General features: G+C 43.5%; 2 protein-coding genes across 2 annotated transcripts; one reads left to right on the top strand and one right to left on the bottom strand.

The window, feature by feature from the left end:
- The first annotated feature begins 30,573 nt into the window (after positions 1-30,573).
- On the top strand, positions 30,574-41,431 carry LOC148205285 (uncharacterized). Its single transcript, XM_088104218.1, has 3 exons — positions 30,574-31,346; positions 32,364-33,410; positions 40,982-41,431. The coding sequence occupies exons 2-3, from the start codon at positions 32,460-32,462 to the stop codon at positions 41,429-41,431; spliced, it is 1,401 nt and encodes a 466-aa protein (XP_087960344.1). The 5' UTR covers positions 30,574-31,346; positions 32,364-32,459.
- Positions 41,432-43,894: 2,463 nt separating this feature from the next.
- On the bottom strand, positions 43,895-44,891 carry LOC148205284 (uncharacterized). The gene is made up of 2 exons (XM_088104212.1): positions 43,990-44,891; positions 43,895-43,904 (listed from the first exon to the last, which is right to left on the bottom strand). Exons 1-2 carry the CDS (start codon positions 44,691-44,693, stop codon positions 43,895-43,897), a joined length of 714 nt encoding a protein of 237 aa, XP_087960338.1. The 5' UTR covers positions 44,694-44,891.
- Positions 44,892-72,089: the final 27,198 nt, after the last annotated feature.

Genomic DNA, 72,089 nt, shown 5'->3' with positions numbered 1-72,089 from the left:
CCTCCACTTCCTCCACTTCGTCAACTTCGTTCACTTAGTCCACTTCCTCCAGTTCCTCCATTTTGTGCACTTCGTCAACTTCGTCCTCTTCGTCCACTTCGTCCACTTTCTCGACTTCGTCCACTTCCTCCACTTCCTCCACTTCCTCCACTTCCTCCACTTTCTCAACTTCGTCCACTTCCTCCACTTCGTCCACTTCCTCCACTTCGTCAAATTCGTCCTCTTCGTTAACTTTGTCCTCTTCGTCCACTTCGTAACCTTCGTCAACTTAGTCAACCTCAACCATTTCGTCCACTTCCTCCACTTCACCACTTAGTCCACTAACTTCACTTCGTTCACTTCCTCCACTTCCTCCAATTTGGCAACATCTTCAACTTCATCATCTTCCTCCACTTCGTCCATTTCCCCCACTTCCTCCAGTTTTTCCACTTGCTCAACTTCGTCCACTTAGTCCACTTCCTCCACTTCCTTCACTTCATCCACTTCGTCAACTTTGTCAACTTCATCAACTTCGTCCTCTTCGTCAACTTCATCATTTTCGTCCAGTTCGTTCGTACACTTCGTTCGTCAACTTCCTCTACTTCGTCCACTTCCTCCACTTCCTCCAATTCGTGCACTTAGTCCACTTCCTCCGCTTCCTCCACTTCCTCCACTTTGTCCACTTCGTCAACTTCCTCTGCTTCCTCCACTTCTTCCACTTCGTCCAATCCCTCCACTTCCTCCCCTTCCTCCACTTCATCCACTTCGACCAATTCCTCCACTTTTTCCACTTCGTCAACTTCTTCAACTTCGTCAACTTCTTCAACTTCGTCAACTTCGTCCACTTCAGCCACTTCCTCCACTTCCTCCACTTCCTCAACTTCCTCCTCTTCATCCACTTCATCCTCTTCGTAAATTTCCTCCACTTTGTCCACGTCATCAACTTCGTCAACTTCCTCCACTTCGTCCACTTCGTCAACTTCTTCCACTTCGTCCACTTCGTCAACTTCGTCCACTTCGTCAACTTCGTCAACTTCATCCACTTCGTTTAGTTCGTCCACTTCCTGCACTTCCTCCACTTCCTCCACATCCTCCACTTCGTCATCTTCGTCCACTTCGCCAACTTCGTCCACTTAGTGCACTTCCTCCACTTCGTCAACTTCGTCCACTTTGTCAACTTCGTCAACTTCATCCACTTCGTCTACTTCGTCCTCTTCGTCCACTTCGTCCACTTCGTCCACTTCGTCATCTTCGTCCACTTTCTCCACTTCCTCCCCTTCCTCCGCTTCCTCCACTTCATCCACTTCCTCCACTTCCTCCACTTCCTCCACTTCCTCCATTTCCTCCATTTCCTCCACTTCCTCCACTACCTCCACTTCCTCCACTTCCTCCATTTCCTCCACTTCCTCCACTTCCTCCACTTCCACCACTTCCTAAACTTTGTGATATGATCATAAATGGGTCAAGTAGTGAAGAGTTTCAAAGTGACAAAAACACAAAAAGAGTAGAATAGGTTTCCTTTGGGCGTGTATTTGCCTTTTGATTTCTTTCTCTTAGTTCTTGTGAATAATTGCTTATAAACTCTTCTTTCTCTTTAAGAGTAAGCAATGTGGGACTTTCCATAGCTTGGTCTTAAAAAGAATAGAAGAGAAAGTGAGCATTTTTAGGCGTGTAGGAGTTAGGAAGCATAACTAGTGTTAGTTTTTGAACTCTAGGAGAGCTAGGAAGCTTATAAACCCTTTTGGAATGAGAGAATTAAGCAATGTGGGGCTCCCATGCACCTAGGGACGTTGCAGCTGCTGCTGGACAGAACTTGGAGCCTTCCAAGTCCCACATCTCTTAAAACTCATCACCAAAGTCATTCCAAAAGCTATATAAGCAACCTAGGGGTTCTTCTTTGTAGACACCTTACCTTGATTCAATGAATTTGAGTTGATTTGCACTTTTGCAATCTTCTTGGAGATAGAATTCTGTCTCTAAAGTCCCAAATTTGGGCAGACCTTATCTTGTTCAAGCAAGTGGCGGTCCTCCTCTTGATGCTTATCTTGGAAGCTTGTTCAAGTGGCGCATCTTCAATTCCTAAGTTTCCTTTTCTTTAATCTCTTCCATTTTTAATTTCTTTCCCATTCTCTTAAATGTCATTTAGTATATTCTCTCTAGGTATGCACTTCCCCATCATGTGGTATCATGAGCCTTAGGTTTTTTATCTCTTAGGAATTGCATGCTAGAGTAGAATAGCTTAGATATGTTCATTTTCGCTGAGCCATTTTCTGTCTCGCCCAGCCTCTGCGTGAAAATACAGTGAACTTGTATGATTTAGTTTAGCTTCATTTCTTGTCCGTTTTCCATGAAATTTTTTTTCCTAGTTTCGTCTGGATGTCTAGTTTCATGAACATATTTTACTTTTCTCAAATTCGTTCTGTACTGTTCCCAGTAAATTTTTTTCTCCACTGTGTTCATCCAGTTTTCTGCTGTTGAATTAATACTCCACTGTTTTGCTTTGTTGTTGGCTGTTTGGACATTTTGGTGGCTGGAATTGCTCCCTGGACGTTGCTACACCCTCTCAGTACTCTTAAGCAAGGAATCAACACTTCAAATCAATGCTTTGAGGGACTAAACCGTGGCTGTCCAGAGCCTTGTGCAAGTAGACTTTTCATCAAACAGCAACAATGCTATTGGAGGTCTTCAACAAGTAGGTGTCCTATTTCCTTTTGTTTGTTTGTTCCAGCTGTAATTTCTTGTCTTGGCTGGATTGTATGTGTCTTTTCTTGCTTATTAGCTTTGAATTGAGTCATATGTTTGTTCCTCTTTAGGAGTTTTCTAGAGTAATTTTCTGAAATTGCATAGCTAAGAACACCCACGCATGGCTTTGAAGAACAAGAAGTAGTCTTAACTTTCCTTGGAGGGCTTGGTTCACAAACCAAGATGATGCTTGATGCCTCAGCAGGAGGCAATATTAAATGGAAAACTCCAGAGGAAGCTATAGAAATCATTGACAACATGGCTACTAGTGATAATGAGCTCAACAGTGAAAGAGGAGCTCCTATGCAACAAAAAGGGGTTCTCCAATTACAGACCCATGATGCCTTGCTATCTCAAAATAAAATTCTAACTCAACAGCTGGAGACTCTGACTAAAACTCTTAAACAATTACCTAAAGAGTTGAAAACTGCTGCACAGGTACAAACCCAGTTGTGCGAATTATGTGGAGGTGATCATATCAATGGTCAATGTGCTTTTCCAGTGGAAGCCTTGGAGGATGTTAATTTCATGGCTAATCAATTTCCATACCGTCAAGGGAATTACAATCAAGGGTGGAAACCACATCCAAGCATTGGTCAAGGACAAACTGGGCAAGCAAATCAATATAATAAGCAGCAGCAGCAACCAACCTTTTGGCAACAGTTATCTATGCTTAATGAAAAATCAACAAGGTTGGAAGAAACTCTTCAGCAATTCATACAGAAAACCGAATCTTCTCAAAAGAGCACTGAAGCTGCTATAAAGAATTTGGAGATTCAAATGGGTCAGATTACCAAGCAATTGGAAGAAAGGCCAAATAGAAATTTTGGGGCTAATACTGAGGTTAACCCGAGAGAAGAGTGCAAAGTGGTAAAGAGTGTGAATGAAGAGATAATTGAGTTAGAAGAAGGAGAAACAGAAGAAAGAAGAGAAATAGAGAGCAAAAACAATTTTCCTTTTCCCATAAATCAAGAGAAACAAATGGATTTCACAAAATTATTCAGAATGGTGGATAATAAAGCACCTTGGGAACAGATTTTACAGAAAATTGCAGTTTACACAAAATCTGATGAAGAAATTTCTACAAAGAAGAGACGTAGAGATGATGAGGCAAAAGAGTGTATAACTGTTAAGAAAGAGTCATTCCCTCCTAAAGCGTCAGATCCAGGCAGTTTTTCTATCCCTTGTACTATAGGGAAGAAAAAGGTAAAGAAAGCTCTCCTTGATTTAGGTTCAAGTGTTAACTTGATACCTTATTCTTTACTGGAGCAAATCGGCAATGTTAAAATGAAACATGCAAAGATTAAAATAGTAATGGCCGATGGATCTTCAAAGGAGCCATGTGGGATCGTAGAGGACATTATAGTTTGTGTTGGCAAACTTCAGTTCTTGGCAGACTTTGTGGTGATGAAGATGGAGACTGAGAAGATACCTATCATACTTGGAAGACCGTTTATGAAAACGGCCAGGGCTATCATAGATGTAAATGAAGGTATAGTGGTGCTCCAGGATAGAGAGGAGAGAGTGGTGGTAGATGTTTTCAAAGATGAGATGCAAGCAAAGGAGGAAGAAGCTAGTTATAAAGCTGCATTTCGAGATGCACCTATGACTAGCCGTAAAGAAAAAAATCTTGAGGTTTCAGGTAACCATTGTTTGTTGTTTCAGGTACCCCAGGAAGAAGAGATTGGAAGAGGAGAAGAAATTCCTAGAGACTGGAAGAAAAGAAGACTCCAACTTGGCACACCTGTTAGAATCAAGAACAAGTTGTGGGTTGTGAAGGGCTTTAAAGAGAAGGAGATGATAGAGATAGAGTCTCCATATTCTAGAAGAACCAAAACAGTTCAAAGGAAACAGCTGAGGAGTTGGTGGAATGACAACATCAACTACAAAGAAGATGGAACTTGAACTTTATTGGGTCAAGCTAATGACATTAAAAGAGCGCTTGCTGGGAGGCAACCCAGTTGATTTAAAAACTTTTGATTTGGTTTTGTAATTTGTAATTTGTGAACATTGTTTTTGTATTTATTTTGTTGGATATAGCATCTACTGAAGGATGCTAGGTGGTTAAGTATCTACTGAAGGATACAATGGCTGTAACACCTACTGATGGGTATTGGTAAGAAAATTTTGCACCTACTGAAGGGTGTTGGTGGATTTTGGGTCAGGCTCGTGACGTTAAACAAGCGCTACCTGGGAGGCAACCCAGTTGATTGAATATTTCTGTTTGTTTGTTTTAGTTAGGGTTTGCATAAGCATTTTGAACATTGAATTGCAGGGAGCCAGTGAGGGGCATGTTTAGGAGGCACGTAGGTTAAGAAAAGAAGGAGAAGAGCACTTCACGAAAGTGCCGCTGAGCGGTACTTTACCGCTGAGCGGTACTCTCGCAGAATAGGGTTTTAGTTCCCCTTAGCGGGACCCGAGCCCATTAGGGTATTTTTAAACCCTAAGCTGCGCATTCTTTCACACTTTCAGACTTTTCTTTGCACAAACACTCCCACATACCTTCTCCAAGGTTTTCCACATCTTTTCACTCTTCCCTCTTAAGAAAATTTCTCTTCCACTCACTTTTTCACTAGTGTGCCATCAAAGTTTGGGGTTGGAAGATAGCATTCTAGCTTGGAAGCATTCTCATTGCATCTAGTATCTCCACCCAAGTAAGTAAAATGCATTTTGTTCATTCTAGGGTTTTGATTTTGAATATGATTGTCAAAGCATTAAGATTTAGGGGTTTTGATTTCTTGGCATGATTTGATGATATATTGGATGTTTGAACCGATTAAATTGCATGATTATGAACTGGAAAACTGAAAATTGCATTTGGGTGGAGTTAGGAAAACTTTAAAACAGGTTTTTCAAAAATCTGCAGAGTTACCGCTGAGGGGTAAACTGCCGCTGAGCGGCACTCTGCCAGATTTGATTTTTCTGGTTTTGTGTGATCTGGAATGTGGTACTGGTGGCGCTGAGGGGAAATTCTGGCCCTCAGCGGTGGTTTAGCTTCGAAAGGAGTTGTGTTCTGTGTTGTACTAATGATTAACATCATGTTCTGTGGTTTTGTTTGTGTTCTAAATATAGGAATGGCATCCTCATCAGGAAAAAGATTGAAAACCATGGCAACCAAGAGAAAGGAAAAGGAACCAGAGCAACCCCACTCTAGCAGGTTCCTCTCTAGGAAACATGAGAAGCACTTTAAAGTGGTTCAGGACAGGAGACTTCTGATGGAGAGAAAGGTTGGAATGATACCTAACCTTGCTCCTCAATTTGGAGAGAAAGTTTTAGGGAATGACTGGGGAAAGCTAGCCACTTATCCTGCACCTGCCAACATAGCTGTGGTTAAGGAATTTTACACCAATGCAAAGAAGATTGGTGATTATCCAGCTGAGAATTATTTGGGCTATGTCAGAGGCCATGCTATCAGGTATGATCCTGATTCAATTAATAACTTTCTAGACACTGTATGGGCTGGTGAGCAGTGCCAGTTTGCTCTTTGCATGGAGGAAGGTGCTGATTATGAGGATGTGGAGAGAGTACTGTGTATACCTGGAGGACACTTCCAAAGGAATCGATCTGGCTCAGTGGTTAACATTAGGAGGACGGATTTGACTCCTCTTGCAAAGTATTGGATGGCGTTTTCTCATGCCAACATTCAGCCATGTTCACATGTGTCAGATATTACTCTCAGCAGGGCATTCTTCATCTACTGTGCTATCAGAAACTTGAATGTTAATATTGGGCAGGTGATAGCTGATGAGATTAGTGTGTGCGCCAATACTTCAAACAACAAAGCACCACTAGGACATCCTTCTTTGATCACGCACCTTTGCAAGATAGCTGGGGTGGACACTTCTGCTCCACCTTTTGAGAGGCCAAGAAAAGCTATTGATGAGGCCTACTATAGACAGTACTGTGGAGGTGATGATGCAGCTCAGCCAGTTCCACCACGCCGTGCTCGTAGAGAGAGAGGGCCAGCACAGAGCCAGACATCTGCTGAGACACATGAAGCAGAGCCATTCCAGATGAGGGACATGTATATGTCTCTTATAGGGGCTCAGTTGCAGTCCATTCACAGAGGGCAGGTGGCTACTGCTGAGATGATTGTGGGGATGTATGATACACCTCCAGCCCACAGGTGGACTATGGATGAATTCCATAATGTGGTAGCGTGGCCAGAGGAACCAGTGCATGGAGGAGGAGCTGAAGCAGCTGAAGCTTCAGCTAGAGATATGGAAGAAGATGAAGCTGATGAGGATGATGCATTTGAAGATGATGAAGATGAGGAGGAAGAGAAAGATACAGAGGACAGCTCAGATTGATGAGGAGCTGAGATAGCATTTACTGATGAATGCTATCATGTGCTTATGCTTTGTGGTTTAAGTTTTCTGAACTTATTTGTTTTTGTTTTTTGATTAGGGTTTGATGTACTCTATTTGAAACCTGGTTTCTTGTGATGGTTTGCTATTAACTGTGATTGTGTGATAAGTAATACTGAATGATGCTTATGATTAACTGATGTTGAGATGATGTGCACTTTGTCCACTTTGTCCACTTCGTCCACTTCGTCAACTTCGTCAACTTTGTTCACTTTCTCAACTTCGTCCACTTCCTCCACTTCCTCTACTTCGTCCACTTCCTCCACTTTGTCCACTTAGTCCCCTTCCTCAACTTCGTCGACTTCCTCCATTTCGTCCACTTCGTCAACTTCGTCAACATCTTCCACTTCGTTAACTTCGTCCACTTCCTCCACTTCCTCAAGTTTGTCCACTTCGTTAACGTCGTCCACTTCCTCCAATTCCTCCACTTCCTCCACTTCTTCAATTTCGTCAACTTCCTCCACTTCCTCCACTTCGTCAACTTCGTCCACTTCCTCCCCTTCGTCCACTTCTTCCACTTCGTCAACTTCGTCAACTTCGTCAAACTTTGTCCACTTCGTAAACCTCGTAAACTTCGTCAACTTCGTCCACTTCGTCAACTTTGTACACTTCGTCCTCTTCGTCCACTTCTTCCCACTTCGTCCACTACGTCTGCTTCGTCTACTTCCTCCACTTCCTCCACCTCACCCACTTCGTCCACTTCGTCCACTTCGCCCACTTCGTCCACTTCCTACACTTCGTCATCTTTGGCCACTTCGTCCACTTCGTACACTTCCTCGACTTCCTCCATTTCCTCCAGTTCCTCCACTTCCTCCACTTCGTCCACGTCGTCCACTTCGTCCACTTCGTCCACTTCGTCAACTTCGTTAACTTTGTCCTCTTTGTCCTCTTCGTCCACTTCGTCCACTTCGTCAACTTCGTCCACTTCGTCCACTTCCTCCACTTCGTTCACTTCGTCCACTTCTTCAACTTCATCCATTTCGTCCACTTCGTCAACTTTATCCACTTCCTCCACTTCGTCCACTTCCTCCACTTCCTCCACTTCCTCAACTTCGTTGACTTCCTCCACTTCGTCCACTTCGTCCACTTCGTCAACTTCGTCCACTTCGTCAACTTCTGCCACTTCGTCCACTTCGTCAACTTCGTCAATTTCGTCAACTTCGTCCACTTCCTCCACTTCCTTTACTTCCTCCACTTCCTCCACTTCCTCCACTTTGTCCAGTAAGTTAACTTCGCCAACTTTGTTAAATTCCTCCACTTAGTTCACTTTCTCCACTTCCTCCACTTCCTCCACTTCCTCCATTTCCTCCACTTCCTCCACTTAGTCCACTTCGTCAACTTCGTCCACTTCCTCCACTTAGTCCACTTAGTCAACTTCTCCAACTTTGTTAAATTCGTCCACTTCGTCCACTTCGTCCACTTCCTCCTCTCCGTGAACTTCGTCCATTTCGGGCACTTCGTCCTGCTGGTTAACTTCCTCCATTTCGTCAACTTTGTTAACTTTGTCAACTTCGTCCACCTCATCAACTTCGTCGACTTAGCCAACTTCCTCCACTTCCTCCACTTTGTCAACTTCGTCAACTTCGTCAACTTTGTCCACTTCGTCCCCTTCGTCCACTTCGTCCCCTTCGTCCATTTCGTTCACTTCGTCCACTTCGTCAATTTCCTCCACTTTGTCAACTTCGTTAACTTCGTCCAATTCGTGAACTTCGTCAGCTTCGTCCACTTCGTCCACTTAGTCCAATTCCCCCACTTCCTCCACTTCCTCCACTTCGTCCACTTCGGCCTCTTCGTCAACTTCGTCAACTTCGTCCACTTCGTTCTCTTCGTCCTCCTCGTCCACTTCGACCACTTCGTCCACTTTGCCAACTTCGTCCACTTTCTCCACTTCGTCCACTTGCTCCACTTCCTCCACTTCTTCAACTTCATCCATTTCGTCCACTTCGTCAACTTCATCCACTTCCTCAACTTCGTGGACTTCCTCAATTTCGTCCACTTCATCAACTTTGTCCACTTCGTCTACTACGTCCACTTCATCAACTTCGTCCACTTCGTCTACTTCTTCCACTTCGTCCACTTCGTGAACTTCGTCCACTTCCTCCACTTCCTCCACTTCCCCACTTCCTCCACTTCCTCCACTTTCTCCACTCCGTCAACTTTGTCCACTTCGTCCATTTCGTGCACTTCGTCCACTTGGTTAACTTCCTCCACTTCGTTAACTTTGTCAACTTCGTCCATTTCATCCACTTCGTCAACTTCGTAGACTTCTTCAACTTCCTCCACTTCCTCCACTTCCTCCACTTCGTTAACTTCGTCAACTTCGTCCACTTCGTCCCCTTCGTCCATTTCGTGAACTTCGTCCACTTCGTCAATTTCCTCCACTTCGTCAACTTCGTCCACTCCGTCCAATTCGTCAACTTCGCCAACTTCGTCCACTTTGTCCACGTAGTCCACTTCCCCCACTTCCTCCACTTCCTTCACTTCCTCCACTTCGTCCTCTTCGACAACTTTGTCAACTTCGTCCACTTCGTCGTCTTCGTCGTCTTCGTCCACTTCGTCAACTTCGTCCACTTTCTCCACTTCCTCCACTTCCTCCACTTCCTCCACGTCGTCCACGTCGTCCACTTTGACCACTTCGTCCACTTCGTCAACTTCGTCAACTTCGTCCACTTCGTCCACTTCGTCAACTTCATCCACTTTGTCCACTTCGTCCACTTCGTCCACTTCGGCCACTTCGTCCACTTCGTCCACTTCGTCAACTTCGTCCTATTAGTCCACTTCGTCCACGTCGTCCACTTCGTCCACTTTGTCCACTTCGTCCACTTCGTCAACTTTTTCCACTTCGTCAACTTCGTCGACTTCGTCAACTTCGTCCACTTCGTACACTTCTTCAACTTCGTCCACTTCGTCCACTTCCTCCACTTCCTCCACTTCCTCTACTTCCTCCACTTCGTCAACTTCGTCCACTTCGTCCACTTCCTCCACTTCCTCCACTTCCTCAACTTCCTCCACTTCCTCCACTTCCTCCACGTCGTCCACGTCGTCCACTTCCTCCACTTCCTCCACTTCCTCCACTTCGTCCATTTCGTCCCCTTCGTCCGCTTCGTCCGCTTCGTCCACGTCGTCCACTTCGTCCACTTAGTCCACTTCGTCCACTTCGTCAACTTTGTCAACTTCGTCCACTTCGGCCACTTCGTCCACTTCGTTCACTTAGTCAACTTCGTCCACTTCGTCCACCTGCACTTGCTCCAGGTCGTCCACTTCGTCCTCTTCCTCCACTTCGTCCACTTCGTCCACTTCCTCCACTTCATCAACTTCGTCAACATCGTCAACTTCGTCCACTTCCTCTACTTCGTCCACTTCCTAAACTTCCTCCACTTAGTCCCCTTCCTAAACTTCGTCGACTTCCTCCATTTTGTCCATTCCTCCACTACGTCAACTTCGTCCACTTCGTCCACTTTGTCCACTTCGTCAACTTCGTCAACTTCGTCCACTTCCTCCACTTCCTCCACTTCCTCCACTTCCTCCACTTCCTCCACTTCTTCAATTTCGTCAACTTCCTGCACTTCCTCCACTTCCTCCACTTCCTCCCCTTCGTCCGTTTCGTCCACTTCGTCAACTTTGTCCACTTCGTAAACTTCGTCATTTCATCAACTTCGTCCATTCGTCAACTTTGTCCAGTTCGTCCTCTTCGTCCACTTCTTCCCACTTCATCCACTACGTCTGCTTCGTCCACTTCCTCCACTTCCTCCACCCCATCCACTTCGTCCACTTCGTCCACCTCCTGCACTTCGTCCACTTCGTCCACTTCGTCGACTTCGGCCACGTCGTCCACTTTGTACACTTCCTCCACTTCCTCCACTTCCTCGTCTTCGTGCACTTCGTCCACTTCGTTCGTCCACTTCATCAACTTCGTCAACACTGTCAACTTCGTCCACTTCGTTCTCTTCGTCCACTTCGTCCACTTCGTCAACTTCGTCATATTCGTCCACTTCCTCCACTTAGTCCCCTTCCTCAACTTCGTCGACTTCCTTCATTTCGTCCATTCGTCCACTTTTTCAACTTCGTCCACTTCGTCAATTTCGTCAACTTCCTCCACTTCGTCAAGTTCCTCAAGTTCGTGAAGTTCGTCCACTTCGTCCACTTTGTTCGTCCTCTTCGTCAATCTCGTCCTCTTCGTCCACTTCCTCCACTTCGTTCACTTCGTCCACTTTGTCAACTTCGTCCACTTCGTCAACTTCATCAGCTTCCTCCACTTCGTTAACTTCGTCAAGTTCGTCCACTTCGTCAACTTCCTCCACTTCGTCAACTTTGTCCACTACCTCCACTTCCTCCACTTCCTCCACTTCGTACACTTCCTCCACTTCGTCAACTTCTTCAACTTCATCCATTTCGTCCACTTCGACAACTTCGTCAACTTTGTCAACTTTGTCCACTTCCTCCACTTCCTCTACTTCGTCCACTTCCTCCACATCGTCCACTTAGTCCCCTTCCTCAACTTCGTCGACTTCCTCCATTTCGTCCACTTCGTCAACTTCGTCAACATCTTCCACTTCGTCAACTTCGTCCACTTCCTCCACTTCCCCAAGTTCGTCCACTTCGTTAACGTCGTCCACTTCCTCCAATTCCTCCACTTCCTCTACTTCTTCAATTTCGTCAACTTCCTCCACTTCCTCCACTTCGTCCACTTCCTCCACTTCGTCCACTTCCTCCACTTCCTCCACTTCCTCCCTTTCGTCCACTTCGTCCACTTCGTCAACTTCGTCAACTTTGTCCACTTCGTAAACCTCGTCAACTTCGTCCACTTCGTCAACTTTGTCCACTTCGTCCGCTTCTGATGGAATCGTACTTGACGTAGTCCTCCTTTTGTATTTTTACCTTTTATAGTTTAGCTCTTAAGGAGCATGGGTTACTATAAATACCCAGCTCCTCTATTGTATTGTTACTTTTGAGATTAATGAGAATTAAATTTTCTGAAATCAGAAATAATTATCTCTTGAAAGTCAGGCTAGAGAGTCCAAAGACTCACTCTAGCCACCTTCCAAGCACACTCTTTCCCTTCCATATTCCATTCCATCGTGCTTCTCTCTCATTTCTCTCTCATCACACATCATCACCGTTACTTCAATCCGCTCGTCAGCGCTCTCCATTCAGTCCCGCGTCAGCTCCCTCATATTCCTCTCGCGAATCAGAAACGAAATTTCATTTCGCATTTCACTCTCGCACATTCCTTGCACATCACAGAGCATCTCACTCTCTCTCGAGAGCTCTCTTCGTCATAAGCCATTGCTTCCATCACGGTAATCTTCTTTTTCCTCACAGATCCATCTTCTTCCACCAATTCTTTTGATTTCCACCGATTAAAACCTTGTTTCACCTTCGATCCAGACTTTCCACCGATTGTTGTCCCTTTTCTACCGTTTAATCCACTTTCCTCTGAGTAATCTAGCTTTCCTACCGTTTAATCTTGAGTTTGAACCGATTCATCGGTTCATTTTGAGCTTTCCCCCTTTTCTAGGGTTTCCTTCGTGTCTCTAGGGTTATCTCCCGATTAAACCTTAGATCTTAGGGTTTACTTGAGTCTGTTCTTAGTTTAGTAGGTTTCCTTTGAGTAAGCTCTGAATCTAGAGCTTCGTGTACTTTCCGCTGCGTTCATCTCTGGAGGAAGCTTCGAAGGAGTCCGCGTCGCGTCGTCGGCCTCTCATCGGGCGTTCGTCCATCAAGTGGTATTCAGAGCAAGGTCGAACACGCTTCGAAGGTAAGTATCTCGGTTTGTCTCTGTTTCGAGTTGTCTTCTGTTCTTGCGTTGTTTCGCGTCTCTATGCATTCATCTTATTTTGTCTCGGTTTGATTCTGTTCTTTGCATTTTGTTTCGATTCGGTCTTGTCTGATTCATATTTTTGTTCATTTTGATTATGATTCGCGTTTCTGTTTTATGTCCTCCTCTGTTCGTTTTTTCTCGTTGGGATTCTTTGTGTTTTGTTTCGTTCAATTTCAGAGTTGTTCATCATTTTCCTTCATTATCATGAGTGTTATGACTTGTTCTGAGCCTTGAGTCAGTGTTTTGATCATTTTAATTCGGTGCAAGTATTTGTTTGAGTCTTTTATTTTCTGAATCTTATTCTGTCATGTTCTAGTCTTGTGGTTTGTTTTAATTGTCAATTAAATCTGAGTTTAACTGTGATTCAATTGAGTTTTTTTGCTTTGAGTAAGATCTGTCCATCATCATAAGCAGTGACATTCAATTGAATGAGCTTGATGACAGACTTCAACAGCAGTTTTAATGTCATTTCATTTCTCTGAAGCTGTCTTGAGTTTTTGATGTTGTCCATTACATGTAATTGTATTGCACTTTTGAAATTCTGTGAGCTGAAAGTTGAATCTGCTTGTGGATAGCAAATGCACACCAATTAAGCTATGAAATGTTGCATTGAGCTTGGGTGCAAGATGCTTACAGCAGCATCAGTCTCTCTTTTGGCCAGCCACACCGAACTGGTTTTTCTTTGAAGTCTGTTTTAATGTTCTTGACTGTGTCTATTCAGCTTAGTATTAGTTCATTGCTAATCTTCTAGTTTCATCAAATTCTAGAGTCATATTAATTGTTGCTTTCAGTCATTGTAATTCTGAATACATAAGAGTTGGTGGTATACTTGAGCTATTCTAAAGCACAATTTGTTGTTTAAAAGTGAAATTCCAGTTTCTGTGATAGCTGCTGTTTTTGTGTGCCCTATTCTGGTATAAACCAATTTTATTTGACATATTCAAGGTGTTATAAGGGTCAGATTTGAGTAATTGTAGCTAGAACGAATTTCCCATTTTCAAAACCACCATGTTGTGTTTGTTTTGAGCAAAGTTGAATCAGTATAACTGAAATTTGTATCTGTTTGAGTTTTATACATCGTATTGAACTGTGACAAGAGCTTAAGGTCTGTGAATTTGTTTAAAAAAAAAAACAGGTTGTGAAAAGTGTAATTTACAAGTAAAAGGCAATTTGACCTGTGCAGTTCAATATAGAGGTTCCAAAATCAGAAGTGAAGAATGTTGCAATTTGAGCTGATTTAATTAAGAACTTTCTTCCAACAGTTTAGAATGTCAATACTGGAATAGTGATTTTATATTCTGATTCAACTTGCTTGGTTTTTTTTATTGTGTTTTTAATCTTTTCTAGAGCTATTGTTAGGTTCAGTTTGAGTGATCACTTTGATCAAAAGTTTTGTTTCTTGCTTGTCATTGTTGAATGTCTTGGTTTTGTCTTTCACGTGTGAACTCTGATCTGCTGTTCTTAATTTGAATTTTAATTGCTTTATTCATCTGATCTAGAGTTGTCTTAAGCAATAGATCTGTTGTGTTGTCAGTTTCATTATCTGGTGCTTACATTCTTGGTGGTTGTCTTGTATTGTCCATTACTCTGTTTAGCCTAGCCTTTTTCTGAAATGAGAAGTTTTTTACACTTTGGTTTCTGGAATTTGAAAGAAGGTTTGTGTGCTTGGTAGCATCTTAGGTGGTGGTGGTCTAAAAGACTCTCAAGTCTTGAACTGCCAAGGGAGAATCTCCCTTCCAAACCTTTTCATTTATGTGCTTTAAATTTTTAAAGAGAAACCTCAGTGCTGTGAGCTTAGTAAGGCTAATTTAGCCTAAATTCCTTGGCATTTGCAAGAGAGTTCAGTTTCATTTAACTATTTGTTGATTGTGTTCATTGTGCAGGAAAAGAAATTGGAGTAATTAGATTGGAGCAACTGTGATTTGTTGCAACTGCAACTGCAATCACTATTGTTTTAATTGATTATTGATTTCCTGGAACTGTTATTTGTGCTTGTGAATCTTTAAACTGTCATTGCATTCATTTTAGTTAAAACATTGCTTGCTGAATTCATGATGTATTCACTGTTTTGAAAATGAATTGTGATTTCATGGTTTAATTGGGTATGTTGAATGTTGATTCTGATTTGATAAGACCTATGGGAACTTGGTAGATGCATAGGATTTTCAAATAATGTGCTGATTGTTTTATGAGTATTTCTGGAAGTGCAACAACACTGTTTTAAAACTGCCAATTTCTGATTTGCCTCACATTACTCTTTGTCTATTTATTTGATTTGCCAATGCATCCTTCAGTTTTAAGAAGTGATTAAAGCACCTATAAATTCCAGTTCTGACTTGGCGTTTGAATTAATTAGGTGGTTAGTTTCTGCATTGAATTACATCCAATCTGAATTTAATTCACTGTCCATTTGCACTTGCTGGATTCTGTTGCTGGATTTTGTTGAGATTTATGTGTGCAGAGCTGATGTGAATGAATCATTAGTTGAGCAGAATATTACTGAAGAAACAGTAGCAGGAACACCTCAGTGTGGAGCTTGAAACAGGCTAGAAACAACCATTCAAATAGGGAAGTTGTCTAACTTACCCTTTGTTGTGAATTGCTATTCTGTTTTAGCTTGTAAGTGATGTAAATGATAATATTGAATGAATATCCTGTTGATTTTGGTTGAAAATTAACTGTGCAGAATACTTGGAACAGTTTGAGAGCAAATAGGAATTATTCAATGTCTCAGTTGCACCAGACCGAGTGAAAGGGAAGAGTAGACAAAAGCTAGGAGATCCAAGGCTGGTTAACAACAACAAGAGTGTATTCGTTGAGCAACCAGTAGCAGCCATCTGAATTGAAGGGAGTTTCTTTCACCTTAACTTGCTTTTGTTTTGGTTGAACTCTTCTTGTTATAGCTTGTCTTTGATTAGCATAATTTCAAGTGTTGAATCTGGTATGACAGTTTTTTTTGTACACTAGGATTAGCCAATCTGAATTCTAAATTGGAATTGTTCTGCATTGTATTGGATTAATCTGATTTTGATTAGACTGGGGTGGTTGTTAATCAGTTCAGTTTCAGCTTAGATTTTACATTTCTTTGAATCTGGTATAATGACCATTTGCATGTGTCTAATAGAATCTGGTTTGATTTTGGTGTGTGCAAAGCTGATATTTGAGAGTTTAGTTTGAGCAGAAACTTACTGAGAAAACAGCAACCTAAGCACTTCATGTGGAAGCTTTGAACTAAAGGGAGTTATCTAGTTTAATTGTTTCTGACTGTTTAAACTGTTTTGGATTTAAATTGTTCATTGTTGAATTACTTGATCTGCTGAATTGGTATGAATTATCTGTGCAGAGTTGCTTTCATTGGAATTCAAATTGTCCAAGAGTTTAATTGAGCAGTTGCAGAATCTTACTAGAAAGTTTGTGCAGCCAAGAGAAAGGGAAGTTCTTACTGCCCTATATTTTTGTGCAAACTAGTTTTACTAAGGGTGTAAGTGACAGCAGCCTTGATTCATTTGTGTTGCAGGATTGGACAAGTTAATTTCTTGATTAAGCTGAGAGAGGTAGTTGAAGGCCATATTTTGATCAAGTGAAGCCCTGCAGCAGTGAACCGTACCCAGGACGTTCAAGAACAAGACTAGTAGCATAGCTTGTTTTCTTTGTAATTGTTTTCTTCAATTTGTTTGTAATAGGCTTGTATTAGCCTACTGTTAGCCTTAGCTTTTGTTTTGTAAAAGGGCCTTTTATAAAGTCCAAGTTCTTTGGAAGAGTCCTTGGTGCTCTTTCAAACTCTTGGCAACTTTTCTTGATTGCTTTGATGTTTTTTTTAGCATAGCTAGACAGGTGAATGTGTCTTGTTAGCCAAAGCTACAAGCTTCACCTAGGAGTAGACTTTACTATTGACTTCATTTGTGTATCTCGTAGGGGTCATTAGAGTCCGCTGGTTTCTGAAGTGTTTTGTTTGTTTAATTGTGTTCACGTTTAGGGGTGATTTAGGCTAAAAGGGATTAAACTCTAAGCCTTATCACACTATAGTCCGAGAGTTTAGTCTTTTAATTGTTTGTGATTGTTTGAGTTGTGTACTTTGTTTCTAAAGGTGATTTTAGTTTAAGGGGTAATTAGTTAGTAGCCTAAGACATTTCTAGCAAGGCAAGACTTGGTACTTAAGCAGCTCTTTAGCTCACCTCTCTTACCTGGGACTTGTCTAAGTGAAAGTTTTGAACCCTTTAAATTAAGAAAACTTTTAAAAACAAAGATGTCTTCTTATGGTTCATATAGGTCTTCTAGGTTAGATAAAGTTGATGAAATGTTTAAACAAGCTAGGAATCTTCCATCCTTTGGTAAAGACATAGGTGCATTAACATACCTAGCTTGGGAAAAAGAAATTGATAAAATAAATCCTTGGTTCTGTGAAGAGAGTGAATATTATGTTCTTAGTATATATCTCTCTAAGTTAGAAGTGCATGCAAGAGAGTGGTGGAATGAAAGACAATATCATGTTAGGAAAGGTAGAAAGTCCTCCATACGTGATTGGCGTGATTTAAAAGCTTGCATGAGAAGAAAGTTTGTGCCTTCAAGCATTAAAAGAAACCTAGAACTAATTAGGGATTGCATTGAAGATGGAAAATCATTTCTTGAGAGTTTAAATGATCATGGGTTTCTTCGTAGAGAATTAGAATTTAGGGCAAGACTTAAGGAGATCAAGGATAAGAAAAGAGAAAGAGAGATTGAGAGAAAAGAAAAGGAAGAAAGGAAAGAAGAAGAGAAGAGAGAGAGAGAAGAAATAGAGAAAAGAGAAGAGAGAAGAAGAGAGGAATTAAGAAGAGAAGAAGAGAGAAGAAGAGAAGAAAAGGAAGAAAGAGAAGAAGATAAAAGAATAGAAGAAGAGAGAAAAGAAGAAGGAAAGAAAGAAAGGCAAGAAAGAAAGAAGAAAGAAAAGGAGAAATTGTTCCAGATGGCAAATCCTATTCTTTCAAAAACCATGGAACCTAAAAGGGAAGGTTTCCAAATCTTTACTTCTTTTCCAATAATTGATTATTTTTTAAATTTTAACTTCTCTTTCAAACAAATTGTCATCTCATATTCCATGCAAACCTTTTCAAAATATGACAATTCATATCTTGAGTTATTCTTATTTTTAAGGAAAGAAATAACTCAAGACAAAAGTGAATTTGGACTTCTAAAATTTACAAAGACTACTAAACAAAATATTAGAAGTTCTTATTTCCTTGTTTTTATAGAAAAATTCTTTCTTGGATTGGTATTAATTGAAAATATATTTGATGTTTATTGCAGATTTGTGTTTGATCCAGGAGGAAGAAAAAGTTAATATGAAAGAATAAGGCCACTCCAAGATGGCCATGCTCCCAAAGATTGTGTGGAGCTTCTTCATAAGGCGATTGCCAGATTTGAGGACAAATCTTTTTTTTAAGAGGGAGGGTATGATGGAATCGTACTTGACGTAGTCCTCCTTTTGTATTTTTACCTTTTATAGTTTAGCTCTTAAGGAGCATGGGTTACTATAAATACCCAGCTCCTCTATTGTATTGTTACTTTTGAGATTAATGAGAATTAAATTTTCTAAAATCAGAAATAATTCTCTCTTGAAAGTCAGGCTAGAGAGTCCAAAGACTCCCTCTAGCCACCTTCCAAGCACACTCTTTCCCTTCCATATTCCATTCCACCGTGCTTCTCTCTCATTTCTCTCTCATCACACATCATCACCGTTACTTCAATCCGCTCGTCAGCGCTCTCCATTCAGTCCCGCGTCAGCTTCCTCATATTCCTCTCGCGAATCAGAAACGAAATTTCATTTCGCATTTCACTCTCGCACATTCCTTGCACATCACAGAGCATCTCACTCTCTCTCGAGAGCTCTCTTCGTCATAAGCCATTGCTTCCATCACGGTAATCTTCTTTTTCCTCACAGATCCATCTTCGTCCACCAATTCTTTTGATTTCCACCGATTAAAACCTTGTTTCACCTTCGATCCAGACTTTCCACCGATTGTTGTCCCTTTTCTACCGTTTAATCCACTTTCCTCTGAGTAATCTAGCTTTCCTACCGTTTAATCTTGAGTTTGAACCGATTCATCGGTTCATTTTGAGCTTTCCCCCTTTTCTAGGGTTTCCTTCGTGTCTCTAGGGTTATCTCCCGATTAAACCTTAGATCTTAGGGTTTTCTTGAGTCTGTTCTTAGTTTAGTAGGTTTCCTTTGAGTAAGCTCTTAATCTAGAGTTTCGTGTACTTTCCGCTGCGTTCATCTCTGGAGGAAGCTTCAAAGGAGTCCGCGTCGCGTCGTCGGACTCTCCTCGGGCGTTCGTCCATCAACTTCGTCCACTTCTTCCCACTTCGTCCACTACGTCTGCTTCGTCCACTTCCTCCACTTCCTCCACCTCATCCCCTTCGTCCACTTCGTCCACTTCGCCCACTTCGTCCACTTTGTCAACTTTGGCCACTTCGTCCACTTCATACACTTCCTCGACTTCCTCCATTTCCTCCAGTTCCTCCACTTCCTCCACTTCGTCCGCGTCGTCCACTTCGTCCACTTCGTCCACTTCGTCCACTTCGTCAACTTCGTCAACTTCGTCAACTTTGTCCTCTTCGTCCTCTTCGTCCACTTCGTCCACTTCGTCAACTTCGTCCACTTCCTCCACTTCCTCCACTTCCTCCACTTCGTTCACTTCGTCCACTTCTTCAACTTCATCCATTTCGTCCACTTCGTCAACTTCATCCACTTCCTCCACTTCGTCCACTTCCTCCACTTCCTCAACTTCGTGGACTTCCTCCATTTCGTCAACATCGTCAACTTCGTCCACTTCGTCCACTTGCTCCACTTCCTCTACTTCGTCCACTTCCTAAACTTCCTCCACTTAGTCCCCTTCCTAAACTTCGTCGACTTCCTCCATTTTGTCCATTCCTCCACTACGTCAACTTCGTCCACTTCGTCCACTTTGTCCACTTCGTCCACTTCATCCACTTCGTCAAATTCGTCAAGTTCGTCAAGTTCGTCCACTTCGTCAACTTCGTCCACTTCCTCCACTTCCTCCACCTCCTCCACTGCCTCCACTGCCTCCACTTCCTCCAGTTCCTCCACTTCTTCAATTTCGTCAACTTCCTCCACTTCCTCCACTTCCTCCACTTCCTCCACTTCCTCCCCTTCGTCCGTTTCGTCCACTTCGTCAACTTTGTCCACTTCGTAAACTTCGTCAATTCGTCAACTTCGTCAACTTCGTCCATTCCTCAACTTCGTCCACTTCGTCCTCTTCGTCCACTTCTTCCCACTTCATCCACTACGTCTGCTTCGTCCACTACCTCCACTTCGCCCACTTCGTCCACTTCCCCCACTTCCTCCACTTCCTCCACTTCCTCCACTTAGTCCCCTTCCTCAACTTCGTCGACTTCCTCCATTTCGTCCATTCGTCCACTTTTTCAACTTCGTCCACTTCGTCAATTTCGTCAACTTCCTCCACTTCGTCAAGTTCCTCAAGTTCGTGAAGTTCGTCCACTTCGTCCACTTCGTTCGTCCTCTTCGTCAACCTCGTCCTCTTCGTCCACTTCCTCCACTTCGTCCACTTTGTCAACTTCGTCAACTTCGTCAACTTCGTCAACTTCGTCCACTTCGTCAACTTCGTCAACTTCGTCCACTTCGTCAACTTCATCAACTTCCTCCACTTCGTTAACCTCGTCAAGTTCGTCAAGTTCGTCCACTTCGTCAACTTCCTCCACTTCGTCAACTTCGTCCACTACCTCCACTTCCTCCACTTCCTCCACTTCCTCCACTTCCTCCACTTCCTCCACTTCGTCAACTTCTTCAACTTCATCCATTTCGTCCACTTCGACAACTTCGTCAACTTTGTCAACTTCGTCCACTTCCTCCACTTCGTCCACTTAGTCCCCTTCCTCAACTTCGTCGACTTCCTCCATTTCGTCCACTTCGTCAACTTCGTCAACATCTTCCACTTCGTCAACTTCCTCCACTTCCTCCACTTCCTCAAGTTCGTCCACTTCGTTAACGTCGTCCACTTCCTCCAATTCCTCCACTTCCTCCACTTCTTCAATTTCGTCAACTTCCTCCACTTCCTCCACTTCGTCCACTTCCTCCACTTCATCCACTTCCTCCACTTCCTCCACTTCCTCCCCTTCGTCCACTTCGTCCACTTCGTCAACTTCGTCAACTTTGTCCACTTCGTAAACTTCGTAAACTTCGTCAACTTCGTCCATTTCGTCAACTTTGTCCACTTCGTCCTCTTCGTCCACTTCTTCCCACTTCGTCCACTTCTTCCCACTTCGTCCACTATGTCTGCTTCGTCCACTTCTTCCACTTCCTCCACCTCATCCACTTCGTCCACTTCGCCCACTTCGTCCACTTCCTGCACTTCGTCCACTTCGTCCACTTCGTCTACTTTGGCCACTTCGTCCACTTCGTACACTTCCTCGACTTCCTCCATTTCCTCAATTTCCTCCACTTCCTCCACTTCGTCCACGTCGTCCACTTCGTCCACTATGTCTGCTTCGTCCACTTCCTCCACTTCCTCCACCTCATCCACCTCATCCACTTCGTCCACTTCGCCCACTTCGTCCACTTCCTGCACTTCGTCCACTTCGTCAACTTTGGCCACTTCGTCCACTTCGTACACTTCCTAGACTTCCTCCATTTCCTCAATTTCCTCCACTTCCTCCACTTCGTCCACGTCGTCCACTTCGTCCACTTCGTCCACTTCGTCAACTTCGTCAACTTTGTCCTCTTCGTCCTCTTCGTCCACTTCATCCACTTCGTTCACTTCCTCAACTTCCTCCACTTCCTCCACTTCCTCCACTTTGTCAACTTCGTCAACTTCGTCAACTTCGTCCACTTCGTCAACTTCATCATCTTCATCCACTTCGTTAACTTCGTCAAGTTCGTCCATTCGTCAACTTCGTCCACTTCGTTCTCTTCGTCCACTTCTTCCCACTTCATCCACTACGTCTGCTTCGTCCACTTCCTCCACTTCCTCCACCTCATCCACTTCGTCCACTTCGTCCACTTCCTGCACTTCGTCCACTTCGTTCACTTCGTCGACTTCAGCCACGTCGTCCACTTCGTACACTTCCTCCACTTCCTCCACTTCCTCCTCTTCGTCCACTTCGTCCACTTCGTTCGTCCACTTCATCAACTTCGTCAACACTGTCAACTTCGTCCACTTCGTTCTCTTCGTCCACTTCGTCCACTTCGTCAACTTCGTCAAATTCGTCCACTTCCTCCACTTCCTCCACTTAGTCCCCTTCCTCAACTTCGTCGACTTCCTCCATTTCGTCCATTCGTCCACTTTTTCAACTTCGTCCACTTCGTCAATTTCGTCAACTTCCTCCACTTCGTCAAGTTCCTCAAGTTCGTGAAGTTCGTCCACTTCGTCCACTTCGTTCGTCCTCTTCGTCAACCTCGTCCTCTTCGTCCACTTCCTCCACTTCGTCCACTTTGTCAACTTCGTCAACTTCGTCAACTTCATCAACTTCATCCACTTCGTTAACTTCGTCAAGTTCGTCCACTTCGTCAACTTCCTCCACTTCGTCAACTTCGTCCACTACCTCCACTTCCTTCACTTCCTCCACTTCGTCCACTTCCTCCACTTCGTCAACTTCATCCATTTCGTCCACTTCGACAACTTCGTCAACTTTGTCAACTTCGTCCACTTCCTCCACTTCCTCTACTTCGTCCACTTCCTCCACTTCGTCCACTTAGTCCCCTTCCTCAACTTCGTCGACTTCCTCCATTTCGTCCACTTCGTCAACTACGTCAACATCTTCCACTTCGTCAACTTCGTCCATCTTCCTCCACTTCCTCAAGTTCGTCCACTTCATTAACGTCGTCCACTTCCTCCAATTCCTCCACTTCCTCCACTTCTTCAATTTCGTCAACTTCCTCCACTTCCTCCACTTCGTCCACTTCCTCCACTTCCTCCACTTCCTCCCCTCCCTCCACTTCGTCCACTTCGTCAACTTCGTCAACTTTGTCCACTTCGTAAACTTCGTAAACTTCGTCAACTTCGTCCATTTCGTCAACTTTGTCCACTTCGTCCTGTTCGTCCACTTCTTCCCACTTCGTCCACTTCTTCCCACTTCGTCCACTACGTCTGCTTCGTCCACTACCTCCACTTCGCCCACTTCGTCCACTTCCTGCACTTCGTCCACTTCGTCAAGTTTGGCCACTTCGTCCACTTCATACACTTCCTCGACTTCCTCCATTTCCTCCAGTTCCTCCACTTCCTCCACTTCGTCCACGTCGTCCACTTCGTCCACTTCGTCCACTTCGTCAACTTCGTCAACTTTGTCCTCTTCGTCCTCTTCGTCCACTTCATCCACTTCGTCAACTTCGTCCACTTCCTCCACTTCCTGCACTTCCCCCACTTCGTCAACTTCGTCTACTTCGTCAACTTCCTCCACTTCGTCCACTTCGTCAACTTCGTCCACTTCCTCCACTTCCTTTACTTCCTCCACTTCCTCCACTTGGTCCAGTTAGTTAACTTCGCCAACTTTGTTAAATTCCTCCACTTAGTTCACTTTCTCCACTTCCTCAAGTTCGTCCACTTCTTCCACTGCGTCAACTTCGTCCACTTCGCCTATTTGGTGCACTTCGTCCACTTCCTCCACTATGTCAACTTCATTAACTTCGTTAACTTCGTCAACTTCCTCCACTTCCTCCACTTCTTCCACTTCCTCTACTTCGTCAAGTTCGTCAATTTCATTCACTTTGTCCCCTTCGTCCATTTCGTGCACTTTGTCCACTTCGTCAACTTCGTTGACTTCATCAACTTCGTCCACTTCGTCAACTTCATCCACTTCGGCCACTTCGTCCACTTCCTCCACTTCCTCCACTTCCTCATTTCGTCCACTTCGTCCACTCTCTCCACTTCCTCCACTTCGACTAGTTAGTCAACCTCGTCAACTTTCTTAAATTCATCCACTTCCTCCACTTCCTCCACTTCCTCATTTCGTCCACTTCCTCCACTTCCTCCACTTCCTCATTTCGTCCACTTCCTCCACTTCGACTAGTTAGTCAACCTCGTCACCTTTGTTAAATTCGTCCACTTCCTCCACTTCGTTCACTTCATCCACTTCTTCAACTTCTTCAACTTCATCCATTTCTTCCACTTTGTCAACTTCATCCAGTTCCTCCACTTCGTCCACTTCCTCCACTACCTCAACTTTGTGGACTTCCTGTATTTCGTCCATGATAACAGTTGAAAAACTGTTATTTTCATGCTTAAATTGATACTAAAAGCAACCTTTAACACTTAGAAACTAGCTTGAAATCATGCTTTTCTTCATATTTTCAGAAATAAGAGAGCTGGACAGGTTTATGCTTGATTTCAGTGTTTTTGTGCAGGTTTTAAGGTGAATTTGGTGAAAGAAGTGAAGAAGGAGAGAGATGAAATCAGAAAAGACATTAAAAAGTGCAAAAGGAGAAGACGCAACTGCCGCTCAGCGGCAGTTTACCGCTGAGCGACACTCAGGAGTTCACGTTGGAACCGCTGAGGGGCAAAATGGCCGCTGAGCGGAAGAAACTACTCACGCACTTACCGCTGAGCGGTACTTTACCGCTGAGTGGCACACTTATGGGCTTGGACCTAGATTTTTTTGTAATTTTAGAATAGTATATAAGCTTTAGGACGTCCTAGGGTATGTATCTTTGGCAGAAACGAAGCAAACACTCTCTCTTCCACCCCTTTGAAGGAGGATCTTGGATGCTCATGCTACCTCTTCACCTTTCTAGGCTTTTATCTTTCATTCTTTCATTATTGTTCATCTAGGTTCACCATGAATATGGTGAACTAAACCTTGTATGTTTGTTAGGGAATCAATGTAATCTTTTGAAACTCTCATATATGGAATTTGTGCTTGCATCTTAATCTAAGACTTATGCTTTCTTTCATCATTAGTTAGGGTTTTTCCTCTTTGCTCAAGGCTTGCTTTGTTTAACTCATTCAATGCATGATTATTGATTTTGTCGATACGGGAACGTACGGGGAAGTCTAGATCCGGGGAATTTCTCCCAATAGTATATTGGTTGCCTTAAGCTCCTGCGCCAAATAAACTAATTATTAGGAATGCTAGGAATCGTATGAACTCGTAATTAGGGAGAAGCCTTCTTGAAAGGTAATTTAGAGAGTGGCATTAACAATGATGACTTGAATGTTGAATTCCTAAAATATATGAGAGTGGATAAGATGAAATTGACCCCCAACAACATATTCATCAATATATTTCATTGAAAGTGCTTGTCTTTTGTTTTAGCCATTGATCAACCTCATGCATACATGTTTATTTTCGCCTTTTGCCTTTTGACTCCATTTATTTTGTTCTTAAGTCTTAGCTAATCAACAAATCACATAACTAAACTAGGCCGTGAGTCCTTTGGGAGAACGATACTTGGTCTTACCGAGTTTATTACTTGAAACGATTCGGTTATACTTGCCGATTGTTAAACAAGTTTGTGACATCATATTTTGGTGATCATAAATTTGTGCATCAAGTTTTTGGCGCCGTTGCTGGGGACTCGTGGTTTAACTAGTTAATTTGTGTGATTATTGCTTACCTTTGACTTTAATTTTGAATTTATGTTTTTGAATTTCTGTTTTTATTTTTTTCTGTTTTTATTTTATTTTATTTTTATTTGATTTGATTTGATTTTATTTTATTTTATTTTATTTTGATTTGATTTGATTTGATTTGATTTGATTTTATTTTATTTTCTATTTTTATTTTTAGGTTATTATTTTTTTTATTTTTCTGTTTTTTTTATTTTTTGTTTTTTTGTTTTTATTTTTATTTTTTTTTGTTTTGTTTTTTGTTTTTATTTTTTCATTTTCTGTTTTTATTTTTTTCGTTTTCTGTTTTTATTTATTTATTTTTTTTCTGTTTTCTGTTTTCATTTTTCTATTTTACGTTTTTATCTTCTATCTTGCTATCTTTTATCTTCTTATCATTTATTCTTTGTATCTTCTCTATCTTTTTGTGCTAACAAATATTTTCTAGAGTTTTGTGCCTAATGCTTGCAGGATGCAATTCGGACAAGAATTTAACTATATGGGCACTCAATTCTTCCAAGGTCAACAAAGAAAGCAAGAGATCTCATCTTTCAGGCAAGGCATGGAGGAATCACTAGGTCATGCATGGGACAGATATAAAAGCCTATTAAGAAAGACTCTCACGCATGGATTTGACGAAGTGGAAGTAGTCCTAATCTTCCTTGGAGGTCTTGGTTCACAAACCAAGATGATGCTTGACGCCTCAGCTGGAGGAAATATCAAATGGAAAACTCCAGAGGAAGCTACAGAAATCATTGAAAATATGGCTACAAGTGATAATGAACTAAACAGTGAAAGAGGAGCTCCTATTCAACAAAAAGGAGTTCTACAGTTACAAACCAATGATGCCTTGCTTGCACAGAACAAGATACTAACTCAACAATTGGAGAATCTCACAAAGATACTTGCACAACTGCCAAAAGAGTTAAAGACTGTTGCACAGGTTCAACCACAGATGTGTGAATTATGTGGTGGTGACCATATAAATGGTCAATGCGCCTTTCCAGTGGAAGCTTTAGAGGATGTTAATTTCATGGCCAATCAATTTCCATACTGTCAGGGGAACTTCAATCAAGGGTGGAAACCACACCCAAGTATTGGTCAAGGACAAAGTGGGCAAGCTGGACAATCAGGGCCATTTCACAAACAACAACAGCAACAAATGTCTACACTTAATGAAAGATCAACAAGGTTGGAAGAAACTCTTCAACAATTCATACAGAAAACTGAATCTTCTCAAAAGAGCACTGAAGCAGCTATTAAGAACTTGGAGATTCAAATGGGTCAGATTACCAAGCAATTGGAAGAAAGGCCTGACAAAAATTTTGGGGCTAATACTGAGGTTAACCCCAGGGAAGAGTGTGAAGTGCTAGTGAGTGTAAATGTTGAAAAAGTTGAGTTGGAAAAGGAAGAGAGAGAAGAGAGAAAAGAGAGAAAAGAGAAAGAAGAAGAGAAAATTTGTGTGAAGATTGAGAAAGTGAGTAGAAAAAGAAAAGAAAAAAAGAAAGTGAGAGAAAAGAAAAAGAGGACGAGAGAAAAAAAGAAAGAATCATATGAAAAACCTCTTCCTCATCCAAAGAAGTATCATAGGAAGGAAAAGAAATTTAAGTGCTTCATGGAAATCTTCAAGAAATTGGAGATTAAAGTTCCTATGATTGAGACACTGCAACAGGTTCCTGGTTTGATCAAATTTCTGAAGAAGTTCAGTAGAAAGAAGAAAAAGAAGATGGAACATGAGCTTTATTGGGTCAAGCTAGTGACGTTAAAAGAGCGCTTGCTGGGAGGCAACCCAGTGATTTAAGAACTTTTAATTTTTGGTTTGGTGATGTAATTTTGAACTTTTGGGTATTTTTGTTTTTGTTATAAGTTTGTTACAGGGTTTACATCTACTGATGGATGTTAGGCGGAAGAGTATCTACTGAAGGATACTATGTTTGTATACACCTACTGATGGGTGTTGGTAAGAAAGATTTACATCTACTGAAGGGTGCTGGAGGATTTTGGGTCAGGCTCGTGACGTTAAACAAGCGCTACCTGGGAGGCAACCCAGTTGATTGATTTTATTTGTATTGTTTGTTTTGATTCTGCTTTAGTTGCATGATAGGGATTTAATGTTTGAGTGATTTGAGAAATTAATTGCAGGGAGCAAGTGATGGGCATGAGTAGAAGGCACCTAGGGTAAGCTAGGAAGAAGAAAAGCACAACACGAAAGTGCCGCTGAGCGGCAAATTGCCGCTGAGCAGTGGTATCGTAAAAGGGGCTTAGGTTGCCCCTTAGCGGAACCCGAGCCCATTAGGGTATTTTTATACCCTAAGTCACGCTTTGGCCTCTATTTTTAGATTCTTCCCTGCACACACACTCCTAAACATTTTTCCAAAGGTTCTCTACATTTTTCCTTTCATTCCTCTTTAGAAAATCTCCCTTCCACTAACTTTCTCACTAGTTTTCCATCTAAGTTTGGGGTTGGGAGAGAGCATCATTGATGGGTCTGAATTTTTCAAAGCACTAGAGTAGGATGTGTTTTATCAATCACTTTTGTTTTAGAATAGGATTTGATGTACTCAATTGGAAACTTTTGTTTCAAAGCACTTCCTCCACTTCCTCCACTTCCTCCACTTTCTCCACTTCGTCTACTTCGTCCACTTCATCCACGTCGTCCACGTCGTTCACTTCGTCCACTTAGTCCACTTCGTCCACGTCGTCAACTTCGTCCACTTCGGCCACTTCGGCCACTTCGTCGACTTCGTCCACTTCGTCCACTTCGTCAACTTCGTCCACTTCATGCACTTGCTCCACTTCGTGCACTTGCTCCACTTCGTCCACTTCGTCAACTTGGTCAACTACGTCAACATCTTCAACTTCGTCCACTTCGTCAACTTCGTCCACTTCGGCCACTTCGGCCACTTCGTCCACTTCGTCCACTTCAGCCACTTCGTCCACTTCGTGAACTTCATCCACTTAGTCCACTTCCTCCACTTCCTCCACTTCCTACACTTAGTCCACTTCGTCAACTTCGTCCACTTCCTCCACTTCCTCCACTTAGTCCACTTAGTCAACTTCATCAACTTTGTTAAATTCGTCCACTTCCTCCACTTCCTCCTCTCCGTCAACTTCGTCATCTTCGTCCATTTCGTGCACTTCGTCCAACTGGTTAACTTCCTCCATTTCGTCAACTTCGTTAACTTTGTCAACTTCGTCCATGATGAGAGGGTCGCACCTCTCACAAAAGTTGTTTGCATAAAAGAATGCAGTACAGTGCTAGGAAGTGACTCCTAGGTCGTCTCTCAAGGACCAAATGTGGTTCAGTCAATAGGTCAAACACGTAGTGGGGGGTTTTGAAAATGTTTTTGTGATTTTAAATGAACTAAATTAAAACTTGAAATTAAACACAACTGAATACAATTAAAGACATTCAAATGCAACACTTAAACTAGAACATTAAATGCACAATGTTGTAAGCTATCCTACACATTCACCACCAAAAAGAAGAAAATCATTTCAACATATAATATAAAATATTTTAAGGCAAAAGAAATAAAAGAAAATAAACTTCTCTACCATTAACCACTCATTTTTGCAAAAGGAATTTAAAGCAATTAAAATTGATGCTATCACCGTACCTTGCTACTCCTAAGTTATCCATTCATGCTAAAAAAAAATAAAGGAAATGCATCCAATACCCGTGGACCACTCTTCCAGCCATCACCGTGCACACCACCAATTTTTGCTACTTTTTTTCATTCTCACACAATTGGAAAAACAATTCTCTTTTCTTCTAGAAGTCGTGCCCTCGCTACTGTGATGCTTCCTCCCTTTAATGCTTCCAGCCGTGCCATCTCTTTTCTTCTCCGTTCCAGCAAGAAACACTTGAAGCTTTAATAACAAAAAATATTGGAATGTGTGCATCCTAGAATGCCTCCGTGACACCACATCCTTTTCTTCATTTTAGATGATTAAACATTGCTGCCAACGTCCCATCTTCTCCCACCTAATGTACTTCTCATTTCATAAAAACAAAGATCATTCTCTTTTCTTCCAGCAGGACCGTGACATGTGCACCTTTTTGCTCCCATCAATCAGCACTCATTTCATAATTGAATGAAATAAAAAAAAAAACGAATCTTATTTTTCTTGCACCAGCCGTGATTCAGCGTGCACTCTCTTGACTATGAATCACCACATCTCAATGCTTCTCTTTTCTACATCAGCGGGACCCGTGCCTCATCTTCCAGGATGTTGCTTCCAGCTCACACGTGAACATGCTTATCTTCTCCCATTAAAATAAAATAAACTTTGCTAAAAGCATGTGCTGCTCCAGATTCCCATCCCAAGGCTGCGTGTTTCTCCCACGCTGTGACACCTACTGCTACCATTCCTTTTGCTGCTGCATCCAACACATTACCACTTCACTCTTTATCCGAGAAAATCAATACACCGTGTGCTTACTTCCATCCGTGTCACTTCCAGCTTCAATGCTTCCAATTAAAATGTTTGAACTAAAGAAAATAAAAATAAAGGCCCATGTGCAATCAGCAAAGTAAAAAAATGAAACCTTTTCTTTCATTCATCATGAAAAATTCGTAAACATCCCCCTCCCCCAGGAACACAAGCCGGGAGAAAAACTAGTAAACTGATATGATCATAAATGGGTCAAGTAGTGAAGAGTTTCAAAGTGACAAAAACACAAAAAGAGTAGAATAGGTTTCCTTTGGGCGTGTATTTGCCTTTTGATTTCTTTCTCTTAGTTCTTGTGAATAATTGCTTATAAACTCTTCTTTCTCTTTAAGAGTAAGCAATGTGGGACTTTCCATAGCTTGGTCTTAAAAAGAATAGAAGAGAAAGTGAGCATTTTTAGGCGTGTAGGAGTTAGGAAGCATAACTAGTGTTAGTTTTTGAACTCTAGGAGAGCTAGGAAGCTTATAAACCCTTTTGGAATGAGAGAATTAAGCAATGTGGGGCTCCCATGCACCTAGGGACGTTGCAGCTGCTGCTGGACAGAACTTGGAGCCTTCCAAGTCCCACATCTCTTGAAACTCATCACCAAAGTCAATTCCAAAAGCTATATAAGCAACCTAGGGGTTCTTCTTTGTAGACACCTTACCTTGATTCAATGAATTTGAGTTGATTTGCACTTTTGCAATCCTCTTTGAGATAGAATTCTGTCTCTAAAGTCCCAAATTTGGGCAGACCTTATCTTGTTCAAGCAAGTGGCGGTCCTCCTCTTGATGCTTATCTTGGAAGCTTGTTCAAGTGGCGCATCTTCATTTCCTAAGTTTCCTTTTCTCTAATCTCTTCCATTTTTAATTTCTCTTCCATTTCTTAAATGTCATTTAGTATATTCTCTCTAGGTATGCACTTCCCCATCATGTGGTATCATGAGCCTTAGGTTTTTGATCTCTTAGGAATTGCATTCTAGAGTAGAATAGCTTAGATATGTTCATTTTCGCTGAGCCATTTTCTGTCTCGCCCAGCCTCTGCGTGAAAATACAGTAAACTTGTATGATTTAGTTTAGCTTCATTTCTTGTCCGTTTTCCATGAAATTTTTTTTCCTAGTTTCGTCTGGATGTCTAGTTTCATGAACAATTTTTACTTTTCTCAAATTCGTTCTGTACTGTTCCCAGTAAATTTTTTTCTCCACTGTGTTCATCCAGTTTTCTGCTGTTGAATTAATACTCCACTGTTTTGCTTTGTTGTTGGCTGTTTGGACATTTTGGTGGCTGGAATTGCTCCCTGGACGTTGCTACACCCTCTCAATACTCTTAAGTAAGGAATCAACACTTCAAATCAATGCTTTGAGGGACTAAACCGTGGCTGTCCAGAGTCTTGTGCAAGTAGACTTTTCATCAAACAGCAACAATACTATTGGAGGTCTTCAACAAGTAGGTGTCCTATTTCCTTTTGTTTGTTTGTTCCAGCTGTAATTTCTTGTCTTGGCTGGATTGTATGTGTCTTTTCTTGCTTATTAGCTTTGAATTGAGTCATATGTTTGTTCCTCTTTAGGAGTTTTCTAGAGTATTTTTCTGAAATTGCATAGCTAAGAGTATTTTTACATCTCCTTGCTTGTATGATGAATTGAGCTTGGTCATCATTGGATTTAAGCGTGTGAACCTTGCTTATTTGTTCTGTATAAATAGAGGCTATAAACCATTACAATTGTGCTTCCAATCAAACACATTTTCTTCATTAAAGTGGCTTGGCCGAGACATTTTACCAAGTGCTGTTTGCTGTATCAAAATAAAATCAACAAAAAAAAATTGGTTGCTGTTTGGTGTGCTTGGCCGAGAGTTTTTTCATTGATTGATGTGTTTGATTGCTTCATTTAGAGCCTCTTTTTCATTTCCAATACAGAATATTTTGGTTTGAGGTTTGCCAAAATTATTTCCAGCATTAATTCGGTCTTGCTCTTCATGTATGCGTAGCATGTTGATGTGATTTTGCTCCTTAGTTGTGTTAATTTTCTTTGCTGTCTTGTTCATTTTGTGCCACTGTTTTGACTCCAATTTCTTGTTGTTTTGTCTCTTCACATTCATTAGATACTGCCTCCTTGTTTTTGTGCCAAGTTCTTGAGTTTTTAGGTTCCATTTTCATCATTTGTCTTGTAGTTTTCATTCTTTCTTTGGCCTCTACCATGTGCTGTCTTGATTTGGCTTCTTTGCATTAAAGTGGATTGTACATCTTTCCATTTGCTTTGGACTTGAGTTGGTGCTCTCAAAGTGGACTTGTGAGACATTTTACTATCTTAAAAGAAGGATGCTGCCCTTTCTTTTTTTTTCTTTGAGACACTTGCCGTGAGTTTTGAACCATTTCATTGCTTTATTTGAGTGAAACCGTGACCAGAATTGTGGCTGCTGTATTGCCGTGATTTTTTATTGGTTCTAACCTGTTTTTGGTGTTAGTTTTTGTGGTTGTTGCCTTACCATGTCTGCAGGTTCCAGCCGTGCTTCATTTCATGGCGATAGCCCCATGGAAGTCCTTCTAGCAAGTTTGATGTGATGAAGGCCTTCCAACAAATGCAACATCAACTTGATGCTATGAACAAACGGTTAAACGCGGAAACAAAGGCTAAAGGGAAGCAATCTCATGGTCATGATCATGGTTCCTACAAGAAGCAAGAAGCTAGAACCATAAATGTATACCTTCCCTCGCCAAAGAAGCATCAAGAAGATAAAGCTATGGACCAAGGCCTTACACTACCAAAATTGAATTTGCCTACTTTCAAAGGGGAAGCCGAGCCGTTTATTTTTCTAGATTGGATAACTAAAGTAGACCAAATTTTTGATTTGTATACTGTAAATGGACCTTTGCGTGTAAAGTTAGCTTGTTTAGCTTTAGAGGGATACGCCAAACAATGGCTAAATAGGAGATACTTAACCATGGCCTCACCCGCGAGTACATGGGAACATTGCAAGGACATTTTGTACCAACGTTTCATACCTCCATACTACCATAGGGACCTCTTGATTAAGCTCCAACTGCTTACTCAAGGTAGACGAAGTGTGGAGGAGTATGCTCGCGAGCTCGAAGTGCTCCTACATCATACTAACCTTAAAGAAAATGATCATGCAAAAATAGTTAGATTTATTAGTGGACTTAATAGCAACATCCAAGATATAATTGAATTCCATGATGATGAGACTTTAGATGTAGTGGTTCATAGAGCCATGAAAGTAGAGAAGAAACTCTTGAAAAAAGAAGCTTGTCAAAACAAATTTTCCAAATCTTCAAGAGATGTTTTCTCCAAATCCTCATCATCAAAGGATAAAAACAAGGATGTTTCTAAGGAGCCCACTAACAAATCGTTTTCTCATTTTTCTTCTAACCATTCCTCTTCCCCACCTAAATCTTCTTCTAGACCAAGTCACATTAAATGTTTTAAATGTTTAGGACATGGTCATATAGCCTCTGCCTGCCCCACCAAAAAGGCAACATGGATTGAGGGTGAAGTAATTGTGACTAATGAGTCTACGTCTTCCTTAACTTCGTCCACTTCGTCAACTTCGTCCACTTCGTCAACTTCCTCCACTTCGTCCACTTCGTACACTTCGTCAACTTCGTCCACTTCCTCCACTTCCTCCGCTTAGTCCCCTTCCTCAACTTCGTCGACTTCCTCCATTTCGTCCATTCGTCCACTTTTTCAACTTCGTCCACTTCGTCAATTTCGTGAACTTCCTCCACTTCGTCAAGTTCCTCAAGTTCGTGAAGTTTGTCCACTTCGTCCACTTCGTTCGTCCTCTTTGTCAACCTCGTCCTCTTCGTCCACTTCCTCCACTTCGTTCACTTCGTCCACTTTGTCAACTTCGTCCACTTCGTCAACTTTATCAACTTCCTCCACTTCGTTAACTTCGTCAAGTTCGTCAAGTTCGTCCACTTCGTCAACTTCCTCCACTTCGTCAACTTCGTCCACTACCTCCACTTCGTCCACTTCCTCCACTTCCTCCACTTCGTCCACTTCCTCCACTTCGTCAACTTCTTCAACTTCATCCATTTCGTCCACTTCGACAACTTCGTCAACTTTGTCAACTTCGTCCACTTCCTCCACTTCCTCTACTTCGTCCACTTCCTCCACTTCGTCCACTTAGTCCCCTTCCTCAACTTCGTCGACTTCCTCCATTTCGTCCACTTCGTCAACTTCGTCAACATCTTCCACTTCGTCAACTTCGTCCATCTTCCTCCACTTCCTCAAGTTCGTCCACTTCGTTAACGTCGTCCACTTCCTCCAATTCCTCCACTTCCTCCACTTATTCAATTTCGTCAACTTCCTCCACTTCCTCCACTTCCTCCACTTCCTCCACTTCCTCCACTTCCTCCCCTTCGTCCACTTCGTCCACTTTGTCCACTTCGTAAACTTCGCAAAATTCGTCAACTTCGTCAACTTCGTCCACTTCGTCAACTTTGTCCACTTCGTCGTGTTCGTCCACTTCTTCCCACTTCGTACACTATGTCTGCTTCGTCTACTTCCTCCACTTCCTTCACCTCATCCACTTCGTCCACTTCGTCCACTTCGCCCACTTCGTCCACTTCCTGCACTTCGTCCACTTCGTCCACTTCGTAAACTTTGGCCACTTCGTCCACTTTGTACAGTTCCTCCACTTCCTCCACTTCCTCCTCTTCCTCCACTTCGTCCACTTCATCAACTTCGTCAACACTGTCAACTTCGTCCACTTCGTTCTCTTCGTCCATTTCGTCCACTTCGACAACTTTGTCAAATTCGTCCACTTCCTCCACTTCCTCCACTTCGTTCACTTCGTCCACTTCTTCAACTTCATCTATTTGGTCCAGTTCGTCAACTTAACCCACTTCCTCCACTTCCTCAACTTCGTGGACTTCCTCCATTTCGTCCACTTCGTCCACTTCGTCAACTTCGTCCACTTCGTCAACTTCTTCCACTTCGTCCACTTCGTTACCTTCGTGAACTTCGTCCACTTCGTCCACTTCCTCCACTTCCTCCACTTCGTCCACTTCCTCCACTTCGTCCACTTCGTCCACTTCGTAAACTTCGTCAACTTTGTCCACTTCGTAAACTTCGTCAACTTCGTAAATTTCGTCCACTTCGTCAACTTCGTCCACTTCGTCCAGTTCTTCCCACTTCGTCCACTACGTCTGCTTCGTCCACTTCCTCCACTTCCTCCACCTCATCCACTTCGTCCACTTCCTCCACCTCATCCACTTCGTCCACTTCCTGCACTTCGTCGACTTCGTCCACTTCGTCCACTTTGACCACTTCGTCGACTTCGTCCACTTCGTACACTTCCTCCACTTCCTCCACTTCCTCCACTTCCTCCTCTTCCTCCACTTCGTCCACTTCGTTCATCCACTTCATCAACTTCGTCATAACTGTCAACTTCGTCCACTTCGTTCTCTTCGTCCACTTCGTCCACTTCGTCCATTTCATCCTCTTCGTCAAATTCGTCAAATTCGTCCACTTCCTCCACTTCCTCCACTTAGTCCCATTCCTCAACTTCGTCGACTTCCTCCATTTCGTCCATTCGTCCGCTTTTTCAACTTCGTACACTTCGTCAATTTGGTCAACTTCCTCCACTTCGTCAAGTTTCTCAAGTTTGTGAAGTTCGTCCACTTCGTCCACTTCGTTCGTCCTCTTCGTCAACCTCGTCCTCTTCGTCCACTTCCTCCACTTCGTCCACTTTGTCAACTTCGACCACTTCGTCAACTTCATCAACTTCCTCCACTTCGTTAATTTCGTCAAGTTCGTCAAGTTCGTCCACTTCGTCAACTTCCTCCACTTCGTCAACTTCGTCCACTACCTCCACTTCCTCCACATCCTCCACTTTCTCCACTTCGTCAACTTCTTCAACTTCATCCATTTTGTCCATTTCGACAACTTCGTCAACTTTGTCAACTTCGTCCACCTCCTCCACTTCCTCTACTTCGTCCACTTCCTCCACTTCGTCCACTTTGTCCCCTTCCTCAACTTCGTCGACTTCCTCCATTTCGTGCACTTCGTCAACTTCGTCAACATCGTCCACTTCGTCAACTTCCTCCACTTCCTCAAGTTCTTCAATTTCGTCAACTTCCTCCACTTCCTCCACTTCCTCCACACAGTCCCCTTCGTCCACTTCGTCCACTTCGTCAACTTCGTCAACTTCGTCAACTTCGTCCACTTCGTAAACATCGTTAACTTCGTCAACTTCGTCAACTTCGTCCACTTCGTGAACTTCGTCCACTTCGTCCACTTCTTTCCACTTCATCCACTTCGTCCACTACATCTGCTTCTTCCACATACTCCACTTCCTCCACTTCGTCCACTTCCTCCGCTTCCTCCACTTCCTCCACTTCGTCAACTTCGGCCACTTCGTCCACTTCGTCCACTTCGTACACGTCCGCCACTTCCTCCACTTCCTCCACTTCCTCCTCTTCCTCCACTTCGTCCACTTCGTCCACTTCCTCCACTTCCTCCACTTCCTCCACCTCATCCACTTCCTCCACTTCCTGCACTTCGTCTACTTCGTCAACTTTGGCCATTTCGTCCACTTCGTCCACTTCGTCCACTTCCTCCACTTCCTCCACTTTCTCCACTTCCTCCTCTTCCACCACTTCGTCCACTTCGTTCGTCCACTTCATTAACTTCGTCAACATTGTCAACTTCGTCCACTTCGTTCTCTTCGTCCACTTCGTCCACTTCGTCCACATCGTCCACTTCGTCAACTTCGTCAAATTCGTCTACTTCCTCCACTTCCTCCACTTAGTCCCCTTCCTCAACTTCGTCGACTTCCTCCATTTCGTCCATTCGTCCCCTTTGTCCACTTCGTCCACTTCGTCAATTTCGTCAACTTCGTCCACTTTGTCCAGATCCTCAAGTTCGTGAAGTTCGCCCACTTCGTCCACTTCGTTCGTCCACTTCCTCCACTTTCTCCACTTCCTCGTCTTCCACCACTTCGTCCACTTCGTTCGTCCACTTCATTAACTTCGTCAACATTGTCAACTTCGTCCACTTCGTTCTCTTCGTCCACTTCGTCCACTTCGTCCACATCGTCCACTTCGTCAACTTCGTCAAATTCGTCTACCTCCTCCACTTCCTCCACTTAGTCCCCTTCCTCAACTTCGTCGACTTCCTCCATTTCGTCCATTCGTCCCCTTTGTCCACTTCGTCCACTTCGTCAATTTCGTCAACTTCGTCCACTTTGTCCAGATCCTCAAGTTCGTGAAGTTCGTCCACTTCCTCCACTTCCTCCACTTCGTTCACTTCGTCCACTTTGTCAACTTCGTCAACTTCGTCAACTTCGTCAACTTCGTCCACTTCGTCAACTTCGTCAACTTCCTCCACTTCGTTAACTTCGTCAAGTTCGTCAAGTTCGTCCACTTCGTCAACTTCCTCCACTTCGTCAACTTCGTCCACTACCTCCACTTCCTCCATTTCCTCCACTTCGTCAACTTCTTCAACTTCATCCATTTCGTCCACTTCGACAACTTCGTCAACTTTTTCAATTTCGTCCACCTCCTCCACTTCCTCTACTTCGTCCACTTCCTCCACTTCGTCCACTTTGTCCCCTTCCTCAACTTTGTCGACTTCCTCCATTTCGTGCACTTCGTCAACTTCGTCAACATCGTCCACTTCGTCAACTTCCTCCACTTCCTCAAGTTCGTCCACTTCGTTAACGTCGTCCACTTCCTCCACTTCCTCCACTTCTTCAATTTCGTCAACTTCCTCCACTTCCTCCACTTCCTCCACTTCCTCCCCTTCGTCCACTTCGTCAACTTCGTCAACTTCGTCAACTTCGTACACTTTGTAAACTTCGTCCACTTCCTCCTATTCCTCCACTTCGTCCACTTCGTCCACTTCGTCAACACCGTCAACTTCGTCCTCTTCGTACACTTCATCCACTTCGTCCACTTCGTCCACTTTGTCCACTTCCTCCACTTAGTCCCCTTCCTAAACTTCGTCGACTTCCTCCATTTTGTCCATTCGTCCACTACGTCAACTTCGTCCACTTCGTTCGTCCACTTCGTCAACTTCGTCCTCTTCGTCCACTTATTCCACTTCTTCCACTTCGTCCACTTTGTCAACTTCGTCCACTTCCTCTACTCCCTCGACTTCCTCCACTTCGTCAACGTCGTCATCTTCGTCCACTTTGTTCGTCCACTTCATACTCTTCGTCAACGTCGTCAACTTCGTCCACTTCGTCAACTTCGTCAAATTCGTCCACTTCCAAAACTTCGTCCACTTCCAAAACTTCGTCCACTTCCTCCACTTCGTCCACTTAGTCCCCTTCCTCAACTTCGTCGACTTCCTCCATTTCGTCCATTCGTCCACTTTGTCAACTTCGTCCACTTCGTCAATTTCGTCAACTTCCTCCACTTCCTCAACTTTGTCAACTTCGTCCACTTCGTCCATTTCATCCTCTTCGTCAACTACGTCAAATTCGTCCACTTCCTTTACTTCCTCCACTTAGTCCCCTTCCTCAACTTCGTCGACTTCCTCCATTTCGTCCATTCGTCCGCTTTTTCAACTTCGTACACTTCGTCAATTTCGTCAACTTCCTCCACTTCGTCAAGTTTCTCAAGTTTGTGAAGTTCGTCCACTTCGTCCACTTCGTTCGTCCTCTTCGTCAACCTCGTCCTCTTCGTCCACTTCCTCCACTTCGTTCACTTCGTCCACTTTGTCAACTTCGACCACTTCGTCAACTTCGTCAACTTCCTCCACTTCGTCAACTTCGTCCACTACCTCCACTTCCTCCACTTCCTCTAGTTTCTCCACTTCGTCAACTTCTTCAACTTCATCCATTTCGTCCATTTCGACAACTTCGTCAACTTTGTCAACTTCGTCCACCTCCTCCATTTCCCCTACTTCGTCCACTTCCTCCACTTCGTCCACTTTGTCCCCTTCCTCAACTTCGTCGACTTCCTCCATTTCGTGCACTTCGTCAACATCGTCCACTTCGTCAACTTCCTCCACTTCCTCAAGTTCTTCAATTTCGTCAACTTCCTCCACTTCCTCCACTTCCTCCACACAGTCCCCTTCGTCCACTTCGTCCACTTCGTCAACTTCGTCAACTTTGTCCACTTCGTAAACTTCGTCAACTTCGTCCACTTCGTAAACTTCGTTAACTTCGTCAACTTCGTCCACTTCGTGAACTTCGTCCACTTCGTCCACTTCTTTCCACTTCGTCCACTTCGTCCACTACATCTGCTTCTTCCACATACTCCACTTCCTCCACTTCGTCCACTTCCTCCGCTTCCTCCACTTCCTCCACTTCGTCAACTTCGGCCACTTCGTCCACTTCGTCCACTTCGTCCACTTCGTACACGTCCGCCACTTCCTCCACTTCCTCCACTTCCTCCTCTTCCTCCACTTCGTCCACTTCCTCCACTTCCTCCACCTCATCCACTTCGTCCACTTCCTGCACTTCGTCCACTTCGTCAACTTTGGCCATTTCGTCCACTTCGTCCACTTCGTCCACTTCGTCCACTTCCTCCACTTCCTCCACTTCCTCCTCTTCCTCCACTTCGTCCACTTCGTTCGTCCACTTCATCAACTTCATCAACATTGTCAACTTCATCCACTTCGTTCTCTTCGTCCACTTCGTCCACATCGTCCACTTCGTCCACTTCGTCAACTTCGTCAAATTCGTCTACTTCCTCCACTTCCTCCACTTAGTCCCCTTCCTCAACTTCGTCGACTTCCTCCATTTCGTCCAGTCGTCCCCTTTGTCAACTTCGTCCACTTCGTCAATTTCGTCAACTTCGTCCACTTTGTCAAGATCCTCAAGTTCGTGAAGTTCGTCCACTTCGCCCACTTCGTCCACTTCCTTCGTCCTCTTCCTCAACCTCGTCCTCTTCGTCCACTTCCTCCACTTCCTCCACTTCGTTCACTTCGTCCATGATGAGAGGGTCGCACCTCCCAACAAAAATTGTGCATAAAAGAATGCAGTATAGACTAGGAAGTGACTCCTAGGTCGTCTCTCAAGGACCAATTTGGGTTCAGTCTTAGATCAACACGTAGTGGGGGGGGTTTGTGAAAAATGTTTTTGGTTGCGGATAAAATTAAATAAGACACTAATGCAAACGGAAACGTAAAAACGGTCTCAATCACAAAATTAAAGCGGTTGGTCACTAAAGCTAACATTACTTTTAAATTAAAGGAGTGAAAATTAACTTTGTGATGATTAACTATGAAAGGAGAACATGGTAATCAAGCAAAAATCACTTAAAAATTAGCAAGCATTCAAACCTAAGTGTATGCAATATGAAAATTGTAACCAAATTAAGTGCAAGATTAAACATTTAAAATGATATAAAAGTAGACCTTGGAGCTCCTCTGGATGTGGCACCTTCTTCCCGTAAAAACTAAAAACTTCTCCTAAAATAAATCAACATTTTTTTTTAAGTAAATTCAATCACACCGTGCACTTTCTAAAGGAAAGAAACACTCATTCCCGAACAGTGTGCCCCCTGTGTGCTTCCCATATTCCCGTGACACCTTTTCCATTCATCAAACCATTCTCCTATTCCCATGTGAAACATTCCACGTACTCCATTCTCCAAAGCACATGAATAAAACTTCTTCTCTCCAAATTATCACCGTAAAACACTAACAAAGAAAACAATAAATGCTTGAACAGTAGAATAAGAAAATGAAATGAGTCACACAGCACAATAAAGTGAATCCAAAATGTGGGTGGCGGCGTGTACTCTTTCCTTTCCAGCAAAGCAAAGAAAAATAAACTAAACCACCGTGCTTCTCAGTCCAGCATCACAGCGTACAAAGTAAAAAAAAAAAACGAAAATGAGTGTAGATGTGGCAACAGCAGCTGAACCCAAGCTCAATCAAAAGATGCACAAAACTAAAATGAAAATGGCAATGAGAAAATCAGCCAAAAGAATGAAGCATTAAAACTCTCTTCTCATTCATTCAAAACAGCGTCTCCAGCCAAAGAAAAGTTCAAAAACAAAGGCCTAAAAACCAAAGACTGAGACCGAGAGATAGTGGCAAGTGGCGGCTGGCTCCTCCCACGTCCAGCCCCCCTCCTAGCGGCTGGACACCTCCAAATATATCAAGGTGAATGCTGCCCTGGACCGTGGGCGTGGAGTGTGTGTGTTGTGCTCTGGATCACCACGTGTTGCTGCTGGGCTTCTCTACGCTCTAGACGCTGCCCTCGGTGGACTGTTCCGTGTGCTTCTGGACCGTGTGGACTTCCTCAAATTTCCAGACGCCACCCCCACGCGTGAAGCTCTCCCCGTTTTCTGGATGTCACTCCCTGCTGCTTTTCTTCTTCAATTTCTTGGACGCGTGGCTCCAAGTGTGCTGGACTGTGACCAAGTGTGTGCACCCCTCCAAAGATGCTGGCAGCAGGACCGCGGAGGCTTTCTTCTTGCTGGACACACCCCTTTGTTGTGCTGGAAATGTGAGGCCCATCATGTGTATGTGTTGCACGTTCCAGCCAAGAAAAAATGTGGTGGCTCCCACGGTAGCTCTCTCTCGTGTGCCCTCTGGATGCTGGACACGTGAAGTGTGCGTGTGGTGGGCCTGCTGTGTGCTTTGAACCGTGGCAGCTCATAGCCTTTTTCTGTGTGCACCCCCAAAAATAAATCCATACCTCCTTTCTCTTTTTAGCTTAAAGTATATTGATGTGGCATTCCTTTTCACCTCCAAATGTCCCAAATATTATCCAAAATTTTTCCTGTAATTAATAATGCAAATAATTAACTCAAATAATTCAAATTAATTAAAATAAGAATTTTTGGTCAAATTAAGCACAATTAACAAAAACGGAAAAATACCGGACATTTAAGCACAATTCCCTGATTAATTTTAGCACACTAAACTAAGTGAAGTGAACAAAATATTGACTCATCAAAATAGACCACACTTAGTCTTTTGCACTCCTGGGCAAAATCAAGACGCAGATCAGGGAACAGTTCAAAGGACTTTTAGGAAGGTGACACAGACTCAGCATACAGAAAACAAAGACTCAACAAGGACATAAACAGAATTACACAGTCCTCAAGAAATCTGGACAGAGAAAAGAAGTAGACAATTCCAACTCAGAATCAGAGAAAGCAGATACTCAAAGAATCATCCAAACAATTCAGTACAAGGAAAGCAGTCAATCAGTTCAAGAGATGAATCAAAAGCAACATAGCCTCACAGATGCACACAATCAGTGTTTCTCTCAAGTGTTTAAGGTAAATCAATGTCACTCAATGCACTCAAGAAAGCAAACAACAACAGACTTGGCAAGACTCTAATATCAACACTCAAAACATATGCATGTTCAAATCAAAAGGTCTTTCCATGGTTGTAATGGGGCCAAGGACAAGGGAGGGTATATCTGGATAAGAAGCTACAAACCATAAGGAACAGAAGAGCAATGGGGAACAAGTGTAAACACATTCAAACACACCCACAACCTCTAATTCCATCCTCTTCTTGACTCCATTATTCACAATTATTGACCCACAATTTTTTTTTTTTTTTTCACTATTTTTCTGCTCTTCTTTTTTTTTTCATCCTGTCTCTTTTCTTTTCTCTCTTTTCAAAACAAAACTGTAAAAGACAAGATACACATATATTTACCAAAACAAAACAAGAAGAGGAACCAACTAGCCAACTCATTAGAAACCCCCAAGAGACCACACTTGTTCCCAAAACACTTCCAAAGCTCCAAAATTCCCTAAGGTTAAGGTAATATTGGTTTTTCACTTAGGGCTAGTGTATGAGCTTCAAAACAAAGAAATGGGGAAAGTATAGGCTCAAAAAGGGTTTTCAAAGAATCAGAGAAAGGTAAGCTTATTTGGCTAGAGAGGCTCAAGAACAAAAATGCCTTTATCACTTCCAAACATGCATATCAATCAAGAGTTATCAACAAGAGTCAAGCCAAGGCATATGTGCAAGCAATCAAGAGACATATCCCACACAAGAAAGAACATAAAGTGGCTCAAATTCTCACACAGGGCATTTGTGTCACAATCAATTCAACTCTCAAACATCATGATCATCTTCCAAGTAGAGAAAAGCAAGGATTTCAAACAAATCAGAGTATCAATGAAGTGAAAGACACATCTACAACCTAAACAAAGTCCAGAAATCAAGAGAAACATGTAAAATTATATAGAAGACACGAAAAAAAAATAACCTAGAAAAGAAAAAAATTTAACCAAGAAAACAAAAACTAACAGAAAAAATCAGAATCTCCCCCAATAGACCACACTTAAACTACACAGTGTCCTCAATGTGTCATAAGCATAAGATCGAAAATCAAAACAGTGAACAGATCATGGACAAGTGCAATAAAAGTAGGGAAAGGGAGGAGAAGAGAAAAGGAAAACTCCCCTGATCATGGTGGCAGTTGCCAATTTTGGACTTGCAGGGAGATGTCTTCCACCAGTGGACCCAGCCAGGGAGTTTTGAGGAAAAATTGCTTCATCCTCCATATTTGATCAAGCAGGGAAATGTCTTCCACAGCTGGATCTAAGAAGAAGTGATTGTTGATGAACGGGTTCAACAGGTGCTTATTGATCTTGAAGCTTTTGTCATTGTGAGCACCTTTGTTGTCCACTGTGGGTGTTTGTTGATCAAATTCATTTGTACCTCCTGCAATAGGGTTAGTGCAATGTGGCTCTACAGAAATTTCATGCAGGGGTATAACACCCAATCCTAGTGTAACAGGCTGAACCTCAGATACATCCTCAAAACATGAATCAATTTCAAAATCACAAGCAATATCAACGACAGACTCAGATTCATGTCCAATGCATGGAGAATAAACATTCGGATGCGACATCAAAAATTGGTTCTCATCATGCATAAAGGGAAAATTAAAATCAGACTCAACAACAATACAATCATCAGCATACCTCTCAACAACATAATCATCAACATAATCAAACTGAGGTATGCTTACCTCCTCTTCCTTGAAGATTGCTAAAGTGTGGGAAGATGAAGGTGGTCTACTTGGTTCAGGTTTACTGCTTATTTCTGCCTGCTCCTCAAAATACTCATCACTCTCCTCAGGTGCAAAAGTAGGGACATAGGATGATGGGAAAGTAGATGGCGTAGTAGTAAACTCATAATTCTGTTCCCCATCTCCTATGTGGACGACACTATCATCATCAGGAATCTGAACAGTCTGAAATGATGATTCCTCTAAATCATGAGGCTGTTCCTGATTGAGCTGAGTAGCTGTCTGCCCTATCTGATCATTCAAACTCTGAATGACAACTTCTGTTTCCTGCTGAAACTCCATTAAATCTTTCTTGAACAGAAGATTTTGCATGGTCATCTGCTCTAATAACTCCTTCAATGTAGGTTTAAAAGTAGAAGGCTGAGGAGCTATTTGAGCAGGAGCATCATAAAATTGCATCTGTTGTTGTTGCTGCTGTTTTTGTTGCCTGTTGTTGTAGATGTTTGTAGCATAAGCCTGAGGTGCATCAAAGGCAGCATGGTGTTGCAAAGAAGGACATGCATCTGTATAGTGGTCACTAGAAGGACAAATAGCACATAGTCGTGCAACAAATGCAGATGGAGATGCAGATCTCTGGTTGGTAGTGAACTGTGTCACCAACTTCGCAAGAGAGTCAATCTTTCCTTCCAACTTGCTTTCAAAATCTGATAAAGACTGGGCAACATCATCATGTACGCCCCTCACCAGAGGATGCGCAATATTGTTCTCCTTATAGAAATCAGCAGAATAATTAGAGTACCATGCAGAAGAAGAATCATAAGTATCGGCAGAATAAGCACTATTCACAAAACCAGAATAAGTAGACATGGAAAAATAAAAATACTAAAAATTACGAAACAAATAAAACACAACACATTTATACATGCAACACGCACACACAAAACAGAACATCACATCACATCACATCACAACACAAGACAAGACAAAACACAACACACACAAACACAACAAAAAGACCTAACACTGAACCGTTGGTCCCCGGCAACGGCGCCATTTTGATGAGAGGGTCGCACCTCCCAACAAAAATTGTGCATAAAAGAATGCAGTATAGACTAGGAAGTGACTCCTAGGTCGTCTCTCAAGGACCAATTTGGGTTCAGTCTTAGATCAACACGTAGTGGGGGGGGTTTGTGAAAAATGTTTTTGGTTGCGGATAAAATTAAATAAGACACTAATGCAAACGGAAACGTAAAAACGGTCTCAATCACAAAATTAAAGCGGTTGGTCACTAAAGCTAACATTACTTTTAAATTAAAGGAGTGAAAATTAACTTTGTGATGATTAACTATGAAAGGAGAACATGGTAATCAAGCAAAAATCACTTAAAAATTAGCAAGCATTCAAACCTAAGTGTATGCAATATGAAAATTGTAACCAAATTAAGTGCAAGATTAAACATTTAAAATGATATAAAAGTAGACCTTGGAGCTCCTCTGGATGTGGCACCTTCTTCCCGTAAAAACTAAAAACTTCTCCTAAAATAAATCAACATTTTTTTTTAAGTAAATTCAATCACACCGTGCACTTTCTAAAGGAAAGAAACACTCATTCCCGAACAGTGTGCCCCCTGTGTGCTTCCCATATTCCCGTGACACCTTTTCCATTCATCAAACCATTCTCCTATTCCCATGTGAAACATTCCACGTACTCCATTCTCCAAAGCACATGAATAAAACTTCTTCTCTCCAAATTATCACCGTAAAACACTTACAAAGAAAACAATAAATGCTTGAACAGTAGAATAAGAAAATGAAATGAGTCACACAGCACAATAAAGTGAATCCAAAATGTGGGTGGCGGCGTGTACTCTTTCCTTTCCAGCAAAGCAAAGAAAAATAAACTAAACCACCGTGCTTCTCAGTCCAGCATCACAGCGTACAAAGTAAAAAAAAAAAACGAAAATGAGTGTAGATGTGGCAACAGCAGCTGAACCCAAGCTCAATCAAAAGATGCACAAAACTAAAATGAAAATGGCAATGAGAAAATCAGCCAAAAGAATGAAGCATTAAAACTCTCTTCTCATTCATTCAAAACAGCGTCTCCAGCCAAAGAAAAGTTCAAAAACAAAGGCCTAAAAACCAAAGACTGAGACCGAGAGATAGTGGCAAGTGGCGGCTGGCTCCTCCCACGTCCAGCCCCCCTCCTAGCGGCTGGACACCTCCAAATATATCAAGGTGAATGCTGCCCTGGACCGTGGGCGTGGAGTGTGTGTGTTGTGCTCTGGATCACCACGTGTTGCTGCTGGGCTTCTCTACGCTCTAGACGCTGCCCTCGGTGGACTCTTCCGTGTGCTTCTGGACCGTGTGGACTTCCTCAAATTTCCAGACGCCACCCCCACGCGTGAAGCTCTCCCCGTTTTCTGGATGTCACTCCCTGCTGCTTTTCTTCTTCAATTTCTTGGACGCGTGGCTCCAAGTGTGCTGGACTGTGACCAAGTGTGTGCACCCCTCCAAAGATGCTGGCAGCAGGACCGCGGAGGCTTTCTTCTTGCTGGACACACCCCTTTGTTGTGCTGGAAATGTGAGGCCCATCATGTGTATGTGTTGCACGTTCCAGCCAAGAAAAAATGTGGTGGCTCCCACGGTAGCTCTCTCTCGTGTGCCCTCTGGATGCTGGACACGTGAAGTGTGCGTGTGGTGGGCCTGCTGTGTGCTTTGAACCGTGGCAGCTCATAGCCTTTTTCTGTGTGCACCCCCAAAAATAAATCCATACCTCCTTTCTCTTTTTAGCTTAAAGTATATTGATGTGGCATTCCTTTTCACCTCCAAATGTCCCAAATATTATCCAAAATTTTTCCTGTAATTAATAATGCAAATAATTAACTCAAATAATTCAAATTAATTAAAATAAGAATTTTTGGTCAAATTAAGCACAATTAACAAAAACGGAAAAATACCGGACATTTAAGCACAATTCCCTGATTAATTTTAGCACACTAAACTAAGTGAAGTGAACAAAATATTGACTCATCAGTCCACTTTGTCAACTTCGTCAACTTCGTCCACTTCGTCAACTTTGTCAACTTCCTCCACTTCGTTAACTTCGTCAAGTTCGTCAAGTTCGTCCACTTCGTCAACTTCCTCCACTTCGTCAACTTCATCCACTACCTCCACTTCCTCCATTTCCTCCACTTCGTCAACTTCTTCAACTTCATCCATTTCGTCCACTTCGACAACTTCGTCAACTTTTTCAAGTTCGTCCACCTCCTCCACTTCCTCTACTTCGTCCACTTCCTCCACTTCGTCCACTTTGTCCCCTTCCTCAACTTTGTCGACTTCCTCCATTTCGTGCACTTCGTCAACTTCGTCAACATCGTCCACTTCGTCAACTTCGTCAACTTCCTCCACTTCCTCAAGTTCGTCCACTTCGTTAACGTCGTCCACTTCCTCCACTTCCTCCACTTCTTCAATTTCGTCAACTTCCTCCACTTCCTCCACTTCCTCCACTTCCTCCACTTCCTCCACTTCCTCCCCTTCGTCCACTTCGTCAACTTCGTCAAATTCGTCAACTTCGTACACTTCGTAAACTTCGTCCACTTCCTCCTTTTCCTCCACTTCGTCCACTTCCCCAACTTCGTCAACACCGTCAACTTCGTCCTCTTCGTACACTTCATCCACTTCGTCCACTTCGTCCACTTCGTCCACTTTGTCCACTTCCTCCACTTAGTCCCCTTCCTAAACTTCGTCGACTTCCTCCTGATAACAGTTGAAAAACTGTTATTTTCATGCTTAAAAGTGATACTAAAAGCAACCTTTAGACTTAGAAACTAGCTTGAAATCATGCATTTTGTTTATATTTTCAGAAATAAGAGAGCTGGACAGGTTTATGCTTGATTTGAGTGTTTTTGTGCAGGTTTTGAGGTGAATTTGGTGAAAGAAGTGAAGAATGAGAGAGAGGACATTAGAAAAGACAAGAAAGAGTGCAAAAAGAGAAGTCGAAGGCACCGCTCAGCGGCAAACTACCGCTGAGCGGCACTCAAGAGGTGGCGTTGGAACCGCTGAGGGGCAAATGGCCGCTGAGGGGAAGAAAGAAGACGCGTAACCACCGCTGAGCGGTAAATGGCGCTGAGCGGCACTTTTTGGGCTTGGGCTTTTGCAATCCTTTGTAACTCTAGATTAGTATATAAGGGCTTGCACGTCCTTTAGTTAGGGATCTTTGGCAGAAACGAGGCAAACACTCTCTCTTTCACCCCTTTGAAGGAGGATCTTGGATGCTCAGGCTACCTCTTCACCTTTATTGGGTTTATTCTTTCATACTTTCATTGTTATTCATCTAGGTTCACCATGAATATGGTGAACTAAACCTTGTATGTTTGTTGGGGAATCAATGTAATCTCTTGAAGCTCTCATATATGGATTTGTTGAATACATCTTTGAATTAAGACATATGCTTTCTTTTCATCATTAGTTAGGGTTTTTCCTCTTTGCTCAATGCTTGCATTGTTTAACTCATTCTAATGCATGATTATTGGTTTTGTTGATACGGACACGTACGGGGAAATCTAGATCCGGGGAATTTCTCCCAATATTTTACTGACAACATTATATTGGTTGCCTTAAGCTCCTGCACTCATGAACTAATCATTAGGAATGCTAGGAATTGTATGAACTATTTGATTAGGGAGAAGCCATCTAGAATGGTACATTAGTGAGTGGCATTAACAATGATGATTTGAATGATGAATTCCTAAAATATATGAGAGTGGATGAGATGAAATTGACCCCCAACAACAGATTCATTCATATATTCCATTGAAAGTGTTTATCTTTTGTCTTTGCCATTGATCAAAATTCATGCATACATGTTTATTTTCTGTCTTGCATTTTAAACCCAAATATTTCGTTTGTAAGTCTTAGTTAATCAAGAAACCACATAACTAAACTAGGCCGTGAGTCCTTTGGGAAGAACGATACTTGGTCTTACCAAGTTTTATTACTTGAACGATTCGGTCATACTTGCCGATTGTGAAACAAGTTTGTGACATCATATTTTGGTGCTTACAAATTTGTCCATCAAGTTTTTGGCGCCGTTGCCGGGGACTCGTGGTTTAACTGGTTAATTTGTGTGATTATTGATTATCTTTGACTTATTTTTTTATTTTTAATTTAAATTTCGAATTTTTATTTTATTTTTCTGTTTATATTTTTTAGTTTGTATTTTATTTGATTTTATTTTCTTTTTTTTTGTTTTCTGTTTTTCTGTTTTCTGTTTTTATTTTCTGTTTTTTATTTTTCGGTTTTTATTTGATTTTATTTTATCTTTTTAGATTAGATTTTATTTTATTTTATTAGATTTTATTTTATCTTTTAGGTTAGATTAGATTTTATTTTATTTTATCTTTTAGGTTAGATTAGATTTTATTTTATTTTATCTTTTAGGTTAGGTTAGATTTTATTTTATCTTTTTAGATTAGGTTAGATTTTATTTTATTTTATTTTATTTTATTCTATCTTATTCTATCTTATCTTCTGAATCTTTTATCTTTTGAATCTATATCTTCTTCTCTATCTTTTTGTGCTAACAAATATTTTCTAGAGTTTTGTGCCTAATGTTTGCAGGATGCAATTCGAACAAGAATTTAATAGGCACTCAATTATACTAAGGTAATTTCAATCACTGGTGGGATCTCACTCAAGCATGGATGATGATCAATTTTGGCAAGCTGTCGAACAATTTAAGAATCTACCACCACAACAAAGGCAGAAAAAACCCTCTCTATCGGGAAGAAGGATAACGTTGGAGGAGGCAGTTCAACAGTACATACAGATACCTGATCGTCATCACAAAACCACTCAAGCTGCCGAAGAATTTGATAGGCTGCCACCACAACAATGGCAGCAACAACCCTCTCCATCAGTAAATTTGGATGACACCCAACAATTTTTGAAAAATTTGGAGATGCACCTTAGTTTCATTAGTCAAAAATTGAATGTTAAGGTTAATACTGAAGTTAACCTTAAGGAGGAAGGTCAAGTCATTGTCACTGAAAGTGACAAGATTTTTGCTGAGAAAGAAATAGAGAGAGATGAGGAAAGGGTAGAGAGAAAAGAGAAAGAAGAGTTGAGTGAGAAAGATAAAGATGAAGAAAAAGAAAAAGAATTGGTTGAGAGAAAAGAGAGAAAGAAAATTTGTGTGAAGATAAAGAAGTTGAGGAGAAAAAGAGAAAGGAAGAAAAAAATAAAAGAAGAGAAAAAGAGAAAATTTAGGGAGAGAAAAAGGAATAAAAAGAAGATGAGAGGAAAGAAGAAGAAATCACATGAAAAATCACATCCTCATCTAAAGAAGAATCATAGGAAGGAAAAGAAATTTAAGTGCTTTATGGAAATCTTCAAGAAATTGGAGATTAAAGTTCCTATGATTGAGACATTGCAACAGGTTCCTGGTTTGATCAAATTTCTGAAGAAGTTCAGTAGAAAGAAGAAAAAGAAGAAGGAACTTGAGCTTGGGTCAAGCTAATGACGTTAAAAGAGCGCTTGCTGGGAGGCAACCCAGTTGATTTAAGAACTTTTGATTTTATTTTGGTTTTGTAATTTTTAATTTGTGAACCTTATTTTTGTATTTAGTTTGTTGGATTTAGCATCTACTGAAGGATGCTAGGTGGTTAAGTATCTACTGAAGGATACTAAGTTTGTAACACCTACTGATGGGTGTTGGTGAGAAGATTTTGCACCTACTGATGGGTGCTGGTAAGTTTGAAACACCTACTGATGGGTGTTGGTGGATTTTGGGTCAGGCTCGTGACGTTAAACAAGCGCTACCTGGGAGGCAACCCAGTTGATTGATTGTTTTCTGTTTGTCTATTTTAGTTAGGGTTTGCATAAGCATTTTTAACATTGAATTGCAGGGAACCTATGAGGGGTATGCTAGGAAGGCACGTAGGTCAAGAAAAGAAGGAGAAGGGCACATCACGAAAGTGCCGCTGAGCGGCATTTACCGCTGAGCGGTACTAACGCAGATGGGCTTAAGTTCCCCTTAGCGGAACCCGAGCCCATTGGGGTATTTTTAAACCCTAAGCTGCGCGTTTTTACACTCTTTCAAGTTCTTCTCTGCATAAACACTTCCACACCTCTTCTCCTAGGTTTTCCACATCTTTCTACTCTTCCCTCTTTAGAAGATTTCTCTTCCACTCACTTTTATACTAGTGTGCCATCAAAGTTTGGGGTTGGAAGAGAACATTCTAGTTTGGAAGCATTCTCATATCATCTAGCATCTCCACCCAAGTAAGTAAAATGCATTTTGTTCATTCTAGGGTTCTTGAATTTGAATGTGATTGTCAAAGCATGAATACTTAGGGGTTTTAGTTTCTATGCATGATTTGATGATATATTTGATGTTTGAACCGATTAAACTGCTTGATTATGAACTGGAAAACTGAAAATTGCATTTGGGTGGAGTTAGGACTGTTTTAAAAAGAGATTTGCAAAAATCTGCAGATCACCGCTGAGCGGCATTTACCGCTGAGCGGCACTTTGCCAGATTTGTTTTTTCTGGTTTATTGCGTGTTTGAATGTGGCACTGGTGGCGCTGAGGGGAAATTCTGGCCCTCAGCGGTGGTTTAGCTTCGAAAGGAGTTGTGTTCTGAGTTTACTAATGATGAACATCATGTTCTGTGGTTTTGGATTTGTGTTTGAATGCAGGAATGGCATCCTCTTCAGGAAAGAGATTGAAAACCATGGCAACCAAGAGGAAGGAAAAGGAACTAGAGCAGCCCCATAATGGCAGGTTCCTCTCTAGGAAACATGAGAAGCACTTTAGGGTGGTTCAGGACAGGAGACTTCTAATGGAGAGAAAGGTTGGAATGATACCTAACTTTGCTCCTCAATTTGGAGAGCAAGTGTTAGGGAATGATTGGGGAAAGTTAGCCACTTATCCATCACCTGCCAACATAGCTGTGGTGAAAGAATTCTACACCAATGCAAAGAAGATTGGTGATTATCCAGCTGAGAATTATTTGGGCTATGTTAGAGGCCATGCTATCAGGTATGATCCTGACTCCATCAATAACTTTCTGGATACTGTGTGGGCTGGTGAGCAATGCCAGTTTGCTCTTAGCATGGAGGAAGGTGCTGACTTTGAGGATGTTGAGAGAGTATTGTGCATACCTGGAGGACACTTCCAAAGGAATAGATCTGGCTCAGTGGTTAATATTAGGAGGACAGATTTGACTCCTCTTGCAAAGTATTGGATGGCATTTTCTCATGCCAACATTCAGCCATGTTCACATGTGTCAGATATTACTCTCAGCAGGGCACTTTTCATCTATTGTGCTATCAGAAACTTGAATGTTAATATTGGACAGGTGATAGCTGATGAGATTAGTGTGTGTGCTAACACCTCAAACAACAAAGCACCACTGGGACATCCTTCTTTGATCACTCACCTTTGCAAGCTAGCTGGGGTGGACACTTCTGTTCCACCATTTGAGAGGCCAAGAAAAGCTATAGATGAGGCCTATTACAGACAGTACTGTGGAGGTGAGGAGGCAGCCCAGCCAGTTCCACCACGCCAGGCTCGTAGAGAGAGAAGGCCAGCACAGAGCAGGACTTCTGCTGATACTCATGAGGCAGAACCATTCCAGATGAGGGACATGTATATGTCTCTTGTAGGTGCTCAGTTGCAGTCCATCCACAGAGGGCAGGTGGCCACGGCTGAGATGATAGTGGGGATGTATGATACCTCTCCAGCACACAGGTGGACTATGGATGAATTCCATAATGTGGTAGCTTGGCCAGAAGAACCAGTATATGGAGGAGCTGGAGCAGCTGAAGCTTCAGCCAGAGATATGGAGGAAGATGAAGCAGAGGAGGAGGATGCATTTGATGAAGATGATGATGAAGAGGAAGAGGAAGATACAGAGAGCTCGGACTGATGAGGAGCTGAGATAGCATTTACTGATGAATGCTATCATATGATTATGCTTTTATGGTTTAAGTTTTCTGAACTTATTTGTTTTTGTTTTTAGATTAGGGTTTGATGTACTCTATTTGAAACCTGGTTTCTTGTGATGGTTTGTTATTAACTGTGATTGTGTGATAAGTAATGCTTGAATGATGCTTATTGATTGATTGATGTTGAGATGATGTGCACATTAAATGCTTATACAGGTGATTCACAAGCTTTGTGAACAAATGCATGACATCATGATTGTGATTGTGAAATTAAGCAGGATGTGCATGTCAAATGTGAATGAGCTTATATGTGAGGTTTTGAGCTCCAGAGTTGTTATTGTTGAATGCTATTACTTTGAAAGCATGAATGACTTTGCCCAGGTTTTCTATGATTGAATCAATTGCTTGTTTTGCATCAGATGATCAAAGGCCGTGTTTTTGAAACCCTTTTTATTGGCCAAATTCATAAAGTTAGCCTTCTAAAAGAGAACACGTTGTGTTCTATCCTTTGAACCCTTAGCCTTAAATATACACTGAACACCCTTGATTGAAAATCTTTACCTTGAGTTAAGTAGAAGATCTTGTGTGGTATTGTTAAATGTTCAAGTTTGGGGTTATTGGGGAAACATAAAAAAAGAAAAAGCATTGAGCTAAGAGCTAAAAAGTAAGAATATGCAAAGAAAAGAAAAGAAAAAGAAGCAAAGCTCAATGCAAATGCAAAAGCAAAGGCAGAAGAAAGTTGGGAATGAATAAGAAGATTGTGTTGTTATGATTCTCTTAACTCAAGGATTTTGTGATCCAGAAAAACCAATTTTCTTGTTAGCCCAGCCACATTATAAGCCATTGAAAAGTCCTTGTGATGATGCATGCTTGTGAATGTATTTGATTGTGGTTAAATGAAAGGCAAAGTTGATTCATGTGACATTGTGATAGTGGAGTGAATGAGTGAAACACTTTACCTCTTATACACTTGTGTGTTGAGTGAAACACTTTACCTAGTGAGGAAATATTCCATAAGCACATGAACATCCATGCTTAATTGATTGATCATTCATGAAAAATAGCATTTGTTGGAACTTAAATGACTTTGTGAACACTAAAGCATGTGCACATCTTGAATTAACTCTTGGTCATAAGTTTGAGTGAAGTTATTACTTATCTTGAAAAGAGGATTTTGAATGAGTGAACCATCATATGAATTGGTTGGAGATGGAGTTACATTTTGTTTGCTTGAGGACAAGCAAAGTTCTAAGTTTGGGGTTGTGATAACAGTTGAAAAACTGTTATTTTCATGCTTAAAAGTGATACTAAAAGCAACCTTTAGACTTAGAAACTAGCTTGAAATCATGCATTTTGTTTATATTTTCAGAAATAAGAGAGCTGGACAGGTTTATGCTTGATTTAAGTGTTTTTGTGCAGGTTTTGAGGTGAATTTGGTGAAAGAAGTGAAGAATAAGAGAGAGGACATTAGAAAAGACAAGAAAGAGTGCAAAAAGGAGAAGTCGAAGGCACCGCTCAGCGGCAAACTACCGCTGAGCGGCACTCAAGAGGTGGCGTTGGAACCGCTGAGGGGCAAATGGCCGCTGAGGGGAAGAAAGAAGACGCGTAACCACCGCTGAGCGGTAAATGGCGCTGAGCGGCACTTTTTGGGCTTGGGCTTTTGTAATCTTTTGTAACTCTAGATTAGTATATAAGGGCTTGCACGTCCTTTAGTTAGACATCTTTGGCAGAAACGAGGCAAACACTCTCTCTTTCACCCCTTTGAAGGAGGATCTTGGATGCTCAGGCTACCTCTTCACCTTTATTGGGTTTATTCTTTCATACTTTCATTGTTATTCATCTAGGTTCACCATGAATATGGTGAACTAAACCTTGTATGTTTGTTGGGGAATCAATGTAATCTCTTGAAGCTCTCATATATGGATTTGTTGAATACATCTTTGAATTAAGACATATGCTTTCTTTTCATCATTAGTTAGGGTTTTTCCTCTTTGCTCAATGCTTGCATTGTTTAACTCATTCTAATGCATGATTATTGGTTTTGTTGATACGGACACGTACGGGGAAATCTAGATCCGGGGAATTTCTCCCAATATTTTACTGACAATATTATATTGGTTGCCTTAAGCTCCTGCGGTAATGAACTAATCATTAGGAATGCTAGGAATTGTATGAACTATTTGATTAGGGAGAAGCCATCTAGAATGGTACATTAGTGAGTGGCATTAACAATGATGATTTGAATGATGAATTCCTAAAATATATGAGAGTGGATGAGATGAAATTGACCCCCAACAACATATTCATTCATATATTCCATTGAAAGTGTTTATCTTTTGTCTTTGCCATTGATCAAAATTCATGCATACATGTTTATTTTCTGTCTTGCATTTTAAACCCAAATATTTCGTTTGTAAGTCTTAGTTAATCAAGAAACCACATAACTAAACTAGGCCGTGAGTCCTTTGGGAAGAACGATACTTGGTCTTACCAAGTTTTATTACTTGAACGATTCGGTCATACTTGCCGATTGTGAAACAAGTTTGTGACATCATATTTTGGTGCTTACAAATTTGTCCATCAGTCCACTTCGTCCAATTCGTCCACTTCGTCAACTTCGTCCACTTCGTGAACTTCGTCCACTTCGTGAACTTCGTCAACTTCGTCAACTTCGTCGTCTTCGTCCACTTAGTCCACTTCGTCCTCTTCGTCCACTTCGGCCACTTCGTTCACTTCGTCCACTTCTTCCACTTGCTCCACTTCCTCCACTTTGTCAACTTCGTCAACTTCGTCCACTTCGTCAACTTTGTCAACTTCCTCCACTTCGTTCACTTCGTCCAATTCGTCCGCTTAGTCCACTTCGTCAACTTCGTCAACTTCGTCCACTTTGTCAACTTCGTGAATTTCCTCCACTTCGTCAATTTCCTCCTCTTCGTCAACTTCATCCACTACCTCCACTTCCTCCACTTCCTTCACTTCGTCAACTTCGTCCACTTGGCCAACTTCGTCCACTTAGTCCACTTCTTCCACTTTGTTCACTTCGTCCACTTCGTCAACTTCGTCCAGTTCTTTCATCCACTTCGTCCACTTCGTCAACTTCGTCAACTTTTCCACTTCGTCAACTTCCTCCACTTCCTCCACTTCCTCCACTTTGTCCACTTCATCCACTTCGTCAACTTCTTCAACTTCGTTAAGTTCGTCTTCGTCGACTTCCTCCACTTCCTCCACTTCATCCAACTTCGTCCACTTCGTCAACTTCGTCCACTTCGTTCTGTGCCTCCACTTCGTCAACTTCGTCCACTTTGTCAGCTTCGTTAACTTCGTCCACTTAGTCCACCTAATCCACTTAATCCACTTCATCCACTTCGTCCAATTCGTCCACTTCGTCCACTTCGTCAACTTCGTCCACTTCGTCAACTTCGTCCACTTCGTCCACTTCGTCAACATCGTCCACTTCGTCCACTTCCTGAACTTCGTCCACTTCGTGAACTTCGTCCACTTCGTCCACTTCATCCACTTCGTGAACTTCCTCCACTTCGTCCACTTCGTCGACTTCCTCCACCTCCTCCACTTCTTCCATTTCCTCCACTTCCTGCACCTCCTCCACTTCGTCAACTTCGTGAACTTCGTCCACTTCGACAACTTCGTCATCTTTGTCAACTTCGTCCACTTCGTCAACCTCTACAACTTCGTCCACATCCTCGACTTCCTCCACTTCCTCCAATTCGTCCACTTTGTGCACTTCATCCACTTCGTCAACTTCGTCCACTTCGTCAGCTTCGTCCACGTCGTCCACTTCATCCACTTCGTCAACTTCCTCCACTTTCTCAGCTTCGTTAACTTCGTCCACTTAGTCCACTTAATCCACTTCATCCACTTCTTCCACTTTGTCCACTTCATCCACTTCGTCAACTTCGTCAACTTCGAGCACTTTATTAGCCCAGTTTGTCCACTTCGTTAGCTTCGTCAACTTCGTCAACTTCGTGAACTTCGTCAACTTCATCCACTTCTTCCACCTCTTCCACTTCGTCCACTTCGTCTACTTCGTCCACTTTGTCCACTTCGTCCAATTCGTCCACTTTGTCCACTGCATCCACTTCATCCACTTCGTCCAGTTCGTTCACTTCGTCATCTTCTTCAACTTCTTCCACTTCGTCCAGTTCGTCAACTTCGTCAACTTCTTCCACTTTGTCCACTTCGTCCACTTCGTCCACTTCGTCCACTTCGTCCACTTCGTCCACTTCGTCCACTTCGTCCACTTCGTCCACTTCGTCCACTTCGTCCACTTCGTCCAGTTCGTCCACTTCATCTACTTCGTCAACTTCATCTATATCATCCACTTCGTCCACTTCGTCTACTTCGTCCATGTTGTCCACTTCGTCAACTCTGTCCACTTCCTCCACTTCCTCCACTTCCTCCACTTCGTCCACTTCGTCAACTTCTTCAACTTCATCCATTTCTTCCACTTTGTCCACTTCGTCAACTTCATCCACTTCGTCTACTTTGTCCACTTCCTCCACTTCGTCCACTTAGTCCCCTTCCTCAACTTCTTCGACTTCCTCCATTTCGTCCACTTCCTCCACTTCGTCAACTTCGTCTACTTCCTCAACTTCGTCCACTTCGTCCACTTCGTCAACTTCGTCAACTTCTTCCACTTCGTCCACTTCGTCAACTTCGCCCACTTCGTCCACTTCGTCCACTTCCTCGATTTCCTCCACTTCGTCCACAAAGTCAACTTCGTCAACTTCGTCCACTTTGTCAACTTCGTCAACTTCGTCCACTTCGTTCTCCCACTTCGTGAACTTCGTCCACTTCGTCCACTTCGTCAACTTCGTCCACTTCGTCCTCTTCGTCCACTTCGTCCACTTATTCCACTTAGACCATTTCGTCCAATTCGTCTACTTCGTCCACTTCAGCAACTTCGTCCACTTCGTCCACTTCGTCTATTTCGTGAACTTCGTCCACTTCGTTGACTTCGTCAACTTCGTCCACTTCGTGAACTTCATCCAGTTCGTCAACTTCGTCCACTTCGTCTACTTCGTCCACATCCTCCACTTCGTCCACATCCTCCACTTCGTCCACGTAGTCCCCTTCCTCAACTTCGTCGACTTCCTCCATTTCGTCCACTTCCTACACTTCGTCAACTTCGTCAACTTCGTCCACTTCGTCAACTTCGTCAACTTTGTCCACTTCGTCCGTTTCGTCCACTTCTTCAACTTCCTCCATTTCGTCCACTTCGTCAATTTCGTCCAATTCGTCAACTTCGTCCAGTTCGTCAACTTCGTCCACTTCGCGAACTTCGTCCACGTCGTCCACTTTGACCACTTCGTCGACTTCGCAACTTCATCAACTTCGTCAACTTCGTCCACTTCGTCCACTTCGTCAACCTCTACAACATCGTCCACTTCCTCCACTTCGTCCACCTTGTGCACTTCCTGCACTTAGTCCACCTAATCCACTTAATCCACTTCATCCACTTCGTCCACTTCGTCCACTTCGTCCACTTCGTCCACTTCGTCCACTTCGTCAACTTCGTCCACTTCGTCAACTTCGTCCACTTCGTCCACTTCGTCCACTTCGTCCACTTCGTCAACATCGTCCACTTCGTCCACTTCCTGAACTTCGTCCACTTCGTCCACTTCATGAACTTCGTCCACTTCGTCCACTTCATCCACTTCGTGAACTTCCTCCACTTCGTCCACTTCGTCGACTTCCTCCACCTCCTCCACTTCTTCCATTTCCTCCACTTCCTGCACTTCCTCCACTTCGTCAACTTCGTGAACTTCGTCCACTTCGACAACTTCGTCATCTTTGTCAACTTCGTCCACTTCGTCAACCTCTACAACTTCGTCCACATCCTCGACTTCCTCCACTTCCTCCAATTCGTCCACTTTGTGCACTTCGTCCACTTCGTCAACTTCGTCCACTTCGTCAGCTTCGTCCACGTCGTCCACTTCATCCACTTCGTCAACTTCCTCCACTTTCTCAGCTTCGTTAACTTCGTCCACTTAGTCCACTTAATCCACTTCATCCACTTCTTCCACTTTGTCCACTTCATCCACTTCGTCAACTTCGTCAACTTCGAGCACTTTATTAGCCCAGTTTGTCCACTTCGTTAGCTTCGTCAACTTCGTCAACTTCGTGAACTTCGTCAACTTCATCCACTTCTTCCACCTATTCCACTTCGTCCACTTCGTCTACTTCGTCCACTTTGTCCACTTCGTCCAATTCGTCCACTTTGTCCACTGCATCCACTTCATCCACTTCGTCCAGTTCGTTCACTTCGTCATCTTCTTCAACTTCTTCCACTTCGTCCACTTCGTCCAGTTCGTCAACTTCGTCAACTTCTTCCACTTTGTCCACTTCGTCCACTTCGTCCACTTCGTCCACTTCGTCCACTTCGTCCACTTCGTCCACTTCGTCCACTTCGTCCACTTCGTCCACTTCGTCCAGTTCGTCCACTTCATCTACTTCGTCAACTTCATCTATATCATCCACTTCGTCCACTTCGTCTACTTCGTCCATGTTGTCCACTTCGTCAACTCTGTCCACTTCCTCCACTTCCTCCACTTCCTCCACTTCGTCCACTTCGTCAACTTCTTCAACTTCATCCATTTCTTCCACTTTGTCCACTTCGTCAACTTCATCCACTTCCTCTACTTTGTCCACTTCCTCCACTTCGTCCACTTAGTCCCCTTCCTCAACTTCTTCGACTTCCTCCATTTCGTCCACTTCCTCCACTTCGTCAACTTCGTCTACTTCCTCAACTTCGTCCACTTCGTCCACTTCGTCAACTTCGTCAACTTCTTCCACTTCGTCCACTTCGTCAACTTCGCCCACTTCGTCCACTTCGTCCACTTCCTCGATTTCCTCCACTTCGTCCACAAAGTCAACTTCGTCAACTTCGTCCACTTTGTCAACTTCGTCAACTTCGTCCACTTCGTTCTCCCACTTCGTGAACTTCGTCCACTTCGTCCACTTCGTCAACTTCGTCCACTTCGTCCTCTTCGTCCACTTCGTCCACTTATTCCACTTAGACCATTTCGTCCAATTCGTCTACTTCGTCCACTTCAGCAACTTCGTCCACTTCGTCCACTTCGTCTATTTCGTGAACTTCGTCCACTTCGTTGACTTCGTCAACTTCGTCCACTTCGTGAACTTCATCCAGTTCGTCAACTTCGTCCACTTCGTCTACTTCGTCCACATCCTCCACTTCGTCCACATCCTCCACTTCGTCCACGTAGTCCCCTTCCTCAACTTCGTCGACTTCCTCCATTTCGTCCACTTCCTACACTTCGTCAACTTCGTCAACTTCGTCCACTTCGTCAACTTCGTCAACTTTGTCCACTTCGTCCGTTTCGTCCACTTCTTCAACTTCCTCCATTTCGTCCACTTCGTCAATTTCGTCCAATTCGTCAACTTCGTCCAGTTCGTCAACTTCGTCCACTTCGCGAACTTCGTCCACGTCGTCCACTTTGACCACTTCGTCGACTTCGCAACTTCATCAACTTCGTCAACTTCGTCCACTTCGTCCACTTCGTCAACCTCTACAACATCGTCCACTTCCTCCACTTCGTCCACCTTGTGCACTTCCTGCACTTAGTCCACCTAATCCACTTAATCCACTTCATCCACTTCGTCCAATTCGTCCACTTCGTCCACTTCGTCCACTTCGTCAACTTCGTCCACTTCGTCAACTTCGTCCACTTCGTCCACTTCGTCAACATCGTCCACTTCGTCTACTTCCTGAACTTCGTCCACTTCGTCCACTTCATGAACTTCGTCCACTTCGTCCACTTCATCCACTTCGTGAACTTCCTCCACTTCGTCCACTTCGTCGACTTCCTCCACCTCCTCCACTTCTTCCATTTCCTCCACTTCCTGCACTTCCTCCACTTCGTCAACTTCGTGAACTTCGTCCACTTCGACAACTTCGTCATCTTTGTCAACTTCGTCCACTTCGTCAACCTCTACAACTTCGTCCACATCCTCGACTTCCTCCACTTCCTCCAATTCGTCCACTTTGTGCACTTCGTCCACTTCGTCAACTTCGTCCACTTCGTCAGCTTCGTCCACGTCGTCCACTTCATCCACTTCGTCAACTTCCTCCACTTTCTCAGCTTCGTTAACTTCGTCCACTTAGTCCACTTAATCCACTTCATCCACTTCTTCCACTTTGTCCACTTCATCCACTTCGTCAACTTCGTCAACTTCGAGCACTTTATTAGCCCAGTTTGTCCACTTCGTTAGCTTCGTCAACTTCGTCAACTTCGTGAACTTCGTCAACTTCATCCACTTCTTCCACCTCTTCCACTTCGTCCACTTCGTCTACTTCGTCCACTTTGTCCACTTCGTCCAATTCGTCCACTTTGTCCACTGCATCCACTTCATCCACTTCGTCCAGTTCGTTCACTTCGTCATCTTCTTCAACTTCTTCCACTTCGTCCACTTCGTCCAGTTCGTCAACTTCGTCAACTTCTTCCACTTTGTCCACTTCGTCCACTTCGTCCACTTCGTCCACTTCGTCCACTTCGTCCACTTCGTCCAGTTCGTCCACTTCATCTACTTCGTCAACTTCATCTATATCATCCACTTCGTCCACTTCGTCTACTTCGTCCATGTTGTCCACTTCGTCAACTCTGTCCACTTCCTCCACTTCCTCCACTTCCTCCACTTCGTCCACTTCGTCAACTTCTTCAACTTCATCCATTTCTTCCACTTTGTCCACTTCGTCAACTTCATCCACTTCGTCTACTTTGTCCACTTCCTCCACTTCGTCCACTTAGTCCCCTTCCTCAACTTCTTCGACTTCCTCCATTTCGTCCACTTCCTCCACTTCGTCAACTTCGTCTACTTCCTCAACTTCGTCCACTTCGTCCACTTCGTCAACTTCGTCAACTTCTTCCACTTCGTCCACTTCGTCAACTTCGCCCACTTCGTCCACTTCGTCCACTTCCTCGATTTCCTCCACTTCGTCCACAAAGTCAACTTCGTCAACTTCGTCCACTTTGTCAACTTCGTCAACTTCGTCCACTTCGTTCTCCCACTTCGTGAACTTCGTCCACTTCGTCCACTTCGTCAACTTCGTCCACTTCGTCCTCTTCGTCCACTTCGTCCACTTATTCCACTTAGACCATTTCGTCCAATTCGTCTACTTCGTCCACTTCAGCAACTTCGTCCACTTCGTCCACTTCGTCTATTTCGTGAACTTCGTCCACTTCGTTGACTTCGTCAACTTCGTCCACTTCGTGAACTTCATCCAGTTCGTCAACTTCGTCCACTTCGTCTACTTCGTCCACATCCTCCACTTCGTCCACATCCTCCACTTCGTCCACGTAGTCCCCTTCCTCAACTTCGTCGACTTCCTCCATTTCGTCCACTTCCTACACTTCGTCAACTTCGTCAACTTCGTCCACTTCGTCAACTTCGTCAACTTTGTCCACTTCGTCCGTTTCGTCCACTTCTTCAACTTCCTCCATTTCGTCCACTTCGTCAATTTCGTCCAATTCGTCAACTTCGTCCAGTTCGTCAACTTCGTCCACTTCGCGAACTTCGTCCACGTCGTCCACTTTGACCACTTCGTCGACTTCGCAACTTCATCAACTTCGTCAACTTCGTCCACTTCGTCCACTTCGTCAACCTCTACAACATCGTCCACTTCCTCCACTTCGTCCACCTTGTGCACTTCCTGCACTTAGTCCACCTAATCCACTTAATCCACTTCATCCACTTCGTCCAATTCGTCCACTTCGTCCACTTCGTCCACTTCGTCCACTTCGTCAACTTCGTCCACTTCGTCAACTTCGTCCACTTCGTCCACTTCGTCAACATCGTCCACTTCGTCCACTTCCTGAACTTCGTCCACTTCATGAACTTCGTCCACTTCGTCCACTTCATCCACTTCGTGAACTTCCTCCACTTCGTCCACTTCGTCGACTTCCTCCACCTCCTCCACTTCTTCCATTTCCTCCACTTCCTGCACTTCCTCCACTTCGTCAACTTCGTGAACTTCGTCCACTTCGACAACTTCGTCATCTTTGTCAACTTCGTCCACTTCGTCAACCTCTACAACTTCGTCCACATCCTCGACTTCCTCCACTTCCTCCAATTCGTCCACTTTGTGCACTTCGTCCACTTCGTCAACTTCGTCCACTTCGTCAGCTTCGTCCACGTCGTCCACTTCATCCACTTCGTCAACTTCCTCCACTTTCTCAGCTTCGTTAACTTCGTCCACTTAGTCCACTTAATCCACTTCATCCACTTCTTCCACTTTGTCCACTTCGTCAACTTCGTCAACTTCGAGCACTTTATTAGCCCAGTTTGTCCACTTCGTTAGCTTCGTCAACTTCGTCAACTTCGTGAACTTCGTCAACTTCATCCACTTCTTCCACCTCTTCCACTTCGTCCACTTCGTCTACTTCGTCCACTTTGTCCACTTCGTCCAATTCGTCCACTTTGTCCACTGCATCCACTTCATCCACTTCGTCCAGTTCGTTCACTTCGTCATCTTCTTCAACTTCTTCCACTTCGTCCACTTCGTCCACTTCGTCAACTTCGTCAACTTCTTCCACTTTGTCCACTTCGTCCACTTCGTCCACTTCGTCCACTTCGTCCACTTCGTCCACTTCGTCCACTTCGTCCACTTCGTCCAGTTCGTCCACTTCATCTACTTCGTCAACTTCATCTATATCATCCACTTCGTCCACTTCGTCTACTTCGTCCATGTTGTCCACTTCGTCAACTCTGTCCACTTCCTCCACTTCCTCCACTTCCTCCACTTCGTCCACTTCGTCAACTTCTTCAACTTCATCCATTTCTTCCACTTTGTCCACTTCGTCAACTTCATCCACTTCCTCTACTTTGTCCACTTCCTCCACTTCGTCCACTTAGTCCCCTTCCTCAACTTCTTCGACTTCCTCCATTTCGTCCACTTCCTCCACTTCGTCAACTTCGTCTACTTCCTCAACTTCGTCCACTTCGTCCACTTCGTCAACTTCGTCAACTTCTTCCACTTCGTCCACTTCGTCAACTTCGCCCACTTCGTCCACTTCGTCCACTTCCTCGATTTCCTCCACTTCGTCCACAAAGTCAACTTCGTCAACTTCGTCCACTTTGTCAACTTCGTCAACTTCGTCCACTTCGTTCTCCCACTTCGTGAACTTCGTCCACTTCGTCCACTTCGTCAACTTCGTCCACTTCGTCCTCTTCGTCCACTTCGTCCACTTATTCCACTTAGACCATTTCGTCCAATTCGTCTACTTCGTCCACTTCAGCAACTTCGTCCTCTTCGTCCACTTCGTCTATTTCGTGAACTTCGTCCACTTCGTTGACTTCGTCAACTTCGTCCACTTCGTGAACTTCATCCAGTTCGTCAACTTCGTCCACATCCTCCACTTCGTCCACATCCTCCACTTCGTCCACGTAGTCCCCTTCCTCAACTTCGTCGACTTCCTCCATTTCGTCCACTTCCTACACTTCGTCAACTTCGTCAACTTCGTCAACTTCGTCCACTTCGTCAACTTCGTCAACTTTGTCCACTTCGTCCGTTTCGTCCACTTCTTCAACTTCCTCCATTTCGTCCACTTCGTCAATTTCGTCCAATTCGTCAACTTCGTCCAGTTCGTCAACTTCGTCCACTTCGCGAACTTCGTCCACGTCGTCCACTTTGACCACTTCGTCGACTTCGCAACTTCATCAACTTCGTCAACTTCGTCCACTTCGTCCACTTCGTCAACCTCTACAACATCGTCCACTTCCTCCACTTCGACCACCTTGTGCACTTCCTGCACTTAGTCCACCTAATCCACTTAATCCACTTCATCCACTTCGTCCAATTCGTCCACTTCGTCCACTTCGTCAACTTCGTCCACTTCGTCAACTTCGTCCACTTCGTCCACTTCGTCAACATCGTCCACTTCGTCCACTTCCTGAACTTCGTCCACTTCGTCCACTTCATGAACTTCGTCCACTTCGTCCACTTCATCCACTTCGTGAACTTCCTCCACTTCGTCCACTTCGTCGACTTCCTCCACCTCCTCCACTTCTTCCATTTCCTCCACTTCCTGCACTTCCTCCACTTCGTCAACTTCGTGAACTTCGTCCACTTCGACAACTTCGTCATCTTTGTCAACTTCGTCCACTTCGTCAACCTCTACAACTTCGTCCACATCCTCGACTTCCTCCACTTCCTCCAATTCGTCCACTTTGTGCACTTCGTCCACTTCGTCAACTTCGTCCACTTCGTCAGCTTCGTCCACGTCGTCCACTTCATCCACTTCGTCAATTCCTCCACTTTCTCAGCTTCGTTAACTTCGTCCACTTAGTCCACTTAATCCACTTCATCCACTTCTTCCACTTTGTCCACTTCATCCACTTCGTCAACTTCGAGCACTTTATTCGCCCAGTTTGTCCACTTCGTTAGCTTCGTCAACTTCGTCAACTTCGTGAACTTCGTCAACTTCATCCACTTCTTCCACCTCTTCCACTTCGTCCACTTCGTCTACTTCGTCAACTTCGTCCACTTTGTCCACTTCGTCCAATTCGTCCACTTTGTCCACTTCATCCACTTCGTCCACTTCGTCCAGTTCGTTCACTTCGTCCACTTCTTCAACTTCTTCCACTTCGTCCACTTCGTCCAGTTCGTCAACTTCGTCAACTTCTTCCACTTCGTCCACTTTGTCCACTTTGTCCACTTCGTCCACTTCGTCCACTTCGTCCACTTCGTCCACTTCGTCCACTTCATCTACTTCGTCAACTTCATCCATATCGTCCACTTCGTCCACTTCGTCTACTTCGCCCACGTTGTCCACTTCGTCAACTCTGTCCACTTCCTCCACTTCCTCCACTTCCTCCACTTCGTCCACTTCGTCAACTTCTTCAACTTCATCCATTTCTTCCACTTTGTCCACTTCGTCAACTTCCTCCACTTCCTCTACTTTGTCCACTTCCTCCACTTCGTCCACTTAGTCCCCTTCCTCAACTTCTTCGACTTCCTCCATTTCGTCCACTTCCTCCATTTCCTCCACTTTGTCAACTTCGTCAACTTCGTCCACTTCGTTCTCCCACTTCGTGAACTTCGTCCACTTCGTCCACTTCGTCCTCTTCGTCCACTTCGTCCACTTATTCCACTTAGACCATTTCGTCCAATTCGTCTACTTCGTCCACTTCAGCAACTTCGTCCACTTCGTCCACTTCGTCCACTTCGTTGACTTCGTCAACTTCGTCCACTTCGTGAACTTCATCCAGTTCGTCAACTTCGTCCACTTCGTCTACTTCGTCCACATCCTCCACTTCGTCCACATCCTCCACTTCGTCCACGTAGTCCCCTTCCTCAACTTCGTCGACTTCCTCCATTTCGTCCACTTCCTACACTTCGTCAACTTCGTCAACTTCGTCCACTTCGTCAACTTCGTCAACTTTGTCCACTTCGTCCGTTTCGTCCACTTCTTCAACTTCCTCCATTTCGTCCACTTCGTCAACTTCGTCCACTTCGACCACTTCGTCAACTTCGTCCACTTTGTTAACTTCGTCAACTTCGTCCACTTAGTCCACTTAATCAACTTCGTCCACTTTGTCCAATTCATCCACTTCGTCCACTTCGTCAACTTCGTCCATTTTGTTCGCCCACTTCGTCCACTTCGTCAGCTTCGTCAACTTCGTCCACTTTGTCCATTTCGTCCACTTGTTCCACTTTGTCCTCTTCGTCTACTTAGTCCACTTCGTCCTCTTCGACAACTTCGTCGACTTCGTCCACTTCGCCCAATTCGTCCATTGCGTCAACTGCGTCGACTTCGTCCACTTCGTCAACTTCGTCAACTTCTTCAACTTCATCCATTTCGTCCACTTCTTACACTTCGTCCATTTTGGTACACTTCGTCAATTTCGTCCACTTCGTCCACTTCGTCAACTTCGTCCACTTCGCGAACTTCGTCCACTTCGTCCACTTCTTCCACTTCGTCCACTGCGTCCACATCCTCCACTTCCTCCACTTCCTCCATTTAGTCTCCTTCCTCAACTTCTTCAACTTCCTCCATTTCGTCCATTCGTCCACTTCGTCAACTTCCTCCAATTCGTCAAGTTCGTCAAGTTCGTCCACTTCGTCCACTTCGTCAACTTCGTCCACTTCGTTCGTCCACTTCGTTCGTCCACTTCGTTCGTCCACTTCGTCAACTTCGACAACTTCGTCAACTTCGTTCACTTCGCCCTCTTCGTCCATCCATCCACTTCGTCCACTTCGTTCACTTCGTCCACTTCGTCAATTTTGTCAACTTCGTCAACTTTGTCCAGTTCGTCAACTTCGTCCATTTCCTCCACTTCGTCAACTTCGTCCAGTACCTCCACTTCCTCCACTTCCTCCATTTCGTCCACTTCCTCCACTTCATCAACTTCGTCCACTTGGTCAACTTCGTCCACTTAGTCCACTTCTTCCACTTCGTTCACTTCGTCCACTTCGTCCACTTCGTCAACTTCGTCAACTTCGTCCAGTTCTTTCATCCACTTCGTCCATTTCGTCAACTTCGTCAACTTCATCAACTTCGTCCACTTCGTTCACTTTGTCCACTTCGTCCACTATTCCACTTCGTTAACTTCGTCAACTTCATCCACTTCGTCCACTTCATCCACTTCGTCAACTTCCTCCACTTCCTCCACTTCGTCCACTCAGTTGACTTCATCCACTTCGTCTACTTCTTCAACTTCGTTAACTTCGTCTTCCTCCACTTCCTCCACTTCTTCCACTTCCTCCACTTCCTGCACTTCCCCAACTTCCTCCACTTCGTAAACTTCGTCAACTTCGTCCACTTAGTCCACTTCCTCCCCTCCGACCACTTCGTCGACTTCGCAACTTCGTCGTCATCGTCAACTTCGTCCACATCGTCAACCTCTACAACTTCGTCCACTTCCTCGACTTCCTCCACTTCGACCACTTCGTCGACTTTGCAACTTCGCCATCTTCTACAACTTCGTCCACTTCCTCGACTTCCTCCACTTCCTCCACTTCGTCCACGTTGTGCACTTTGTCCACTTCGTAACTTCGTCCACTTCGTCAACTTCGTCCACTTCGTCAGCTTCGTCCACGTCGTCCACTTCGTCAAGTTCGTCCACTTTGTCAACTTCGTCCAGTTCTTTCATCCACTTCGGCCACTTCGTCAACTTCGTCTACTTAGTCAACTTCGTCAACTTCGTCCACATCGTTCACCTCGTCCACTTCGTCCACATCGTTCACCTCGTCCACTTCGTCCACTTCGTCGATGTCGTCAACTTCGTCCACTTCGCGAACTTTGTCCACTTCTTTTAGTTAATCCACTTCGTCGACTTTCTCCACTTCATCCACTTCGTCCACTTCGTCAACTTCGTCCACTTTTTTCGCCCACTTCGTCCACTTCGTCAGCTTCGTCAACTTCGTCCACTTCATGAACTTCGTCCACTTCTTCCACTTCGTCCAGTTAGTCCCCTTCGTCCACTTCGTCCTCTTCGACCGTTTCCTCCACTTCGTCCACTTCGTCAACTTCGTCCACTTCGTCCAATTCGTCCACTTTGTCCACTTCGTCCACTTCGTCCACTTCGCCAACTTCGTCAACTTCATCCATTTTGTCCAATTCGTCAACTTCGTCCTCTTCGTCCACTTCGTACACTTCGTCCATTTTGGTCCACTTCGTCAACTTCGTCAACTTCGTCCACTTCGTCCACTTCGTCCACTTCGTAGGCTTCCTCCACTTCCTCCACTTCCTCCACTTTCTCCACTTCGTCCACTCAATCCACTTCATCCACTTCGTCAACTTCTTCAACTTCGTTATCTTCGTCTTCGTCAACTTCGTCGACTTCCTCCACTTCTTTCTCCACTTCCTCCACTTCCTCCACTTCCTGCACTTCCTCCACTTCCACCACTTCGTCGACTTCGTCGACTTAGTCCACTTGCTCCACTTCCTGAAGTTGCTCCACTTCCTCCACTCCGTCAGCTTCGTCCACTTAGTCAACTTCCTCCACTTCGTCAAGTTCGTCCACTTTGTCAACTTCGTGCACATCGTCCACTTAGTTCACTTCGTTCGTCCACTTCGTCAACTTCGTCCTCTTCGTGACTTAGTCCACTTGCTCGACTTCGTCCACTTCCTACACTTGCTCCACTTGCTCCACTTCCTCCACTTCCTCCACTCCGTCAACTTCGTCCACTTAGTCAACTTCCGCCACTTCCTTAAGTTCGTCAAGTTCGTCCACTTTGTCAACTTCGTGCACATCGTCCATTTAGTTCACTTTGTTCAACCACTTCGTCAACTTCGTCCATCCCTCCACTTCCTCCACTTCGTTCACTTCGTTCACTTCGTTCATCCACTTAGTCAACTTCGTCCACTTCGTTCACTTCGTCAATTTCCTCCACTTCGTCAAGTTCGTCCACTTCGTCCACTTCCTCCACTTCCTCCACTTCGTCAACTTCGTCCACTTAGTCCACTTCCTCCACTTCGACCACTTCGTCGACTTCGCAACTTCGTCAACCTCTACAACTTCGTCCACTTCCTCGACTTCCTCCACTTCCTCCACTTCGTCTACTTTGTGCACTTCGTCCACTTCGTCAACTTCGTCCACTTCCTCCACTTCGTCTACTTTGTGCACTTCGTCCACTTCGTCAACTTCGTCCACTTTGTCAACTTCGTCCACTTCGTCAACTTCGTCCACTTTGTCAACTTCGTCCACTTCGTCAACTTCGTCCACTTCGTCAGCTTCGTCCACTTCGTCAGCTTCGTCCACGTCGTCCACTTCGTCAACTTCGTCCACTTTGTCAACTTCGTCAACTTCCTCCACTTAGTCCAGTTAATCCACTTAATCCACTTCATCCACTTCGTCCACTTTGTCCACTTCATCCACTTCGTCCACTTCGTCAACTTCGTCCACTTTGTTCGCGCACTTCGTCCACTTCGTCAGCTTCGTCAACTTCGTCCACATCATGAACTTCGTCCACTTCTTCCACTTCGTCCACTTAGTCCACTTCATCCTCATCGACCATTTCCTCCACTTCGTCCACTTCTTCAACTTCGTCCACTTCGTCCAGTTCGTCCAATTCGTCCACTTTATCCACTTCGTCCACTTCGTCCCCTTCGTCCACTTCGTTAACTTCGTCAACTTCTTCAACTTCATCCATTTTGTCCACTTCATCCACTTCTTCCACTTTGTTCACTTCGTTCACTTCGTCCACTTCCTCCACCTCCTCCACTTCGTCTAGTTAGTCAAGTTCGTCAACTTTTTTAAATTCGTCCACTAAGTCCACTACGTCAACTTCGTTAACTTCGTCATGTTCGTCCACTTCGTCCACTTCGACAATTTCGTCCATTTCCTCCACTTCCTCCACTTCCTCCACTTCCTCCACTTCGTCAACTTTGTCAACTTCATCAACTTCGTCAACTTCGTCAACTTCGTCCCCTTCGTCCACTTCCTCCACTTCGTCAACTTCGTCAACTTCGTCCACTTTGTCCACTTCGTCCACTTCGTCCACTTCGTCAACTTCGTCAACTTCTTCAACTTCATCCATTTTGTCCATTTCGTCCACTTCGTCCACTTCATCCACTTCCTCCACTTCCTCCACTTCGTCTAGTTAGTCAAGTTCGTCAACTTTTTTAAATTCGTCCACTTAGTCCACTACGTCAACGTCGTTAACTTCGTCAACTTCGTCCACTTCGTCAACTTCGTCCATTTCGTCAATTTCGTCCACTTCCTCCACTTCCTCCACTTCGTCCACTTCTTCCCCTTCGTCCACTTCCTCCACTTCGTCAACTTCGTCCACTTGGTCAACTTCGTCCACTTAGTCCACTTCTTCCACTTCGTTCACTTCGTCCACTTCGTGATGACTTGGGCCCAAGCCCAATTAGTTCAGTGTAGGATTTCTTTTAGCCCAAGCCCAATTACTTCAGTGTAGGATTTCTTTTACTTTTATTAAAGCATTTGTAAAAGGTGTTAGGCATGTGCTAGATAGGAGATACTTTTAGTCCTATATATAGACATGTCACCACCTCTTGTAAGACACTTTTGAGAATAATGAATTAGACTTTCTATAGAGAGAACTCCAGAATTTAATTCCCTTGAAAGTCAAGGCTAAAGAATCCAAAAGGATCTCCTTTAGCCACCTTCCATTCACACCATCCGTTCTCTCATTTGCCATCATCAGTTTCTCACTCCTCCGTATAATCACCTTTCCTCCATCCAGCGGATGTGCTTGGCACGCGTCAGCTCTCCTCGCAGATACATCTCTTCTCGTCGCGTCATCAACCTTATCAGCCACGCATCATTCTCGCCTTCCCTCACATGCGAAGCACAAACCTCACATCTCACTCTTTCAATTTCCTCATAAACGACGCCTCTGAATCATTTTTCTCATGAGATTCTTCACCTCAGAATCTCAAACTCCTCATTTCTCCCAGATCCACCGAACCACATATTCGTCTCTGCTTCACGAACATTCTCCCCCGATTAGATCCTTTCTCACCGACTAAAATCCCTTCTCCATCGCTCAAACCCGCTTCCGCATCAAACCTTATGTTTTCAACCGAACAATCCTCGAATCTATGGATTGTTCATCACTGTTCCTTTTCGACTCCAAAACCTAGTGTTCTTGAGGAAATCTGTTTCTTCCGCTGCTTCCCGGATCTTCAGTTCGATCAAGTCCAGATTTCACGTCGTCTCCCGATTCCGCTCAAGCATTCAGTCATCAAGTGGTATTCAGAGCCTAGGTTAGACGCGTCCGCTTGAGCTAAGTATTTCGTTTCTCTCTGATTTGAGTTTTACTCTTCGTCGATTCTTAAATTGTCGGTCTCGATCTGTTCTCTGTCTTGAGATTCAATCTGTGCGATTGGTTGTTTTCAAATTTTCCGTGTTGTTCATTATCATTCGTGCAATGTCTTGAGTATTTTATGTTGTCTTGTTCATTGTTTGGTTTCTGTACGGTAATTGCTACTTACAGTAGGTTCTGGTTGAGTCAATTTGTGTGTGTTCTTTACGTTGAGTATTGTTCATCATTTTCATCCGTCCAAATTTTTGTTTGAGTCATTTTATTTGAACATCATATTCTGTCTTGTCTATAGTCATGTGCATTGGTTGAAACTAGTGCAGTTTTTGATCTGTCCTAAAACTGATTTCAATTGTACATTTGATCGTCAAATTGTGTTTGAGCCTTGGTATAAACTCTATCAAACCACAAAAGCAATGACACATTCAAACGAATGAGTTGGTTGATAGATATCCATTGGCCAGTCCAATTAATTTTTTTAAAAAGTTGAAACTGTTTTAGTCCAGATTCTTTTGCTACATTCATTTCTGGATTTTGAGCTGTTGT

This window comes from Vigna umbellata, chromosome 1 (assembly GCF_029865625.1).
Source record: "Vigna umbellata cultivar VRB3 chromosome 1, Vumbellata_1.0, whole genome shotgun sequence".
Classification (NCBI taxonomy): Eukaryota; Viridiplantae; Streptophyta; class Magnoliopsida; order Fabales; family Fabaceae; genus Vigna; species Vigna umbellata.
The sequence above is the reverse complement of the archived record's forward strand: the minus strand, read 5'-3'. Positions and strand labels throughout refer to the sequence as shown.

What these genes read in the sequence shown, in the direction of transcription:
- LOC148205284 (XM_088104212.1), bottom strand. Translation starts at nt 44,693, where the DNA reads ATGTCTACTTATTCTGGTTTTGTGAATAGTGCTTATTCTGCCGATACT.
- LOC148205285 (XM_088104218.1), top strand. Translation starts at nt 32,460, where the DNA reads ATGAAGGCCTTCCAACAAATGCAACATCAACTTGATGCTATGAACAAA. An exon ending in CAACATGGATTGAGGGTGAA is followed by an intron (nt 33,411 to 40,981) that starts GTAATTGTGACT and finishes AAATATATCAAG; the next exon opens with GTGAATGCTGCCCTGGACCG.